The sequence below is a fragment of the Anabrus simplex genome, chromosome 4, assembly GCF_040414725.1.
Source record: "Anabrus simplex isolate iqAnaSimp1 chromosome 4, ASM4041472v1, whole genome shotgun sequence".
In the NCBI taxonomy this organism is placed as follows: domain Eukaryota; kingdom Metazoa; phylum Arthropoda; class Insecta; order Orthoptera; family Tettigoniidae; genus Anabrus; species Anabrus simplex.
The window spans coordinates 225,563,899-225,635,987 of NC_090268.1; positions in this window are offsets into that span (position 1 = coordinate 225,563,899).

Sequence of the window (72,089 nt, forward strand, 5' to 3'; positions counted from 1 at the left end):
ACATAACCCCATTCAAACTTAGTCGATGTGTGTCTGCATCATGGCATGGCAGTGTACGAGCCAAATTCTCGGCATTTGCGAGAGGTGTTACTGTTTTGTTTCAATATGAAGAAAACAGCGGCTGAGTCTCATCGAATGCTCTCACGTACGTATGGTGAGGACGCTATTAGTGGAAGAACGTGTCGTGAGTGGTTTCAACGCTTCAAGAATGGTGATTTTAACGTCGAAGTCCGGCATAGTGGTGGAAGAGGGAAAGTTTTCGAAGATGCAGAATTGGAGACATTGCTGAGTGAAGACTCGCGTCAAACTCAAGAAGAATTGGCACGATCAGTGGGAGTGACACAGCAAGCCACTTCAAAACGTCTCAAGACCATGGGCATGATTCAGAAAGAAGGAACTTGGGTCCCGTATGAGTTGAAACCAAGAGACGTTGAACGGGGACGAAAAATGGGTTCATTACGATAACCCTAAACGCAAACAATCATGGGGATATCTCGGCCATGTTTCAACGTCGACGGCAAAACCGAATATTCACGGCTCCAAGTTCATGCTCTGCATTTGATGGGACCAGCTCGGCGTCGTGTACTATGAGGTGTTAAAACCCGGTGAAACAATCACAGGTGCTCGTTATCGAACGCAATTAATGCGTTTGAGCAGAGCATTGAAAGACAAACGGCCGCAATACAGCGAGAGGCACGATAAAGTGATATTGCAACACGACAACGCTTGACCCCACGTTGCAAAAGAGGTCAAAACGTACCTGGGAATGTTAAAATGGGACGTTCTACTCCACCCGCCGTATTCTCCAGACATTGCTCCCTCTGATTATCACCTGTTTCGATCAATGGCGCATGGCCTGGCTGACCGACACTTCCGATCTCATGAAGAAGTCACAAATTGGATCGATTCGTGGATCGCTTCAAAAGATGAACAATTTTTTCGACACGGGATTCGAACACTGCCCGAAAGATGGGAGAAAGTCGTGGCCAGCGATGGACACTACTTTTATTGATACATGTGTAAACAATCTGTTTCATTAAAGCCTCCAATGTTGGGGACAAAACGGCGGAAGCAAAGTTGTACACCTTGTACATATATCAGTCAAGGTGCCCTTTCAAGTCCATGACATACGAAGCCATTTTCATTCAGTTCTTGATATCCGGAAGTGTTTGTATGTATGTGTGCAACGTCCAGCCAAATCTACGGAGCGCAAAGTTCTGAATTTTTTGTCATAGTTGGGCACTGCATTTCAATGACCACGCAAGGCAGTGTCAAAGAGAAAGTAATTCTTGCTCCAAGAAATGAAGCTGTCAACGTCATCAACAAGCAACACAAGTATAGACACAACATGTAATACGGATGAGGCTATCATCTACAGTACACTAAAGAGCTTTTCAACAACTTGGCGCGGACGATTGTAGCACCGATTATATTTATCAGGGATATGCATCCTCTTTCTCTGCAATTGAACAGGACTCTCATTCAAGAAGCTAATGCCTAATATTATAGAAGCCACCATAATGACTGAGTATGAGGTGGGTGAAGTAACTTAGTTTTCATTTATCGGATTCAAGTCATCCATTCTGATATACCGTTTCAATTTAGACGTTTGCAGTGTCCCGTTTGTTTGACTTTCGCTACGAGCATCAGCAGGGCACAAGGACAATCGCCTTAAGTTGTAATATTCGATAACCCTGCTTCTCCCATGGTCAAGTGTGCGTGGATTGTTCAAGAGATGGAAAGGCAAACATTATATACACCTTAGCACCAAATATAAGGATACTTAATATAGTTTATCCGGAAGCTTTATAAGGATACATTAATTTTTAAATATAATATGTTTTTTATACTGCGTTAATATTATTCGTACCATACACCAACCGGCATTTTAAGCACTGAAAGAAAGAATATTATTAAAAATAAAATATCTTAATACGTGGACTTTCACGTGGACTTTCACGTGGACTTTCACGTGGACTTTCACGACCTTGCTTAAAAATTACTACATTAATTGACAGAAGGTTAAGCAACCGACTATTTCAAGTTCACTCAGAACACAACAGAAACAAATTCCACAAAGTCAACAATGGTCTGCTTCAAGGGTCGGTCCTATCTCCTACTCTCTTCAACTTATACATCCACGACCTGCCTGAAACAGTGTCCCGAAAGTTCATATATGCGAACGATATTTTCCTTACAATTCAACGACCCAACTTCCAAGAAGCTGAAATAGTTCTTAACAGAGACCTTAAACTGTTGGATGATTACTTTCAAAGATGGTATCTTCATCCCAACCCACAGAAAACAGTGACGTCTACATTCCATCTGAACAACGTAGAAGCAAACTATCATCCAAGGGTATTCTTCAGGGATCATGAACTACAATATTGTGCCAATCCTAATTACTTAGGAGTAACATTGGATAGGTCTCTTACGTACAAAAATCACCTGCAGAAAACCGCCAACACACTAAAAAGTCGCAATAACAATCTCTATCGACTGACTGGAACTTCTTGGGGAGCGGATGGAAACACATTACGGACAACATCTCTGGCCTTGGTCCATTCTGCAGCAGAATACTGCTCTGGTGTCTGGCTTAACAGTGCTGACACACAGCTAGTAGATTCACAACTTCGTCAAACCATGCGGATCATAACTGGTACACTTCGTGCTACACCGATCCAATGGTTACGGGTTCTAAGCAATATACTACCTCCACATATCAGGAGACAGCTATGGACCAGAATGCTGAAGAATGAACATCTACCTGTTCATGAGGATATCAGACAGAAATGCACACGCCGTAAGTCTCGCCAGCCTGCTTGGAAGACTGTCGTGAAAATAACATCCAGCGACTCAACCCCACCTCTAAATGGTCAACAGAGTGGTCTTTATCCCCCCCTCGGGCAATAGTGGATATTAATAACCCATCCACAAAGCTGGCAGGCTTTGATCTGCCACGTTGCACCTGGAGTAGACTAAACCGCATGAGATGTGGAGTAGGTAGAACAGCATCTACTTTACACACCTGGGGCTGGGCAGTTTCTCCATACTGTGACCGTGGGAAGGTTCGACAAACAATGAAACATGTAGTGCAAGAATGTCCACTCCGTGCTTTCACTGGCACCATGGAAGACCTTAACTCAGCAACACCCGAAGCAGTGAGGCGGGTGGCGGGTTTGGACATTCACATTTAGTGAGATGTACATCACTCGCACTCAATGTGTATATATGAACTGTCAGAGTTGATGGGTGGATAGTGATGTAAATATATTGTGTTTTCTCCTTATTCTTTCAAACTTTGTAAATTGCTTTCTTTGACTGTATAGATATAATTTTTATTTACTTTGTACTTATCTTTCACTGGTTGTGTAAATAGTTTATAGGTTGTCATTATTCATCATGCGCCAAATAAATAAATAAATAAATAAATAAATAAATAAATAAATAAATAAATAAATAAATAAATAAATAAATAAATAAATAAATAAATAAATAAATAACAATATTGGTGAGATTATCCTGTTTAATGTTTTAGAACAGGAGGTAATCAAGGCAAGAATCAGGAAGATGGAATTAGTGAACCAGCTAAGTCTGAGAACAAAACTGAGGTACCGTACTATGACACTGTGATGAAACCAGGAGGAGCATACGGTGCTGAGACCTTGGATTTAACAAGTAGAGGAATGCTGGAACAACTGAAAAAGGAAGAAAAATCCTAAAGAGGATCCTGGGACCTAGATATGTTGCTGAACAACGAAAGTTATGATCTAACTGAAGAAGAGACGACTACAGATTTATGGCCAGGCTGAGTGGCTCAGACGTTTAAGGCGCTGGCCTTCTGACCCCAACTTGGCAGGTTCGATCCTGGCTCAGTCCGGTGGTATTTGAAGGTGCTCAAATACGTCAGCCTCGTGTCGGTAGATTTACTGGCACGTAAAAGAACTCCTGCGGGACTAAATTCCGGCACCTCGGCGTCTCCGAAAACCGTAAAAGAGTAGTTAGTTGGACGTAAAACAAATAACATTATTATTATTATTATTATTATTATTATTATTATTATTATTATTATTATTATTATTAGTACAGATTTATGAATGAAGAAAGGTTGAGTCGAAAGCTCTTTACACATTTCGAAGGCAAGAAGATTGTTCCCAGGTGGTTTATAGAGATTCATACCGATAATGAGAGGAAGGCATTCAAACCAGGAACCACTCACGACAATTAGTTCCAGACTTCAGAGGAGATCTTCAAACGTAGTCTTTTCAGAGGAAGGAAGAACGAGATAAGCAACGAATGAAGCCGTATTGGCAGAAGATCAAAGCCAGTGGAGGAAAAAGGTGACGCATGATACGGTAGTGGTTATTCCGTGATCCATAGTGGCCAAAATCGAATTGAGGAAGAAGAAGAAGAAGAAGAACGTAATTTAGGGTTTTATTTGTTTAACGTCCTTTCAGTTGAAATAGATATCAAGGGACGGCAAAGTCGAAATTTTGGTGCGCATGAGGTTTTCTATGTTCTGGAAATTACAGATGTCAGCTGTACAGCCAATGAAGGCGGATTGCCTTGACAGACTGCAGAGTTTCAAGTATTAGGCAGGGATGAAATGTTTCACCCTGGTTTTTGTCGTAAAATCAGAGGGGGTGGCATGTAAACAAGCAGCTTTATCTAGTATAGCCCACCGCGTCCGGAAAATCTTACTCTATTGAAGGAAGTGGAAAATAAAGTATGAATTTTTGATGACTATTTTCACAAGGAGGATGCAATCTCTGTGAATTGTGTTTCAAGAAGAGCTCATCTCAAGGAAGGTGTGTTGATTTGTCTTGCGCTGACTGCTCCAGACCACGCAATACGATATCCAGACTGTCCAGTGCCCTTATGTGGGTGTATAAACTAAACGGTGTAATTACCATAGTAAAATAACTCATAAAGGTATCTGCTCTCCTGCAAGTCAAGTGGACGTAAAGAGCTACCTGCTGCGGAGTTCAAGTAATTTATTTAAAACGTCGGTGACGTAGTGGTAAAGAGGAGCTAACAACTTGTAGTAGACCATGGCCGTGATCGTTAAGTCGTGAAGTTTATAAAGGTCTGACACAGTGCTTACCTTTTTCGAGTTCCATTGCTGTTAAGGAACTCACCATCAGAATGTTGGCCGGCAGCGTAGGCAGATGGCAACCAGAGATAAGACATAGCCTGCACGGTTACTAGGTAACATTATCTCGCCATCCATACCTTAGGTCATAGCCTGTACGGTTGCTAGGTAACATTATCTCGCCATCCATACCTTAGGTCATAGCCTGCACGGTTGCTTGGTAACATTATCTCGCCATCCATACCTTAGGTCATAGCCTGCACGGTTGCTAGGTAACATTATATGGCCATCCATACTTTACATCATTGCCTGCACGGTTGTTAGGTAACATTATATGGCCATCCATACCTTAGGTCATAGCCTGCACGGTTGTTAGGTCACATTATATGGCCATCCATACCTTAGGTCATAGCCTGCACGGTTGTTAGGTAACATTATATGGCCATCCATACCTTACATCATTGCCTGCACGCTTGCTAGGTAAAATTATCTCGCCATCCAGACCTTACATCATTGCCTGCACGCTTGCTAGGTAACATTATCTCGCCATCCATACCTTACATCATTGCCTGCACGGTTGCTAGGTTACATTATATGGCCATCCATATCTTACATCATTGCCTGTACGGTTGTTAGGTAACATTATATGGCCATCCATACCTTGGGTCATTGCCTGCACGGTTGCTAGGTAATATTATATGGCCATCCATACCTTGGGTCATAGCCTGCACGGTTGCTAGGTAACATTATATGGCCATCCATACCTTACATCATTGCCTGCACGGTTGCTAGGTAACATTATATGACCATCCATACCTTGGGTCATTGCCTGCACAGTTGCTAGGTAACATTATATGGCCATCCATACCTTACATCATTGCCTGCACGGTTACTAGGTAACATTATCTCGCCATCCATACCTTACATCATTGCCAGCACGGTTACTAGGTAACATTATCTCGCCATCCATACCTTACATCACTGCCTGCACGGTTGCTAGGTAACATTATCTCGCCATCCATACCTTACATCATTGCCAGCACGGTTACTAGGTAACATTATCTCGCCATCCATACCTTACATCATTGCCTATACGGTTGTTAGGTAACATTATATGGCCATCCATACCTTGGGTCATTGCCTGCACGGTTGCTAGGTAATATTATATGGCCATCCATACCTTGGGTCATAGCCTGCACGGTTGCTAGGTAACATTATATGGCCATCCATACCTTACATCATTGCCAGCACGGTTGCTAGGTAACATTATCTGGTGCTGGTATACAATTACTAATCACTAGATTGCGTGCCAGAAGCCTGCATTCAATTACAAACCTCTCCACAGTGTTTAGAGTTTACTAAAAACAGCAATTTGCTCCATTTCTGTTTTATTCCCTCCACAATTACCTGCTGGTTAATCATCAGGCACTGATAGATCTCTAAATTCAGCCAACTTAGAGTACTTATAAAATCAAGTCATTAAATGATCACTCCGATAATTGCAGGAGAAGGCTTACCCTAACCCGCAATACATTCTGTACTTAGCAGGTTGCTAAGCGAGTAACATTTTCGTTAATATTCTGATATATGTGATTTTTACCCTTAGTAATGTCATTGCATGCAGCCATATTTGATTACTACCTGTCAAGCCAGGGAGTATACACTTCCTCTGATGGCGGAAAAATACTATTCTCTGACCTTCCCCAGTTTCTGAATATACTCAACAGATGGCAGAACGTTCCTAATAACTTATATGTTGCTAAGAGAAAACAGTCTACGTACGTACAGATAGGAAGGTATCAAATCGACTAGCTTTCTGTATGACGATTAATAAAGCGCAGGGACAACCTCTTGAAAAATTGGGTGTCTACTTACCCGAACGAGGATTCAGCCACGGCCAACTGCATGCTGCGCTATCTCGGGCAAGATCGTGTGAAAATGTTAAGATCCAGATACGGCCGAATGGTCAAAGTGCAGATAATATTGTATGGAAAGAAGTGTTATAATGTACATCTTGAATGGATCAGTTATTACGTACCGGTATTACAAAGGGCACTAGGAAAGTTTTGCAATACGCAAAAACGGTTGACTGGACACCCCTGTTATGGTGAGGGATGAAAAAAGGGGTGAAAACCAGTCTAGAAGACTGCAAGGCGCGATCTTTACACCAGTTGTTACCAAGCAGTGGGATTGAAAGCAAGTTAAGATGTCAGTGTGGTCTAAAGGTGAATATCGCGCAATTATCCGCTACAATTTTGCTCGTGGATTAACTGTTGACCATGTCTGGAGGAAATGACTGCTGTGCTGGGGAAATACTGTCCACATCGGACAACAATTTTCCGCTGGTACAAAGAGTTCCAGAGGGGAAATTTTCATGTTCATAAAACTTTTGAAAGGGGCAGGCAAAACAATATGACTACGACAGACATATCAAGACGAGTTATCTGACCGAATTATAAGGAATTTTGCGGAGCAGCACGGGCCCTTTAGTATGGAGTGAGGGCATATGACGCCATTGACGCGATTCGTCCAACGAATGGGGATAAAGAGAAACCACATTTCCCTTTGCGAAAATCAAGTGATGATAGATATCTCTCCTGAAAATGGCCATCCATCACCCGCTGCTAATAGCAGATGGCAACCAGAGATAAGACATAGCCTGCACGGTTGCTAGGTAACATTATCTCGCAATCCATACCTTACACCATTGCCTGCACGTTTGCTAGGTAACATTGCCTGGACATCCATACCTTACACCATTGCCTGCACGGTTGCTAGGTAACATTATCTGGCCATCCATACCGTACACCATTGCCTGCACGGTTGCTAGGTAACATTGCCTGGACATCCATACCTTACACCATTGCCTGCACGGTTGCTAGGTAACATTATCTGGCCATCTATACCTTACACCATTGCCTGCACGGTTGCTAGGTAACATTATCTCGCCATCCATACCTTACACCATTGCCTGCACGGTTGCTAGGTAACATTATCTGGCCATCTATACCTTACACCATTGCCTGCACGGTTGCTAGGTAACATTATCTCGCCATCAATACCTTACACCATTGCCTGCACGGTTGCTAGGTAACATTATCTGGAAATCCATACCTTACACCATTGCCTGCACGGTTGCTAGGTAACATTATCTGGCCATCCATACCTTACACCATTGCCTGCACGGTTGCTAGGTAACATTATCTGGCCATCAATACCTTACACCATTGCCTGCACGGTTGCTAGGTAACATTATCTGGCCATCCATACCTTACACCATTGCCTGCACGGTTGCTAGGTAACATTATCTGGACATCCATACCGTACATCACTGCCTGCACGGTTGCAATGATTACACTTCCGTCATACATTTTGTCGTGTCATGTTACACACATTTTCGGATGAACCCGAAACATAAGACATATTTATGCAAATAAGCCCTGAGCAGACCCAACAGGAGTAGGCTATGTGCCAACTAGTGTTGGCTACTGAATGCATGATTCGAAGCAGTGTATCGATTCATTGAAGTATCCGAGTGAATCGATTCAGAGCAACAGCGAGCTCACGGTACACGATTCAGCTTACTCCCAGCGGACAGTGCTGAGTGGCGCACTCACTGGACGTTGACGGGGAGCCGAGCTTCCGCTGCAGCGAGACAGTGAATCATAGCACATCGAAAGAATCGTGAACGAACGCGGCTCAGTGAGACACATGATACACACGGCTCCTTATCGGCTCACTGGACACGCGGAGGCCGAGCTTCCGTTGCAGCGAGACAGTGAATCATGGCATATCGAAAGAATCGTGAACGAGCGCGGCTCAGTGAGACACATGATACACACGGCTCCTTATCGGCTCACTGGACGCGCGGAGAGCCGAGCTTCCGCTGCAGCGAGACATACAGTGAGCCATGGCACACGGAAAGAATCGTGAATGAGCCGGCTCAGTGAGACACAAGATACGCACGGCTCCTTATCGGCTCACTGCAGCGAGACATACAGTGAGCCATGCTACACTGAAAGAATCGTATGTTATAATGGACTCTCGAGCTCAGCTCATTTAAAAATAATACCCATTTGCATTCACTGTCCTCTACTTACAGGGACGTTTAAATAATAGATGGATTTATTTGCAGTGTTAAAAAGGTAGTCACAACATAATTCTGAAGTAGCTAGTAAGTAGGTAGGCTATTAGGTTATACTATTTGTTAGTTTAATGAATCTTAGTATTATAACTTAGTTGACATTTGACAATTAAACTCGACTCTAGCCTGCCCTATGACTATGAGTCATGCTCATGACCACTCAAAAGTACCTGTTTTATATTGGGAAGAACGGCTCAGTATTTTCTCAGTTCCACGAACCTGCTACGCAGGCGTAGCAGGGGGAGAGGTGATACTCCCACGTGGCGCGTCCCAGGTAGCGGATAGGGGGGTCCTAACCGGCTTGCCGGCGGACTTGAGGGAAATAAAATACCTCTCGCGGACCAAACACACACCCCCTGTGGGTGGGGGAGGCTGACGAATAATACACCCACGGTATCCCCTGCCTGTCGTGAGAGGCGACTAAAAGGGGCGACCAAGGGATGTTTAAATTTGAACCATGAAACTGCTTTTGATTCGTGCCATCACGCGGGGAACACCAAGGGTTGCTTTTACTTGTGCGTAGTACCACTACATTAAGTACGAAATTGGTTTGTGATTAGTAGCACACAGGAGCACCGCGCGGTCGGCTTTTGCAGTACCTGTGAATAGTACCACCATATGAGCAGGACCATGGGATGATAGCTACCATGGTTCTGCCTTGCCTATGATTAGTACCCACTATATGAGGAACACCACGGGATAGGGAGAGGTCCCTGTGGTTAGTACTCTTCTGTGATGAACACCATAGGTTTGCGTTGCCTGTAAATGGCGTCGCAAAGTGGGAACACATAGGTCTGTATTAAATGTCGAATTTCATGAGCTCTGAGTAGTACAATAATGTGTGGAATGCCGCAAGTCTCTGCTACTTTTGATTAGTACCGTAACAGGACAGCTACCATGGTTCTATTTTGATGGCGATCAGTACCGTTATGAGGGGCCGATAACTTCGATTTAGGACCCCCTTTTGACTGCACGCATAATCGATTCAGTGTTATGCTATAGCAGTCGTCCCTTGGTCAGTAATACGATATTGTCACGTCCGTTTATGTGCCAGTGCGACATTGTGGGTCGCAACCACTGATTGTTTTAAATTCATGTCCATCCATTCATTCTTCGTTGTCACATTTTTGAATTCTGGTCAGTGGAGAATTTTAGACTTTTAATATGTCATTTCATTTCGTCTCATTTCGTACCATTAGGGGCCGATGACCTAGATGTTAGGCCCCTTTAAACAACAATCATCAATCAATCTTTTCTCAGTTCATATGTCACATCGTTGCACAAGACTTCAATCATATGTGGACAGACGCAATAACAGTATGTTGAATCAGAAAACCAACGGACTACTGTACATCTCGGGTAGCCTATACAAAATATGACGATTTAAAAAAATCCTCAGCTGATAGAAAAATACATATTTTCAAAAATGACTGAGCGAGTTGTCGTGCGGTTAATATCGCGTGGCTATGCGCTTGCATTCGGGGGATGGTGGGTTCGAATCCCACCGTCGGCAGCCGTTAAGATGGTTTTCCGTAGTTTCCTCACTTTCACACCAGGAAATGCTGGGACTGTACCTTAATTCAGGCCATGGCTGCTACCTTCCTAATCCTAACCTTTCCCACCCTGCGTCGCCGGAAACCTTCGATGTATTAGAGTAACTAGCATTTTTTCTAAGAAAGGTTGATGATGATGATGATGATGATGATGCTTCTTGTTTAAAGGGGCCTAACATCGAGGTCATCGGCCCCTAATGGTACGAAATGAAACGACAAAGTAAAAGTTCAAAATTATCCAGTGACCAAAATAAAAAATGTCATGAATGAATGAATGAATGAATTAATTAATTAATTAATTAACATGAATTTAAAACAATCAGTGGATCCGTCTCAAAAACTATCATAGTTAATGGTAGTACAGACCAAGGGACCACTTCCAAAGCACAATCCTGAATCGAGGATGCTTGGTGTCTAAATGGGTCCAAAATACAGATCAAAGGCCCCTCAGAATGATACTTATCGCTTGTAATGTAGAACCATGGTATCCGTCCTGTTGCGGTACTAATCAAAAGTAGCAGAGACTTGCGGTATTCCACACATTATTGTACTACTCAGAGGTTATGAAATTCGACGTATAATACAGACCTATGTTTTTCTCACTTTGCGGCGCCATTTACAGGCAACGCAAACCTATGGTGTTCATCACATGAGAGTACTAACCACAGGGACCTCTCCCTATCCCGTGGTGTTCCTCACATAGTGGGTACTAATCACAGGCAAGGCAGGACCATGGTAGCTATCATCCCATGGTCCCGCTCATATGGTGGTACTAATCACAGGTACTGCAAAAGCCGATCGCGCGGTGCTCCTGTGTGCTACTAATCACAAACCAATTTCGTACCTAATATAGTGGTACTACGCACAATCTAATAAAGGAGTTCATAGTATGAAGACCAGATGGCAGCTGCGAGCACTGAATGCTGTTGCTGCTGTCTTACCAGCACATACTACACAGATGCAGTAGGAGCGGTGACCAATGAGCCGTGAATCGGATCACTGTATCGATTCAGTAACGTGAACGGATTCAAATGAATCGATTCAGTAAAATGAATCGAATGTCCCATCACTAGTGCCAACAACAGTTTTCTCCCTCACCCTATCTCATTTTCATCATGACCACACGCTCAGACGTGCAGAGCGGCCATGGGTGTCAGCTAGAGGGACGTACACCAGGCCTCTCCTCAGGGCGCATGATATCAATCAATCAATCAATCAATCAATCAATCAATCAATCAATCAATCAATCAATCAATCAATCAATCAATCAATCAATCAATCAATCAATCAATCAATCAATTTGTCCATTATTATTATTGTTATTATTATTAATATTATTATTAGTATTATTATTATGATTAGCGAATTCTCCCAATATTGGAAGACGTTAAGCAAATAACTCAATCAGTTCTTCTATGTGTTCTTCTCGTTGTTCCAATAGGCTTTCATTTCTTCCGAGAAGACTTGTTTATGTTTTTCCGACCACTTTGGTCTGCACTGTTTCTGTTGTGGTTGGTCAGATGTAACTTCCCAGTTGTTTACTTTGTGTCTAAGATGTCTCTTTCTGGAATGTCTGTTGAACTTATGTTTGTGTTTGTGAGGTCCTTCCGAAGTTCGTTAAGCCTGGGTGTTGAATTCTTTAGTGAGCTTACATAATCTATTATCCTTTTTTGTCAATCGATTTTCTGGTAATCTAGTGAGATGGATGAAGAACGTGATTCGTCTTTTCCTAATGTCAGCTTCGATGTTTGAGAACTTTCCTTTTGTTTTGATTGGTGATAACCTGTAACCATCTTGGGTGTATCTTGCTGCTAAGATTTTCTATCTTCTCCCTTCTTTTCTGATTTCTTCAAGTTCTTGTTTTCTGTTGAGTTCCAGTGTTTCAAGTGCGTTAGGGACTGTTGGTTTTATGACTGTGTCGTAATGCCTAATGCTTTTTTAATTTTTTGAAGACGAATTTGTTGTGAGATCCCTTCAAGGCCTGTCGGTTCGATAAATTATCCGAGGTATTTAAAGTATGGGACCCTGTTAATTGTACCATATTCTGTTCTCAGACTCTTGATATCTGTCTTTCAACACAAGAATTTTGTTTTCTAGAACGACATCTGTAGTTCCACCTTTTCTGCACTTTCTTTAAGTATCACGAGCTGTTTAACAGCAGTCTCCTCATCATAAGTTAGTATCGCCAGATCATCTGCAAAAGCGAGATATGATATGTATCGGTTATCTTTTGGAAAGGCCAGTCGGATTGGATTCCAAAACTCTTTTGTTGAGTTCTTTCTCCCATTATTCCATAACGTTGCCTAGGACGACGATGAACAGAATAGGAGAGAGTCCATCACCTTGTCTCACGTCTGTTTGAATGTTGAAGGTTTCTCAGATTTCCCCAATAAATTCCACTTTAGATTTCGTGCCAGACAGTGTTTGGTTTATGATTTCACGAGTTTTGGCATATAGTCCCCTCTCTTCCAGAATTTGTAACAGTGAGGGCCTATTATTATTATTATTATTATTATTATTATTATTATTATTATTATTATTATTATTATTATTATTATTATTATGGCGGTCCACTGTGGGTAGGGGAAGAGGCGATATGGCCGTAGGGCTGAACGAATTAAATGACCACATAAAGGAAAAGGTTGTAATAATGTAGGCCTATTTATTATCTCTCTATCTCTTTCGTTTATTTTAATTTTTAACAACATTAAATAACAGTAATTGGTGATCGATTACTCTGAATAACAATTTGAACTTTACAACAGTTCGAGTGCTCCTAGAGCTTGCAAGGGATGACTTGAGGTCCCATCTTCTAAGGTCTACGCGCCTTCAAGTACCAGTACAAACACCGTCGAACACTCGCGACCCTTTTATTTACGAGGGAAGGCAACGGCAATACAACATATGGCAAGAGCTAACCTCATACTACATACAGGAAAAATATAAGTTAAAATCTGAAAGGAGATCAAAAATGAAATTTAGGAAATCGGCCGGCACTAATGAGCAATTCCATTACATAGCATAAAACTAAAACCTAACGGTGTGCGAGGATCAGTGAAACAGAGGAAAATTCGATGCTTCTTTTTGACTAGGAAGGTAGAAAAAGAAAAGGAAAAGTTAAAATTAAAAAATCCTAGCCAACAGAAACAAGATTGAAAAAGTGGAAACGAGGGTCTTCACTCGTGCTTCATATTAAGTTATTATACTCATTAGGGCGGCTTCCTTCGTTGTTGGAAGGAACAAGAAAATCCTACAAAAATAAATAAATAATTAACTTAACAAACTCCCTACATTAAAACGGACCACGTAAGGGCACTACCCTAAACTTTACTTCCTAAAAATGCGCTGTTATCTCCGTCGGCCACTTGATATTTCTAGTCACATGTTTACGAAGTAGTAGCCTACCTTGCTTTTTGCCCCAGAACGCGAACTGCCTTAAGCAAGATGCAAACTTCAGCCGAAGATCCACAAGTCAAGAAAAACTTAACAGGCAAAAGCAAGTCCCTTTTTTTACAGCAGACTGGCCTTTGACTGGTTGTAGAGAAAACAGTAAAGGCAACCTTAAGCAGTGACTTTACATGAGGTACCAGCCACTAATTATTATAGTTCTTCCTTAAATACAAGGTTCCAACATTGGGTCCTAGATGGCATCCTCACACAGTAAAGCGATACCTACAGGTAGGCTACAGACTGCATACTTGGATAGAGTGCAGTGTTTTGCCACTAGCTGACACTAATGTCAGATGATTAAAGTGATGCCTAACTCGAGGGTGAGGCTCTCTTTATGGTACTATTATTATTATTATTATTATTATTATTATTATTATTATTATTATTATTATTATTATTATTATTATTATTAATCTGTTTACCCTCCAGGGTCGGTTTTTGCCTCGGACTCAACGAGGGATCCTACCTCTACCGCCTCAAGGGCAGTGTACTGGAGCGTGAGACTTTGAGTCGAATGATACATCTGGGGAGGACGACCAGTACCTCGCCCAGGCGGCCTCACCTGGTATGCTGAAAAGCGATCTTGTCGGGGGGATGGGAGGATAGGAAGGGATAGACAAGGAAGGGGGAAAGAAGTGGCCGTGGCCTTAAGTTAGGTACCATCCCGGCATTTGCCTGTAGGGAATGTGGGAAACCACGGAAAACCACTTCCAGGATGGCTGAGGAGGGAATTGAACCCCCCTCTACTCAGTTGACCTCCCGAGGCTGAGTGGATCCCGTTCCAGCCCTCATACCACTTTTCAAATTTCGTGGCAGAGCCGGGAATCGAACCCGAGCCTCCGGGGGTTGCAGCTAATCATACTAACCACTATACCACAGAGGCGGAATTATTATTATTATTATTATTATTATTATTATTATTATTATTATTATTATTATTATTATTATTATTATATTTTAATAATTTTCCCTTCCTCTTTTAAGGAGACACTACAGTTTCTACAATTTCTAACTTCTATATTTTTCAATTAATTTTTACCATTTTTTTTGGGTTTATCTCCTCTGATATGGCAATGTTACCAACTTTCAATATTGTACCTATAAAATGTTTTAAGTAGGATTTTTTTACTTTCCTTTTATCAGCATAGTTAAAAACATGGCATCACATTTTTTTTCCATTTGGCACCAAATTTTACAAAAATCTGCTGTAGGCTATACTTACGCTCACGAGTATCAGCGCCAAAGTTTGCTGTTTGACAAATATATTCGCATTTAGATTTTTTAAATGTGAAGTTTAATTTTTTAAAGGTGTGTACACACAACATTTCGTAGGTCAAAAATAATTTTGAATCACCTTCCACCGTAAAATTGGTATCATCATTTATCCAACTACTACTGCGTAAACTGTCACCTACGACAGGCAAAAACTGCGTGACAAAGGAGTCTTTTTATGAAAGAAAACATGAAAACATTGCTAAGTCATACAATGCAAAATAAAAATCTATTCAACTTCACTCACTTGAGAATTTCCCTGCGCAATAAGTGTACCCTTCAGACTTCTTTCTTTTCTCCTCCAGTGATATTTTTAATAGCACCTTTTTCCTCAGCTCTTTTGCTTTCATCTGAGCTCCTTTTCCTGCTTTGCTGGTTCGTGCCCAGTAGAGCATGGGACAAGTTAAATACCAGCGCAGCCCCATTTAAATGAGGCGCCAAGGACTTTAAAAAAAGGCGACATCTAAAAACTAAAAGTATTTTTGATAGAGCACACATCAGGGTATTTGGTAGTGATCTAAACCCAATTTCGATGTTTTTCCTGAAATTCATGAAATTTTACTATAGGGTCCCCTGAAGACATTATTACCATTGAGAGGCTCAGAACTTGTACATTTCCACTAAAAGAGGCTCCAATCACGCTATTAAGAAGTGTCGATCTCCAGTTAACTATGTGTATCACGCGTAAAGAGACCAATTTTATGACACTGTAGAAAGAGAGATACGGCCCAAGCAGACGTGTCATGTAATTCAATTTCATACGTGTATACATTGTACAAGACGTTTTATTCGTGTCTGTAATATGTATGACGTATACCTATACTGGTAGGTTTGATTTTATACAGTCGAGCATAAAGTTTGATCGGTGGTGTGAGTAAAATTTCCAGCTGCAACGTAAATCTTTATTACAGTAACACTGCAATTTGTTTCGACAGTCCGTCGTGGGAGAAGCCGCAGCGGCACTTAAATAATAACAAAGTACAGTAAAACCATCTTCGTACCGACCTGGGAATTTGTGGAGAACTACAAGGTGACCGGAAAGTTCCCATATCCCACAGTTGGTAATCGTATCTCAGGAGTGTATGCAGGGGCGGGATGGAAGGAATTGAGTAGGGTTTCACAAAACTTGACATCTACAAAAACATATACTTTCAGGAGAGATGTTTTAAAATTAACTCACCAATGAAACGCAGTATTTTTGCTGCTAATATCAGGAAAGGATATAAATGAAATAGAAAGCGGACATTTTGCATGTTTTTATAACTAAATACTGTCTCCAAATTAACCTTGTAAATAAGAATTTTTTACAAAAGTCAACATCTACACACTTCTCTTATCAGTTTCTCAACTTCTTAATCAAGATTTTCTAGAAAAACCTACTGTCCTTAGACATTTAATGCATATTGTGCAGTGAAAGGCATTTATTTGCCTTTGTTCAGATGATTATTAATTGTCCAAAAATATTGTCAACAATAAAATCCTAAAAATAGCAGAGCACTTCACTGATGAACACAATATTAATAACTCATACGAAGTTTCTTCATCAAAATACACAGACGCTGCTTCTTCCTCATAACTCTTCTAACAATCCTGGCACAAGTCTTCATAAAATGTTAACGCTTCTTGTGAAGACACATCGAAGTATTTCAGTAACTTCTGTATGTCAGCACACTTTTTCTTTCACTAACGTGATTTATGAATGGAGGATTCAATAATAATGTTATTTGCTTTACGTCCCACTAACTACTTTTTAAGGTCGTCGGAGACGCCGAGGTGCCGGAATTTAGTCCCGCAGGAGTTCTTTTATGTGCCAGTAAATCTACCGACACGGGGCTGTCGTATTTGAGCACCTTCAAATACCACCGGACTGAGCCAGGATCGAACCTGCCAAGTTGGGCTTAGAAGGCCAGCGCCTTAACCGTCTGAGCCACTCAGCCCGGCTATGGAGGATTCACAGTTGTATCAAGCGTCTTTCCATTACTTATTCTCGGCTTAAGAAATTCAACTTCAGTACTGGACGCTGCGTATATTATTTTTACGGACGTCAGTCTTTTTGAATGGAAGGAAACTTCTTATTATACATTTCCTGAGATTTAGATTTAAAATCAAATATTTGCCAGTCTCTACCGAGAATTAGACACTTAACATGTTTTCTTAATATCGCATGATATTCTGATGTTAAAGTGATCGTGTCTACTCTTCGATACTCTTTCTCAATATTTTCAAAGACGCGGTCTGGAGGAATGTAACTGTGACCTCGGGTGGGAAAAAGTGGAGAAACTTCTTGAAAACAGTAGAATTATCTACTATTTTCATGAGAATGGACAAGACTATAGAAGTTTTGTTCTGTGAGACACACAAATTCGAGAAGAGCCGTAAGACAAGGTTCTTTTCCTTCTTCAAATTGTTTTCCAGTTCAGTTATGTAGTGGTTCAGTGCAATTGCGATTTAATTTTAAATAGATATCAAGTTTCAGTAAGTTCAGTGTAGATGTTCATTTTTGTAAAAACCCGCTGACAGCAGATGTTAAGTTTTGCGAAAACTCCGAAATTTCATCCACCTTTTACGTCACCAGATATTGAGTTTAGCTAAATTTAGACTACGCCAATGAATTCAGCTCGTGCTGAAACACAATGATACACAAATATCTCAAAATTGATAATTTTGTAGATATTAACGTTTGTGAACCTTCCCCTCAAGTGTGATTAATCGTGGCAACCATGTAAATGAAGATTTTATGTAGCTCATTTGTTTGTGCTCGAAATATGCCTTGAACGTGCTCAGTACATACCGTATTTTTCGGACCATAAGACGCATTCTTTGTTACAAAAATACTGCCTAAAATATGGCTGCGTCTTATAGTCCGAAGGTCTATCATATTTAGACACAGTACACGTGATGTTGTAGGTCAATGCTAAAATAATTCCTTAGAGTACTCTCATCAGTTGACCGCTTTTATTACTGCAGTTATGAATCAGCGGCGATGGCATACCTGCATTTGTACGATAAGGAGGCGGGCTGGGAATGATTTGCGAGCAGTCTGGTTAGGAATTCCCTGGAAACTCGCATTCCTGTCATACACTTCATTACGGTCCTTGCAGTTTACAGTCCAACATCCCTGTCTCCTGCACAACACCTGACAGGATCGTTTCCTCGGCTGCAAGAAGCCATAGCGCACCTGATTCGTACGTATTCTATATATTATTTTGCTGAGCCATTGCTCTGTTCGAGGCATTCCCTTACTGTATGAATCCTTGTTTTTTTTTTTTTGCTAGTTGCTTTAGGTCTTACGGTGACGATGGGACAGGAAAGGGCTAGGAGTGGGAAGGAAGCGGCCGTGGCCTTAATTAAGCTACAGCCCCAGCATTTGCCTGGTGTGAAAATGGGAAACCACGGAAAACCATTTTCAGGGCTGTCGATAGTGGGGTTCGAACCTACTATCTCCCGAATACTGGATACTGGCCGCACTTAAGCGACTGCAGCTATCGAGCTCGGTAGTTATGAATTTAACCCTTAAATAGGCCTACATAGCATTGCCTATGCGCAAAGGAGAATTTACTGGTACTTGCTTGTTATATCTGCTTTACGAGTTTACACCTATGCATTTACTTCTACTTCTACCTTGTCCGGCTCTATGGCTAAATGGTTAGCGTGCTGGCCTTTGGTCACAGGGGTCCCGGGTTCGATTCTCGGCAGGGTCGGGGATTTTAACCATCATAGGTTAATTCCGCCGTTGCAGTGGCTGGGTGTATATGTCGTCTTCATTATTTCGTCCTCGTCACGATGCGCAGGTCGCCTACGGGTGTCAAATCAAAAGACCTGCACCTGGCGAGCCAAACATGTCCTCGGACACTCCCGGCACTAAAAGCCATGCGCCATTTCATTTCATTTTATTTACTTCTACCTTGCAGACGAACTCGCTAGGTGTCGCTAGTGTAGCAAAAATGAATCATATTGTATTTTATGATGTTTTTTCTTTCTAATCAGCTGGATTGATGTAAACCTTAAACAGCTAAGGTAAAACAATTAAAATGTCGTTTACATCGGAGAATTCATAGGCAATGACATCCCTAAAACTCAATGTGGCAGCAGTTACAGTAATAGTATACATTTGCATATACCGAAGGGTAACACATTGAGAACTCTCAACATTTTGACTGATCCAAATCAATAAAAATATATTTTAAAAAAAGATTTTAAAATAATTTTTTCTGATAATAATGTATTATTTTTGGAATAAAATACCATAATATTTGAAAGAAGTAATAAATTGCGCATTTAAGTGTTAAGACGATATTAATCGTTTTTCTCCAGTATGAAAATGAAAACCTACAACCTGTTCTCCAGTCATTGACCGGGTCAGGGATGTGATGAATGAATCATATATAGGCTCTTATTACGATGGGGTCGCCACTCTTAAAGTGATGTATATTAAGGACTGCTAGATGCTATGAAATGAGAATGGAGAGTGTTGTTGGAATGAAAGATGACAGGGAAAACCGGAGTACCCGGAGAAAAGCCTGTCCCGCCTCCGCTTTGTCCAGCACAAATCTCACATGGAACGACCGGGATTTGAACCACGGTATCCAGCGGTGAGAGTCCGATGCGCTGCCGGCTAAGCCACGGAGGCTTTCACTTTCTCCAGTAATGAACCCGAAAAAAAAAAGTTATTTTGATGTAACACGCGAAAGGGACACCTAAAGCTGCCCTGAGGAAAACATTCTCCACTGAGGTAAACTCCAGCCACCATAAATATCTGACACTGTGCTTCGTTTATTGTCATTCCAAAGCAGACTCCTACCGTGAATGGGGCTCGTTTGAAATCAGAAGGCAAGTCTGAAGGAATCATAGGGACTGCATAACTTTGGCGGGTGTAGATTACGTAACGATATAATAGGCATCCTCTACTTTCAAATTCAGCTTGTGTGGGAGCATGCAGGAAGGGTGTAAGGAATTGAGAAATTCTGTATGGTAACGAACAGCTTTTTCACTATCGACTGCGTGTTACATCAAGTAATATACTTGAACACAGGCAGTGAATTTGTCTTTGTGAAGTCATTCTTTCTCTGTTCTGTGACATTCGAGAATCGCTTTCGTGGTCGGTTTCTCTGTTACGTGATAAACGCACGTTTTCGAATGCGATATACTACGACCTACATTCGCTTTTCGTCTCGTCATGATGGGTTATAATATATTTTGTATAGATAACGGAAAATAACTGGAAAATTATTAATTATTATATCGTAGCATGTTGAACGAATACTGGCCGAAACTATTGACAGCTCGCGCGCTGCCTTGCACTCTACTTAGTCGCTCTGAAGCTGGTCATTTCAGAATGGAGATTGGGCGAAAACAAGTAAACGGCGATATCTCCGAAAATATAGATGAAAATAACATTCTGTAAGTTAAATTTTATTCTACGCTAGTTAAATTAAATAATATAATTATTAATTTTTAAAGTTCTTTAAAAAGTTGGTATTTTTTACTGAAAACTGTAACATAAAAACACTTATAGTGAGCTATGTCTTAAAGATTTGTATATGCTGTGGCGGACTTTCTTTTTTGCAGAACTTTTTATGCTGAACAATTCTTACCCGAATAGTATAGATGTATCTTTAACGGTATAGCCAGTGTAAGCTGAAAAGGCACACGGACGATCGTTTTTCCTTCGACTTGCTTCACTTAAATAGTTACTGCTCGGCTTCATTTGGTCATTGATGAATGTTTCTTCATAAAAATCTTTCTCAAAAAATGGTTAATAGAATGGTGAAAATCGCATCAAAATCCATCCTCTGGGTCTCGAGATTAGCCGACACTGACAGGCAGACTGACACACAGACGTACAGACAGGATCGAGTGTTTTATTTTATACTAAAGAGAGGTGAAGGGAATAGAAACTCCACGAACCTACTACGCTGGCGGGGTCCTAACCGGCTTGCCGGCGGACTTGAGGGAAATAAAATACCCCTCGCTGACCAAACACACTACCCCCTGCGCGTGGGGGACGGACATGTAGAACACACCCGCGGTATCCCCTGCCTGTCGTAAGAGGCGACTAAAAGGGGCGACCAAGGGATGATTGAATTAGAACCATGAAACAACTTTTGATTCGTACCATCATGCGGGGAACACCATAGGTTGCCTGTACTTGCGAGTTGTACCACTATATTAGGTACGAAATAGGTTTGTGATTCGTACCAGTAAAGAGGCTGGCCTGTACCCGTGCGTCGTACCCATGTGAGCAACACCGCGGGTCTGGGCGTAGCCTGTGAGTTGTACCGCTATATGAGCGACACCGTCGGTCTGCGTTGCCTGTGATTGGTGCCCACTACGTTAGGAACACCACGGGATAGTGTGGTTAGTACACCTAGGTGAGGAGCCTCATCGGTTTGCGTTGGCTGTGAGTGGCGCCATTGTGTGAGAAACACCATAGGCCTGCGTTCCCTGTACGAAGTATAATACTTGTGAGTAGTACCATCTTGTGTGGAACACCGTGAGTCTTCGCTACTTTTGATCAGTACCCCAACATGACAAATACCATGGTTCTATTTTACTCGCGACATGTACCATTCTGTGGGGCCTTAGACATGGATTTTGCTCCCCTTTAGACATCAAGCATCATTGTGCTTTATGAGTGGTCCCTTGGTCAGTAATACTATTATTTACGACCTTTTTTTGAGTCTGATCCACTGTTTTTGTTTGTTTGTTTTTTGTTTTTTGTTGGGTTCATGTCCATCCATTCATTCTTCATGACATTTTTATTTTATTTTGGTCAGTGGATGAATTAGTACTTTTTGTTATTTCATTTTGTACCGTTAGGGACCGATGACCTCGATGTTCGGCCCCTTTAAACAACAAGCATCATCATCATCATCGGAATAGAAAATGGCGTGCTGAAGACTGCTTGATCTGCAGGTTAATTGAAAGTAACTTGCAAAGAGGCTAAAAAGAAAACATAAATATTTATATGCTAACATCCTGTAGCGTTTACCTAGATTAACTACATAATAAAAGTATAATGATTTACGCAATAGGCCTGAAAGCCATTGTTGCTGAACTTTTATTAGTTTGTTCTTTTGCTCCCTTTATTGCCTCCTTAACAAATATTGATCCAGTGGCGGCTCATGGGGAGGCCAGGGACAATACAATTAAATGCACATACGTATTGGTTGTACCAAATTAAAGTTTTAATGCATGGTAATAAGACGTGCAAGGTTACTTACATTACATTTAACACTTCATGTTTAATATTTCTGTTCGACATGGTCTTTACTTCAAGAAAGTACAATGTGCTCACATTATATTCTGATGAGGTGGAGTGCGAAGTATCAAGGCGGAGAATAATGACGGTAATTAGGTCTACTTAAACAGTAGTTTTACACGCCGTTCTTTTTGCTTAGTAAAGCGGTCAATTACTTCATCATACCATGTCTCCCTTTTCTGAAGTTTGTGAAGGATCCCCTATTCAATGGATACTGAGGCTAGTGCTGATAGACGATCCTGAGTCATAGAGTTTCTTAAATAACTTTTAACATGTTCCAGAGAAGCACTGTTACAAGTAAACACAATAATCTGAAAGCCTCTGGGAGTATTTCATTTTATTCGTTTTGAACCATTGGCTTTTTTAAGCTCCTCAAATTTAAACCACGAAATGTTTTCCCATGCGGTGACGAAAATACCGTTTTGAGTTCAGTTAGCAATTTATCTTTGTCAAGGAATTTGCCATGGCTCTGTATCAATGAATTTAATGCTTCCAAACGGAAGTTTCGCCCGTGATTAGTACTATTGTGTGAAGAAAACCACGGGTCTGCGTTACCTGAGAGTAGTTCCATTATGTGCGAAACACCATAGGTTTGTGTAACATGTGAATGGTACCATTGTGTTTGACATACCATGGGATTTGTTACCTATGTACGTTACCATAATGTGTCATACACCGTGGGTCTACATTGCCTATAATTAGTCCCACTATGTGAGGAGCACATAGGCCTGCGTTGCTTGTGAGTAGTACCCTGTAGTAGTTGTGTTACCTGTGAGTTGTGCCATTGTATGTGACATACCATGGCTTTGCATTACCTGTGATTAATACCACCATTCGAGACACATCGTCAGTCTACGTTACCTCTGCTACCTGTTCTAAATGACATACCAGCTCTTGGTCTCAAAAGACTGAAATCACGACATCCACTCCTTTGTAATGCTGCTCTGAAGACGTCCACCAACTTCAATGCTTTGGAGCAGTGGAAAGGCCGCTGGAATAACTCTCCCAACGTGCCCCTGCAGAACATCTTCAGAGGAGAAAATATTGCAAATGGATCCCAACTACCACGTGCAACTTGATCCAGACTGAACAGGATCAGGACAGGTCATGGAAGGCGCAGGGATTCTCTCTACAAGTGGAACTTTGTACCATCTCCAGAATGTGACTGTGGAGCCCCTCTCCAGACTATTCCTCACATTGTAAACGAGTGTCAACTGCGGGCTTATCCAGGTAGTTTGGAAGATTTCCTATCTCCAACAGCGGAAGCACTACAGTGGATTGAAAAGTTGGACATTCAGATATAACACTAACGCCTGAAGTGAATCAATGTTTTTGTTATTATGTATATTGTAACTGTTTTTTATGTATCTGACACGAGAATAATAATTATGTATATATTGTATATTACAGTATGTATATAATTTCCTTGCCTTACGCTAATAATAATAACCTGTGATTAGTACCACTATAGGAGGAACACCATGGTTCTGCTTTACTAGTTATTAGTGCCATTAAGAGGGGCCGGTGGCCAGGATTTTGGTCCCCTTTAAATAATAAGCATCACCCCAGTAATTAATACATTGTGAATTGGATCCACTGATCGTTTTTTCGCTACGGTATCTTTTTTTCCTGACCATTCGTTTTAGATTCTAGTCAGTGGATATATTTTGAAGTTTTAAAATTTTCATGATGTTGCATCTTGTACCATTAGTGGTCGATGACCTAGCTGTTAGGCCCTTTTAAACAACAAACATAATCATCATCAAACGGAACTTCTGACCTTGTACTGAAAATTGGGTGGTATCACGTAACTTAAGAAATGCTAGTTTTTCACGTCTTGAACATCTAACTTCCAATTGGGTGCCTCCGCAGAACCATACTGTGAGCCAGATCACCGCCCAGTTGAATGTTGTGAGTCAGGACTGTAAGGAGGCAACTGCACCGCGTAGGCTTCACCAGCCGACCAACTCGTGTTCCTTTGCTGACACCTCGACACAGAGCTCGACGGCGTGCATGGGCCCGCGGGCATCGGCAATGGATCATGGAACAGTGGCGGCGTGTGGAATGGTTCGATGAATCCCGGTTCCAGTTGCGTCGAGCTGGTGAGCGCGTGAGAGTGTGGCGTATGCCCTGTGAAGCTATGGATCCTGCGTGTCAACAAGGTTGTGTCAGGTGGGACATGGCTCAGTTTTGGTTTGGGCCGCGTTCTCATGGTTGCAAGTAGGTCCCATTGTCCGGCTGCAGGGAGCGCTGACGGGTGCACGTTATGTGGACATTCTTTCAGACCATCTGCATGCCTTTCTGGCCCTAGAGTACCCTGATGGAGATGCCATGTTTCAACAGGACAGTGTGTCATGTCACCGCTCTGTGGTGGCACGCAGGTGGTTGGTGGAGCACTCCAGTGAAGTTACGACCATGGATTGGCCCTCCGGATCCCCCGATCTTAATCCATCGAGCATTTATTGGTTGCTGTCGATGCTGATGTACGCTCCATGAACCCCGCACCAACTACACAAGACCAAATGTGGGTAGCAGTGCAAGATGCGTGGGTTCAGACCCCTCCACAACGATTCCAACACCTTTTAGAGTCGATACCTCGTCGTATTGCTGCCGTTTTGAGGGCTCGCGGAGGAGTAACTCGTTGTTAACATCACATTCAGTGTCTCCATATGACTTTTGGTCACTCAGTGTATGTATGTACACTACCGCTTATTAATTTCAATACAGATTTCAGATTTACAACACAAATCAAACGTTATTTCTCACAAAATATAATTATATTAACTTACACATATGTTTATTTATGGGGCTTCGAAAGGGGTTTCTTGCTGTGACACATCATTTCAAGCCGGCTTCAATCAGCCTCCAATTTTACTGTTGCAACAGATATTGTTGTCGTGTTCATTTCTACCAATTCTGCACGAATTTGGGGCGCTGTTTTGAATCTATTTCTCTTACTGGTAATTCTGATATATTTATCATAACTTTTAGTTCTTTTACGAGGTCATCCTGGTCGTGGTATGTCCTTACTGCTACCTGTTGTCTTCTCGCGGTGAAGGGTATATTGCACTCCTCCTATAGAAACACCAAACTGTTTCGCAATTTGGCGATTAGATAAACCTGCTTGGCTAAGTGCTACAATTGCAGCACGTTTTTCTATGGATATCTCCACTCGTGGAGCCATACTAGCGATGTGCACACTTCAACTGTCACGAAAGAACTGACATGCAAGGACCACATGTTATGTATCGTAGCAATGCTTGGCGTTCGCTGCAGATATCACATCACTACAGGGAACAACACAGGTGCACCAAATGCGGCGTCCGTCGGCAAATAGGTAAACAAACATATCCGATACGTGCATAACGTTTATGTACACAACATTGTTAGTTGGATACTATTGTACCTCGATGACCACAAACAAAAATCATGACATGTGTACAACTGTTGTACTATTCCTTTGCTTCCTCAACCGTACCCATGGTATTAGACCTTATTTACAGAGAACTAGATGTCAATTATTGGGTGTATTGGAATTAATGAGCGGTAGTGTATGTATGGCCTGCCCCGTGGTGTAGGGGTAGCGTGCCTGCCTCTCACCCGGAGGCCCCGGGTTCGATTCCCGGCCAGGTCAGGGATTTTTACCTTGACCTGAGGGCTGGTTCGAGGTCCACTCAGCCTACGTGATTAGAATTGAGGAGCTATCTGACGGTGAGATAGCGGCCCCGGTCTAGAAATCCAAGAATAACGACCGGGAGGATTCGTCGTGCTGACCACACGACACCTCGTAATCTGCAGGCCTTCGGGCTGAGCAGCGGTCACTTGCAAGGCCAAGGCCCTTCAAGGGCTGTAGTGCCATGGGGTTTGGTTTGGTTTAGTGTAAGTATGTATGTATGTATGTACGGGCTTCACGAGAAAACTGCTGAAGAGAATTTAATGAAATTAGATATGTAAAGTCGGGGAATATGGCACCAAATCTAGCCTATAAATAATTTTATTCACGCCGGGTAAAATAGTAGTTTAGGGGAAGGCCTAAAATGTAATTCTATAACATTTACGTTACTAGTGGCCCTATCCATAAATACTATATAACAAACGTTACCAAACTAAACCCCATGGCACTACAGCCCGTGACGGGCCTTGGCCTAACAAGCGACCGCTGCTCAGCCCGAAGGCCTGCAGATTACGAGGTGTCGTGTGGTCAGCACGACGAATCCTCTCAGCCGTTATTCTTGGCTTTGTAGATCGGGGCCGCTATCTCACCGTCAGATAGCTCCTCAATTCTAATCACGTAGGCTGAGTGAACCTCGAACCAGCCCTCAGGTCGAGGTAAAAAATCCATGACCTGGCCGGGAATCGAACCCGGAGCCTCGGGGTAAGAGTAAGCACGCTACCCCTACACCACGGGGCCGGCAACAAATGTTACAGACAACATAATTTCCGGCCATATATGTCTTTCACAGTTTTACATTACCGTACTGGATATGACAACAGCCATGCTGGGTGATCAGCATCAAACAAAGCACACCGTGTGATTCAGCCGTTGTCAGCGAACTTGTTATGGCGCGATCCTGTCAGCAGGAGGTCCGTATTCAAATCCCTCCCCTGGGCCCTGTTTCATAAAATATCTTTTACTAATATTATTAGTAAGAAACCAACAATATAAGCTAATAATATTCGTTTTATGTTTCATAGAGTTATAAGTTAATAATATTAGTAATTAGTTTATGAGTCAAAATTATCAGTAGATATGTCCTACTCGTTGTCTGAATGGTCAGCGTACTGGCCTTCGGTTCAGAGGGTCCCGGGTTCGATTCCCGGCCGGGTCGGGGATTTTAACCTTCATTGATTAATTCCAATGGCTCGGGGGCTGGGTATCTGTGCTGTCCTCAACATCCTGAAACTCACACACCACACATAACGCTATCCTCCACCACAATAACACGCAGTCACCTACGCATGGCAGACGCCGCCCACCCTCATCGGAGGGTCTGCCTCACAAGGGCTGCACTCGGCTAGAAATACCCACACGAAATTATTTATCAGTAGATATTCCTAATAATATTAGTAAATTGTTTCATAGACAACTTGACTAATAAAAGTTACTCATATTATTAGGATTATTTCCATGAGGATATTTTGACTTATAATTCATATTATTAATGAAACCAAAGTGAGTGGTATTTTAATATTTTGGCATAAAATTGTGAATATCACTGAAATGATGGACTCTTGATTCAAATAGTGATAGGGAACGAGTGTAGGTATTCACTGTTCAATAAATGTTACGTCAAAAACAGCCTGTACTGGCATGCAACACACATATGAATACAATGGGAGATTTAGGTTAGATTTCAGAACTTTTAAGTATTTGCTTGATAGGGTTGGTAATAGAATGTTGCACTGCAAAGAATGAAGGATAACCTTAAAATAGCAGCTTCGCATTGCACTCCACCGGTTGGTAGTGGTACACAGTATCATTGTCATTCTCTAGTGCAGTTCTGCTCGGACACACCAGGTATCCTTTAAAATCTTGGCTTATATTACCAGTAAACCAAGATGATGGTGGTGATGATTATTGTTTTAAGAGGAAGTAGGTTACAACTAGGCAACCATCATCCATAATAACACTAATCAGATAGAAAAATGGAAAGGATCTGACATTTTGAAAATGAAGGTATGGGCCGAAGAGAGGGAAGGGGCACGAAGGGCGTGAAAATGAAAGACTCTCTCGGCTTCGCAACCTAATACTGTCAGGGTCGGAAAAGAACAAGAGTTGAATAAGGGAGATCGGAAAGGTAGATGAAAATAAGCCTGGCACAAGTAAGTTGAAGCAATGGCAGGACTCATCCCAGTGCCCCATGTTCGCCAACTCACGCTCCCAAGTCGAGAGCCCTGGGACACCTTTTAGTCGCCTCTTACGACAGTCAGGGGATACCGTGGCTTTTATTCTAGCGCCCCCACCAACATGGGGTAGTAAACAAAGATTTTGCTAGTCCATCTCAACAGAGATTTTTAAGAGCACATGAAATAAAAAAGTAAAAAGGAACAAGGGGGATTATAGTGTGCAAAAGGATGCGAATAGTTGACGCTTTAACTCAATCACTTTCCGCAAAGAAACTTTATTCTCTCACATTATTTTCACTTCTTTTATCCATTTACATATGTATCAAAGTCACAACAACTAAAATATCAAGTGAGCCTCTCGAACATGTGGATTAATTAATAGTCGGTTGTAGTCAAGCATTAGCCTACTGCTAAGAACAAATCCAAACCAATATCATATGCAACAGACCGATTCTAACCTCCATTTGTATCAGCTGACTAATGAACTAATATTATTAGTGAAGATATTTTATTAGGCATGTGTAAATCTTTATGAAACAGAATTTGGTTAACTAATAATTATTTTTATGAGTTCTAATATTATTGGTCAGTTTTATGAAACAGGGCCCTGGAGAAGATTTTATCTTGGATTGGTGCTCCCAAGCTGTCACGAGCAGATTCAGCAACACCGTCTCTCGAAGTCCATTTGAATTCACCCGCTAAACGAATTGATTGGCTAAATTGAGCAGCTGATGAAATGATAACGGCGAGAGATATAGATTTTTTCAAATTATACCCACCCTCTAACGCTCATACATCCGGTTCACGTTATTTCCGGACACCCTGTATCTTTTCCAATCCGCACCCCACACTGGGAGTCTAACGTGACCACGGTACTTAATATGATGTCGTGATCATAGCCACGGGACCTCCAGTTTTATGTCACTGTTAGTATCGTGATCATAGCCACGGGACCTCCAGTTTTATGTGGCTATTGGTATCGTGATCATAGCCACGGGACCTCCAGTTTTATGTGATTATTGATATATTCATAGCTAACACCTAAGGTATTACATATAATCCAAACCGCAGAAACGTGGATATTCATTCAAGAATCCCACACGCACTAGCTCGAATTCGAACCGTGGCCGCCCTTCTAGGAATGTTACCTCACAGCAATTTCTTGTTTTCAATCAATCAATCAATCAATCAATCAATCAATCAATCAATCAATCAATCAATCAATCAATCAATCAATCAATCTATCTATCTATCTATCTATCTATCTATCTATCTATCTATCTATCTATCTATCTATCTATCTATGTATCGAACTATCTATCTATCTGTCTATCTATCTATCTATCTATCTATCTATCTATCTATCTATCTATCTATCTATCTATCTATCTATCTATCTATCTATCTATCTATGTATCAATCGATGATCTGCATTAAGGGCTGTCACCAAGGTGGAAGATTCCCTGTCAATTGTTTACCTAGCTTTTTCGTAAATGTTTTTAAAGAATTTGAAATTTATCGAACAGTTCCCTTGATAACTTATTCCAAACCCTTACTTCTCGTCCTATAAATGAATATTTGCACAAATCTGTTCTCTGAAATTTATCTTTCCTACTTTCCTGTAATGTTTACGAGGGGATCATCAAGGCAAAGTTTATGTAACTTTATATATTCTTATATACCTAGTAAAGAATTGGAATTACAGATTGTGGATGATGTTTTACTGTGTAGTGTAATAAATAACTTGCAGGGATGTGAACAACTCCAAATAGACCTCCACAAAGTTTTGAGATACAATACACCGAGATGGATGCTGATGAAAGGGATGAAAAATCAGGCTGTTAGTTTCACCAAGTCCTCTCAGCTTTTTCTTCTACTTAAGTCATTCCACGCCTACTGACAGCTCGATACGTACCACGTATGTAAAAACTCAACTAACAAGCTAAAAAATTCCACTCTTCCACCACCCCAACAATCTCTGATTATTCTTACATTAAAAAAACATCAATCTATTTTTTTAAAGGTATATGTTTCGTTTTCTCTAGAAAACAGCCTCAGCCGCTTTCATAGTTCAAGACTAGAATACACACTACGTACAGGCCTTACAGATACACACAGACAACAACACACTGTCCTAATGGTGGAAAATGCCCAATAAACCATGAGTCTTTGAATCCTTTCCTTGGTAGAAAAAGGGAAGAGCAATAAAGATAACGCACGGGCAATAAAGACCCGCAATAGAAGACAAAGATAAACCGCGCTCTCGTGGGCCGTACGGTAATTATGAAGAATGAGTTTCCTATTTGTAACATGAGGCGTGCTCCGCCCAATGAATCACTCACGTGCCGGCGAGCTATCGACAGCCTGACATATGCTCTGTGACTAAACGAACCTAATGAATGGTGTCACTCCTTAGCACATAATCAATACATTATCTGGGGAACAAAAAATATGTTCCTCCATCTCATCCCCAATTTAGAGTGTACAAAAGTTAACATAGAAACGACTATTTAATTAGATAATTCATGGCCAGAGAGGGGTGGTTCTGGCACCCTTTTGATGGCTCGCGCCAGGTGGTGGAGTAGCGATTGCCTTCCCACGGTCCGCCTCGACACGCGTCTCTTTTTACTGCCACTGCTGATGCTGCAGGACCTGCATCTTATCAGGGAGCCGTCGTCAATGAGGTTTCGCATTGCCACAGATTGTAAAACAATTTATATTAATATTATAAACATGATCATGTTGGTTTGACAAAATAACCCCAATAATAACCTCATTGACTTCACACCTAACAATTTTTACGGTTTTTGGAGATACCGAGGTGCCGAAATTTCGTCCCATACGACTTCCTTTACGCTCCAAGAAATTACCGAAACGTTGATGCAAGTACTTTTAGAAAACAGAACTAAGAGAATTTGAATAAGTGAAGCATTATAGGATCCTGTAATGATTACGAGGGCGTTCCACAAGGCACTGTGTTTGGACCTTTATATTTTCTTATATACATAGTAAAGAATTGGAATGACTGATTGCGGATGGTGTTATACTGCATAGTGTAATAAATAACTTGCAGGATTGTGATCGACTCCAAAAAGACCTCGACAACGTTGTACGATACACGGAGATGGATGCTGATGCAAGGGATGAAAAACTCAGACTGTAAGTTTCACCAAAAGGAGAAGTCCTCTCAGATTTAATACTGTGTTGATAGAGTAAATGTACCTCATGAGGACCGCTGTAAGTACTTAGGTGTTAATGTAAGGGAAGATTATCCAGGTTGTAAATAAAAGTCACAGTTCTCTTCTTATGGTTATGACGGTATTAAAGGTTTGTAGTTAGAATGTAAAGGAGAAGCCTTATATGTCAGAGGTAAGACCCCAATTACAGTACGGTTCCTGTGTATGGGATCATCACCTTGATTACCTGATTCATGAACTGGAAAAGATTCAAAGCAAAGCAGCATTGTTTATTCTCGGTGATTTGAGAGAAACAAGCAGTGTTACAATCTATGGGCTGGGAAGATTTGTGTGTATTGTTTCTACTAAGCAGTATGTTCCGAGCTGTCACTTGAGAGGTGGCGTGGAATGACATTAGTAGACAAATAATTTTGTGTGGACTTTTTCAAAGTAGGAAAGATCATTTATTTATTTCTTCTTCTTCTTTTTCTACTGCTTTTTCTCACACCTGTGAGGTCGCGGTTTCGAACTGTGTCGCACATGTGGATTTGGCCCTATTTTACGGCCAGATACCCTTGCTGGCGCCAACCCTCTATGGAGGGATGTAATCACTTATTGCATGTTTCTGTGGTGGTTGGTAGTGTAGTGAGTTGGTTGAATATGAAGAGGAAAGTGTTGGGACAAACATAAAACACCCAGTCCACGGGCCAGAAGAATTAATTGGAGGCGATTAAAATCCCCGACCTGGCCGGGAATCGAAACCGGGACCCTCTGAACCGAAGGCCACAACGCTGACCATTCAGCCAATGAGTCGGACAAAGTAGGAAGGATCATAATCAATATAAAGTTGTAGCAGGTCCACTGTCTGTAATTTCGTTTATTTTGCCAAGTTTTCAGATATTTATGCGTTTTAGGTCAACTCAAGACCGTATCAGTGGTTTTTTTGCTTTCGTTTCTGTCCATCTGTCCATCTGTTCAACCATCACTACGGAACGGCTCGTTAGATCTTGACCAAACTTGATATTTAGAGTATACTCATCCAGGAGTAGGTGCATATGATTTAAAAGTCACTTCATAGACTGGGGGTTTATAGGAAGACCAGAACAGTTCTTTTTTCAATTTTTCTCTTCTACTATTGATGTTGTGTAAAATTCGTAGACTACAAGTGGAACGCACCTTCATTTTCAACAACTTTTGTTATGTACATAATTTCTCTTGCTCTTCAAATGACGGAAAAAAAATACAGTACTATTTTCTGCGGGTTTCATGCTGTACATTGAGAGAAGAACGACAACAAACCTGCCGGTTACCGTGGCAACTTATCTGACCTCTTGCTAGCAGGGGAAAATATAATGCCGTTTTCGTCGTCTTTCTTGTAAACTCGTGGTTGTTCGTTGGGTAGAAGGCAAGAGAAACGCCAAGCTGCCATTCTGCGGTGTGTTTCTCTCTTTATAATGAAAACTCCCCATCTCAATTGTGAATGGCATTAGGCAAGTGAGCCTGCCATCATAGTAGAAATTATCCGAACTCAATTGTGAACAGCGGTAGGAAACGTGGCCCGCCATTATCATGAAAACTTCCCAACGCGCACTGTACAACGGAAGCAATGTACGCGGTCCTCCCCATGGTGTTTCTCGGTTAACGCTAAGAGACATGCAGTTTAATATAATATTTCTCATTGCATGTACACTAATTTACGTAGAAAGCCTTATACAATGTAAAATACCGTAGCGAAGCACGGATTCATTTGTTAGTATGAAGATAAAGTTGGAATCGAAGAGGATAAATTGGGGGCAAATATTCATTCATAGGAAGAGGAATTAGGGATTGGAAGAATTTAACATGCCAGTAAAATATCTAATTTCATTGTCCGACTCGTTGGCTGAACGGTCAGCGTACTGGCCTTCGGTTCAGAGGGTCCCGGGTTCGATTCCCGGCCGGGTCGGGGATTTTAACCTTAATTGGTTAATTCCAATGGCACGGGGCTGGGGGTGTGTGTTGTCTTCATCATCATTTCATCCTCATTACGATGCGCAGGTCGCCTACGGGAGTAAAATAGAAAGACCTGCACCTGGCGAGCCGAACCCGTCCTGGGATATCCCGGCACTAAAAGCCATACGACATTTCATTTCATTTCATCTAATTTCATTGAAATTATTTCAGACAAGAGAGAATCTGCCACCTGGGGGACACTACTAAATTCAGATGAATGGTGAATGATCCCAAAATACCATATCACCAAGGTATGTTCGAACCTGCATTCTTGGACTCAGAAAGCTACTTAGCTCGACGACTTTTTCTCCTTGATGTTAATGAATGCAAAAGAAGATACAATTCGGAATAGACTAATGGGATTAAATGTGAAATATGATCTTATGAATTTAGATTTCCTGAGTGAAATATGTAGTGCAATGCAGTGCTGGGTGACAAAGAAGCTGTCGGATTTGGCCATGAGCGAGCTGATCACCAACAGCGTCTGCTATCATATTCACGTAATTCTGCTATTACAAAGGCTATTCTGCTGTGAGTTGATTGAAAATGTGGCATTAACTTATATGGAAAGTATAAGGATGCTGGTGATGTTAGGTTGTGTAGCGATTCCGAATAGACTTGAAAAATTGGTCAACCAGTGAAAAACACGACTGCAGAAATTTGGACTACGGCTGCACCTAACAAAGTCTGAATACATGGAGTTAGCACCCAGACAAACCGCACGATCGTAATTGATGGTATCCGGATGGGGAGATATTCAAATGCCTTGGCTCTCGCATTACAACCGACGTTGGCACGGTATTGGACTCCGAGCAAGAGTCTCTCTTGGATCAAAGGCGTACTTTGGGACCAGAATATTGCTATCTAAAATCTAAGGTGTATCGCACGGTCGTTCGCCCAGTACCACTCTATGGATTGGAATGTTCGCCTGTGTAGAAGAAACATAAGCACATCCTTCATGAGATTGAAGTGGACGCTAGGTGCTCCAGGACACCCCATACTGATCAAGAAGAGAGAGGCGAGACTGCTCTGGTATGGACACGTAGCCGCAGATGATGGAGAATCAATTGCAAAATTTCACTTCAACATAGCTCTGATGGACGATGACCACGAGGACGCGGAAGAAAATATCCCTTTGCTAAAATCGAATCATCATCACTATGTCTCTCCTTCATGGTCAAACATCAACGCCTGTTAATTTCAGATGACCACCAACCATAAGACATAGCCTGCACAGTTGCTAGGTAACAATGTCTGGCCATCCACTCATACCTTATCTCACAGCCTGCACGGTTGTTAGGTAACATTGTCTGACCATCCGCCCATACCTTATCTCACAGCCTGCACGGTTGCTAGGTAACATTGTCAGGCCATCCATCCATACCTTACCTCATAGCCTGCACGGTTGCTAGGTAACATTGTCTGACCATCCACCCATACCTTATCTCACAGTCTGCACGGTTGCTAGGTAACATTGTCTGAACCCACCCATCCATACTGCACCCGCCCACCTCCTGAGTCCCAGACTAGCATTTATCTCAGGGGTGATCAGTTCGAAAACGATAAAAAAAATTATCTAAAGAAAATCAAAAAAATATATATCGGCGCATCAAATGAACACAGGGATGAACGGGGCATGAAAATTTAAGGTTACGGGGGACGACTCATTCATGGATACAAAATTCTGACTCCACAATAGGACTGGGAAGTGACAACTTAAATTCCATGGGCATACTGGACTAACTACAATGAAAAGATATGGAAGCTGTTTCCTATTGAAATTGCAATGAGGAGCAATTTATTCACTTATTTTGCATACTACACATGATGACAAATTTACATTGGGACACTTTTAATCCTGAAAAATAAATGACATAATATTTGGATTTTACCTCACTACTCTGGTAGTGTAAAACATCTGGTGAATTCGTCCCAATTGGTTACTGGGGATCGAATTCACATCCGTATGATTGGACGTTTCACCGCTGGAGATATTCTTTCGGCGACGAAGGCACGACAGTAACTTTTTACTGTCGTCTCCTCGTTCCGTTTGGACATGAGACACTTCCGGTATGTACATTCTGGTGAGCCGGACACCCACCGTAGAAAATGTTATCGCCTCGAAAAAACGGGAATTTATAGTACGGACAAACTCTAGCCTATTATTCCAGATTCACAAACACACCAGGTAGAGTTCATTAACTCAAAAGCTACTTTAATATTTACACTTGTCAATACGACAAGACGTACGGAAAGGTTCATTACTCTGCTCTGACCCTGCAAACATGTGCCGTCCGTGGGTTATTTACGTATCTACCGCTATCTCCCCGTGAAAACCCAACATGTGGTTCGGAGCAGTTCGACACAGGATGACTGTCCCTAGCATACCCTCCTATGATTATCAAATAATATCATTACCATTCTCTGTCTGATCATTAGCATATACTTTGACTACCATCAATTAATTTATTATTATCATTAATTTCAATTATAATCCGGTATTTGATTATTATCATTTGTCATCCGGGATGATTATATGCCAGCCCTTGCCGACGTTTCAAACGAAGGGTCGTTCTTACTCCTAATTTATCCGCACAATATAATGATCAGCTTCCTCATAAATATTTTTATTATTATTATTATTATTATTATTATTATTATTATTATTATTATTATTAATAGTGGAAATCGTGATTATCGTAACCCGTAATCATCCTTTCTATAATACTTCAACTTCTCGCTCTTATTAAATTCATAAAAAAAAATAAGTTTAAAAAAAGTACCTTCATTGGTTATTCTTCTTCTCCTTTTTCAAATATTTTATTTATTATTATTATTAGTTAAAAATCTCAAATCTTTCATTTCATCTCCCAACATCATTATTATTTCCAAAATATAAAAAAAAAATATTCTTAAAAAAAAAGTACTTTTCTTAATATTTATTATTATTATTATTATTATTATTATTAAAAATGGAAAGATGATATTTTAATTTCCACTCTTTAGAATTTAGTCACATGTGTTAAATCCCGTTATGAACCACTAAGATCTGCTTTATATCGGTCGGGACAACATGGTATTCGGGACCGTACCTTCAACTTCGTACTGCCGTTAATTTTATATGGGGACACCTGTCCTCCCAAGACACCTCTCACAACCTATGGCACATCGCGGCTGGGCAAATACCTCCAATGCCGGCGATTGCTAAACTATTCCTTCAAATTTGAAGTCCATTTCCTTTCATCGGAACTCTTCAAACATTTAATTCATAAAATAATCCTCGGTGCGTGGATTCTACCACTAAACACCGGCATATGCATTTATATCATCTTAGGCCTTGAGATTCATCTATTTCATCATTACAAACAATACGGCTCAATTTATTTCACGCCGGATATTCGTCCCTCATGACTTCCAACTCTAAATATGGGCTCAAATCATTCTGGGCTTTTAACATATCGTGACCATTCTAATTCACGTGCCTATATCGCTTTTAAACAAAATTTTTATGGTTAAATTAAAGTCCAAAAACGTAAAATCAAAAATTTACGTAAAATCAAACTGACTACGCGAATGAAAGTCTTTAACGCTACATGTCATCTCCACTTTGATTATTATATTTGCACTGGCTAACTCGCGAAGCACTGTCATTATTATTATTATACTTTAACTTGCACACGCCCAAATATTATTATTATTATTATTATTATTTTACTTTCCTTTGTCGACTCACAAACATGATTATTATTAGTATTTTAATGACCTTCCGTACGCAACACAAATCTTCCATACTCTGGCTCTTTCATAATCTGGCTGTCTAATAGAAATTATTCCTAATTAAAATACAAATGATCACCGCAGTGAATGAAATTCAAATAAATGGGTTAGCACAAAAAAAGAATTTAACACTTGAAATGAACTTAATTCAAAGTATCACAAACAGCATGCATTAATTGAAAGAAATATATCCCATATTTACATTATATACAACAAACAAATGCTCAAATTAATTAATCTAACCCATTATTACGTTAATATAAATTAGTTCGTCCGTCTAACAAAAAAATAAAATCATGGACTCGGGAAGCGGACCATGTTAAGTAACCATAATTAATTTACACTGAACCCCGTTTAGTCGCGATAACATCCCCTAAATATCAAAATTGTGTACTCATTCCAGTGTAGAATTCCATTGTCTCGTAGCGGAGGAGATATAGGCTTTACGGCCCCATGGTGATTTAACCGTCCATCATGTCGCACAATACAAATTTAACATAATAAAACACTTCTGGGTGACTACCCATGATTAATACCTTATTACACTATTTTACACAAAAATATTAATAACAAAAAAAACACTTATAGGTGCTCCTAGACCCATGACACTCGCACAATATACTCTTCATATACGCCCGAAACACACGTCGTGCCACATTACGGCGAAATGTCGTTCATTTGAACCGGCGCGTATCGCGTCTTCAACCGGCACTTCCTGGTTTATTTCAAGCCGTCTTGATCATCGCCTAGCTCCTATAATTCCCTGCTCGGATAGTTATTCACCGTCTATCTTGAGGTGTTTACTTCAGGCTCCGCACACTGCCTTCCAAAGGTACTATCGGCGTTCCGTTAGTTATTTATTATTTAAACACATGACATTCATTAAATTCAACATACAATTGTACTGATTATACACACTCGGTACTATGGATAATTTCACTGTTCGTATTCATTCTCCTAATAATTCACGTACTTTCAACTCTAATTGACTTCGAATACGTCCCGAGGTACTGACTTACAGAGTCAACGTGTCAGAGTCTCAACTACTTCATTACGACGGTCACAACTGGTGACTGATAACGACTGGTGACTGGTAAGAACTGAGTGCTGTGAGGTCCGCTCGGCCACAACTGGTGACTTCAAACGACTGAGTACTGGTAGGAACTGCTGTGTTGTGAGGTCCGCTACTGGACTTTTATGGACGATATGATTTCCCGCCGGGGTCATCCGCGGTCAACTTTTGGAGAGGGGGGTTGGTTATCCTAAATCGGCAGATGCAGGTGGAGTTGGATCTCTTGCTTTATCCTACTTAATACACTGGTGATACACATGCATGTGTCGTATTCTGAACTCCTATCGTTCGGTGATCATGGAAATATCACTTAATTTCTGTCCTCCACCTTTCGCGCGCTAACTCGGCGTCCCTGATGGCGTGCTCATCTCGACCAATGGCGAGATAGCGTGGGTCATTTCCATGAATTCATTACTTTAATTTATTTCGATTACCATTATTCAACATGGGAACGATATCACAAAAATCCCCTCTATTCACTCATGTGGTTGGAATAATTTAATTATTGTTATCGGAGAAGCTAACTGGAGTTCACTCTGAGTTTTTCTTATGTTGGTTCATCTGCGGCCTACGATAAATTTTCTCATTGGTCAACACCGCTTTGGTTAGTTTTAAATCTCTCCCTGTTAAACGTGGCCACACCAAATGCCTCGGGCGTGAAAATACCCGGTACGTCATATTCTCGGTATTGGCGATACCCCTGCTCGGCCTTGGTCCGAAATATATACTCTTTCACTTCCTTGTAGTAATTATTCTGTTGTTGTGAGCTCTAGATTTTAATCCTCTTATCTTTTGACCAGGAAACCTTCTTCCCCTTAATGACAAGCTTACCGTGGCGCCGGACTGTCGCGATCATGTTGAAATTCTCCCGTCCACACAAAACTGACACTGTATTTATTTAATATTCCAATATATCTGTATTTCTCCTATCAAAATCAAATCATGACACTAGGGGATATCTCATCAGGGTACATTTTCCTGTTGCTCGGTAAAAAAAATCTTGTGATAATCATGAGATTTTTTTATATATCCGCATCATACTTTCATCATGATTTGATTACTGCTTTCGTTCCTTTTTGATGGTGACTGATCTCGTCCCGCAGATTCTGGTTATTGAGTCTCAATTCTTCATTCTCTCGTTGAATCAGGTGGATCCTGTTAACGAAATCTTGGACATCACTGTCGATCTCTCCGCATTCTGGGCATGGTCTTGCTTCTATTTGCCTATGGATCAGTTGGACTTCTTCATCTCTTCCATCTTCTTCTTCATCCTCTCCTTCGTCCTCGTCTTCTTCTTGGTCATCCTCTGTTTTATTGAAACTCTGTCGTTTTTCTCCTAGCTCCGAGTTGTCGTTCGTCCTCGAATCTAGGGGCGTTTGGATTTAGCTGGCTACTATATTGCGAATGTGACAACGGCGCGTTCCTTTCCCCGTTGCGACCACCATTTGCCTCCTTCTTCCATTTGTCTTCTAAATATTGCTTGGTCTCCTGATGTAGCTCCTCCATAGTTTGTATCGTCGCCTCTATGTATGGTTTCCCATCGTCTCGGTCCCAAACACTACATGGCTTGTCATCCTTTCGGTCATGATTTTGGATTGCCTCCTTCCATTTCCTCTTCTTCAGCTCATCGAGGTACTGCTGGGTTTCTGGGTGTCGATCGTCCCCATTTCTATGGTATTCCTCCGTGTAAGGCCTTCGGTTATTCTGATTTCTTCGATGGTACGGCTGAGTTTCGCTCCTTCCATTCCGATGTCCACGGTATCCCCTTTCGTCATGGAATTTAACATGCTTCGTTTGCCAGTTGCCTTCCGCAAATCCTCCTCCGTGATTCCATTGTCGGGGTCTCCATCCTGGATCATACATCCTCTTGGGTTCTGGATCGGTACTCGTTCCTTGGCTTCTAGTATTAATGGTTCTAGTTTCCGTCTGCCTCTCGACGTTATTTATCTGTTGCTCTCTAGGCCTGGGTTGCCTCTGGTTAGAGTGATACGTGGTCTGATCTAATTGACGTAACAAAGCTTCCGCTTGCACTGCAGTCTGAATATTCGACGCAATCATCATCCGCTGGACCTCAAATGGTAACTGCTTCCCGATAGCGCTAATGAGTTCTGTCTCACTGACCGGATTATCTAATTCCCGCATCTTATGAAATTGGGATACGAAATACTCTGAATATTTAGTTGGGGACGATGTTGAATAACGTCTAGAATACAACTCCAACCTAAGATCTTGCTGTTCTTGGATACTCCAGAATTTTTGCAAAAACGCCTGTCGGAATCCTATGAAATCCTCGAATGTGTATAAGAAGGCCCTGAACCACATTGCAGGTGCTCCGTCCAAAAACTTTTCTACAGTTCGTAATTGCCGCTCCGCCGGAATTTTATTTTCACTAATATAGTTAGTGATCTCGCGGATGAAGCCTTTAGGGGTTATATGTCCTCGAGCGTCGTATCTAGGTGGTTTGTCGTCTGACATTTTGATGACGTGGACCACAGATTTCGGAAGGGCATTTGATGATGATGACGATCCGTCTCCTACTTCAAACTTAAGTCCGGTCGTATCGGCTTGTGACATGCCTTCCTTTTTATGAAAGCCCTGATTGTCTGGGGTCTCGAACTCTCGGTACTGGAGATGGAAGTCCTGAAGTGACCCTGGCTGTTCTAACCTGGCCTTGACCTGTTCCAGATCCTTTCTAATTTCTTCCAGCCTTTCGGTATTACTGTCGGGCATTTGCTTGGACACTGAATTCTGCCCCGTGTGGACCTTAAATTGTTCCACTATTCTGACCTCTGTGTCAGCGATCGTCTGGCTTTGTTCCGCTAACCCATCAGTCTTTCTGAACAATGCTATATTTGCCTCCTCACACTGTGTGAGTCTACGGCTACGATCTTCCGAATTCGTCTTTATATCCTGAATTTCATTTCTGAGACCGGCTACTAGTACTAGGGTACGAACAGTTTCACCTCGTAACTCATCGATTCCCTTTTCGTGCCTGTCCAAAGTATTTGCAGTATGTGCACCTTTACTTTCCACGTGGCTTCGGATGATATCGTTTTCCTTGCGACATTCACCCCTCACCTCTTCGATGTGCGCCTTTAAATCTTCGCGGTCGACCAACCTCTGAGCTGAAATCTCCTGAATACTGGCCTTTAATTTCTCCTTAATTTCGTTACGTTCTAGTAACGCCTCATCCCTGAATCGGTCAACCTTTTCATTGACACTAATAATACAAGAGTCGATATGCCCTTTCAATTCGTCCTTAGCGACATGACACGCCTCTTGGACTTGGGTCATTCGGTCCCGTAATTCCTGTCCTAGTGATATACTGGCGGCATGAACCTCAGCTATTTGTTCTGTGAGTTTTATTTTATTAAATTCACATGCGGCCTGTACCATATCCACTTTATTTTCCAAAGAAACGCTAGCGGCCTGCACCTTGTCCACTTTCATTTCTAACGAACTATTAGCGGCATGTATTTGTTCCGTCAGTTCCTGTCTATTAGTCTCAATTTTACGCTCTAGTGAAACACTCGCGGCCTGAACTATAGATGTCAGTTCCTGTTTAGTAGAAACACTAGCGGCCTGAACTATAGATGTCAGTTCCTGTTTAGTAGAAACATTAGCGGCCTGAATTTGTTCCGTAGTTATAGCCAAAACTCGCATTAAATCTTCCAAAGTGAGAGCTTTCACCTCTCCCTGTCCTTCTAACTGTTCACCTTGGGGATGCTCCCCACCTTCGTCTGACATTTTATCAAATGAGAAAAGAGGGCCGATCAGCCTCTCATCCTATCGCACACGATTACGACAATTTTGGGTCTAGGCCCTATCATACGGTTATATCCTCGTTAATATTTTCTAGAATTTTTAAATTTCCAAATTCAAAACCAAACAATATTTTTCGCTTTCACATAGCGAATAATTTATATAACGTAATTCAAATTTTCATATTAATTGCCATCACGTGCTCATTATGAGTGAAATTCATATCATTAGTCACTCCAGACTATGACAACAACAACAACAATCGATAATACCATGACGAAAACCTTGAAGTCACCTGTCTTGAAATAATTTAAATTTAACTTACACAGTTCCATTATCTTTTTATTAATACTTGAATCTGGTTCTCAGTCACATTTTTACCAAATACAGTATTCCTAATAAATTTTGCCTATATAAAATTCCTGCCCATGGATATTTACATTTATGTGGAGTCTCACTAAATCACAATAACTTTTAATTTTATAGAATAGGGAATTTTTAATTTAATGAGTCTTTATAGCAATAAAATACTATTGTATAATTATCAAGTCTAGCCCCGTTCGAAACTAACCTTACTTTAACATGAAATACTACTTGACATATCAAAAACCACTAACTTAACCGTGATGTGGTCAAAATTTAATTAAATATCCCGATTGGGTTTACATTTAAGTTAAACAACTGGGCCTATTTATAATGAAATCGGGCACTGAGCTGCTCGCTAATGATATCGTCGCTAATACAACAAAAAGTTCAGATTTTTTTTTTTTTGCGAAAAAAAAATATAAAGTCACCCGTTGCTCAAACATGATGCAATAGGCCCCACGCTGGGCGCCATTATGCACCCGCCCACCTCCTGAGTCCCAGACTAGCATTTATCTCAGGGGTGATCAGTTCGAAAACGATAAAAAAAATTATCTAAAGAAAATCAAAAAAATATATATCGGCGCATCAAATGAACACAGGGATGAACGGGGCATGAAAATTTAAGGTTACGGGGGACGACTCATTCATGGATACAAAATTCTGACTCCACAATAGGACTGGGAAGTGACAACTTAAATTCCATGGGCATACTGGACTAACTACAATGAAAAGATATGGAAGCTGTTTCCTATTGAAATTGCAATGAGGAGCAATTTATTCACTTATTTTGCATACTACACATGATGACAAATTTACATTGGGACACTTTTAATCCTGAAAAATAAATGACATAATATTTGGATTTTACCTCACTACTCTGGTAGTGTAAAACATCTGGTGAATTCGTCCCAATTGGTTACTGGGGATCGAATTCACATCCGTATGATTGGACGTTTCACCGCTGGAGATATTCTTTCGGCGACGAAGGCACGACAGTAACTTTTTACTGTCGTCTCCTCGTTCCGTTTGGACATGAGACACTTCCGGTATGTACATTCTGGTGAGCCGGACACCCACCGTAGAAAATGTTATCGCCTCGAAAAAACGGGAATTTATAGTACGGACAAACTCTAGCCTATTATTCCAGATTCACAAACACACCAGGTAGAGTTCATTAACTCAAAAGCTACTTTAATATTTACACTTGTCAATACGACAAGACGTACGGAAAGGTTCATTACTCTGCTCTGACCCTGCAAACATGTGCCGTCCGTGGGTTATTTACGTATCTACCGCTATCTCCCCGTGAAAACCCAACATGTGGTTCGGAGCAGTTCGACACAGGATGACTGTCCCTAGCATACCCTCCTATGATTATCAAATAATATCATTACCATTCTCTGTCTGATCATTAGCATATACTTTGACTACCATCAATTAATTTATTATTATCATTAATTTCAATTATAATCCGGTATTTGATTATTATCATTTGTCATCCGGGATGATTATATGCCAGCCCTTGCCGACGTTTCAAACGAAGGGTCGTTCTTACTCCTAATTTATCCGCACAATATAATGATCAGCTTCCTCATAAATATTTTTATTATTATTATTATTATTATTATTATTATTATTATTATTATTAATAGTGGAAATCGTGATTATCGTAACCCGTAATCATCCTTTCTATAATACTTCAACTTCTCGCTCTTATTAAATTCATCAAAAAAAATAAGTTTAAAAAAAGTACCTTCATTGGTTATTCTTCTTCTCCTTTTTCAAATATTTTATTTATTATTATTATTAGTTAAAAATCTCAAATCTTTCATTTCATCTCCCAACATCATTATTATTTCCAAAATATAAAAAAAAATATTCTTCAAAAAAAAGTACTTTTCTTAATATTTATTATTATTATTATTATTATTATTATTAAAAATGGAAAGATGATATTTTAATTTCCACTCTTTAGAATTTAGTCACATGTGTTAAATCCCGTTATGAACCACTAAGATCTGCTTTATATCGGTCGGGACAACATGGTATTCGGGACCGTACCTTCAACTTCGTACTGCCGTTAATTTTATATGGGGACACCTGTCCTCCCAAGACACCTCTCACAACCTATGGCACATCGCGGCTGGGCAAATACCTCCAATGCCGGCGATTGCTAAACTATTCCTTCAAATTTGAAGTCCATTTCCTTTCATCGGAACTCTTCAAACATTTAATTCATAAAATAATCCTCGGTGCGTGGATTCTACCACTAAACACCGGCATATGCATTTATATCATCTTAGGCCTTGAGATTCATCTATTTCATCATTACAAACAATACGGCTCAATTTATTTCACGCCGGATATTCGTCCCTCATGACTTCCAACTCTAAATATGGGCTCAAATCATTCTGGGCTTTTAACATATCGTGACCATTCTAATTCACGTGCCTATATCGCTTTTAAACAAAATTTTTATGGTTAAATTAAAGTCCAAAAACGTAAAATCAAAAATTTACGTAAAATCAAACTGACTACGCGAATGAAAGTCTTTAACGCTACATGTCATCTCCACTTTGATTATTATATTTGCACTGGCTAACTCGCGAAGCACTGTCATTATTATTATTATACTTTAACTTGCACACGCCCAAATATTATTATTATTATTATTATTATTATTTTACTTTCCTTTGTCGACTCACAAACATGATTATTATTAGTATTTTAATGACCTTCCGTACGCAACACAAATCTTCCATACTCTGGCTCTTTCATAATCTGGCTGTCTAATAGAAATTATTCCTAATTAAAATACAAATGATCACCGCAGTGAATGAAATTCAAATAAATGGGTTAGCACAAAAAAAGAATTTAACACTTGAAATGAACTTAATTCAAAGTATTACAAACAGCATGCATTAATTGAAAGAAATATATCCCATATTTACATTATATACAACAAACAAATGCTCAAATTAATTAATCTAACCCATTATTACGTTAATATAAATTAGTTCGTCCGTCTAACAAAAAAATAAAATCATGGACTCGGGAAGCGGACCATGTTAAGTAACCATAATTAATTTACACTGAACCCCGTTTAGTCGCGATAACATCCCCTAAATATCAAAATTGTGTACTCATTCCTGTGTAGAATTCCATTGTCTCGTAGCGGAGGAGATATAGGCTTTACGGCCCCATGGTGATTTAACCGTCCATCATGTCGCACAATACAAATTTAACATAATAAAACACTTCTGGGTGACTACCCATGATTAATACCTTATTACACTATTTTACACAAAAATATTAATAACAAAAAAAACACTTATAGGTGCTCCTAGACCCATGACACTCGCACAATATACTCTTCATATACGCCCGAAACACACGTCGTGCCACATTACGGCGAAATGTCGTTCATTTGAACCGGCGCGTATCGCGTCTTCAACCGGCACTTCCTGGTTTATTTCAAGCCGTCTTGATCATCGCCTAGCTCCTATAATTCCCTGCTCGGATAGTTATTCACCGTCTATCTTGAGGTGTTTACTTCAGGCTCCGCACACTGCCTTCCAAAGGTACTATCGGCGTTCCGTTAGTTATTTATTATTTAAACACATGACATTCATTAAATTCAACATACAATTGTACTGATTATACACACTCGGTACTATGGATAATTTCACTGTTCGTATTCATTCTCCTAATAATTCACGTACTTTCAACTCTAATTGACTTCGAATACGTCCCGAGGTACTGACTTACAGAGTCAACGTGTCAGAGTCTCAACTACTTCATTACGACGGTCACAACTGGTGACTGATAACGACTGGTGACTGGTAAGAACTGAGTGCTGTGAGGTCCGCTCGGCCACAACTGGTGACTTCAAACGACTGAGTACTGGTAGGAACTGCTGTGTTGTGAGGTCCGCTACTGGACTTTTATGGACGATATGATTTCCCGCCGGGGTCATCCGCGGTCAACTTTTGGAGAGGGGGGTTGGTTATCCTAAATCGGCAGATGCAGGTGGAGTTGGATCTCTTGCTTTATCCTACTTAATACACTGGTGATACACATGCATGTGTCGTATTCTGAACTCCTATCGTTCGGTGATCATGGAAATATCACTTAATTTCTGTCCTCCACCTTTCGCGCGCTAACTCGGCGTCCCTGATGGCGTGCTCATCTCGACCAATGGCGAGATAGCGTGGGTCATTTCCACGAATTCATTACTTTAATTTATTTCGATTACCATTATTCAACATGGGAACGATATCACAAAAATCCCCTCTATTCACTCATGTGGTTGGAATAATTTAATTATTGTTATCGGAGAAGCTAACTGGAGTTCACTCTGAGTTTTTCTTATGTTGGTTCATCTGCGGCCTACGATAAATTTTCTCATTGGTCAACACCGCTTTGGTTAGTTTTAAATCTCTCCCTGTTAAACGTGGCCACACCAAATGCCTCGGGCGTGAAAATACCCGGTACGTCATATTCTCGGTATTGGCGATACCCCTGCTCGGCCTTGGTCCGAAATATATACTCTTTCACTTCCTTGTAGTAATTATTCTGTTGTTGTGAGCTCTAGATTTTAATCCTCTTATCTTTTGACCAGGAAACCTTCTTCCCCTTAATGACAAGCTTACCGTGGCGCCGGACTGTCGCGATCATGTTGAAATTCTCCCGTCCACACAAAACTGACACTGTATTTATTTAATATTCCAATATATCTGTATTTCTCCTATCAAAATCAAATCATGACACTAGGGGATATCTCATCAGGGTACAATACCTTACCTCACAGCCTGCACGGTTGCTAGGTAACATTGTCTGCCATCCATCCATACCTTACCTCATAGCCTGCACGGTTGCTCTGTAACATTGTCTGACCATCCACCCATACCTTATCTCACAGTCTGCACGGTTGCTAGGTAACATTGTCTGCCCATCCATCCATACCTTACCTCATAACCTGCACGGTTGCTAGGTAACATTGTCTGACCATCCATCCATACCTTACCTCACAGCCTGCACGGTTGTTAGGTAACATTGTCTGACCATCCACCCATACCTTATCTCACAGTCTGCACGGTTGCTAGGTAACATTGTCTGCCCATCCATCCATACCTTACCTCATAGCCTGCACGGTTGCTAGGTAACATTGTCTGACCATCCATCCATACCTTACCTCATAGCCTGCACGGTTGCTAGGTAACATTGTCTGAACCCACCCATCCATACCTTACCTCACAGCCTGCACGGTTGCTAGGTAACATTGTCTGACCATCCATCCATACCTTACCTCATAGCCTGCACGGTTGCTAGGTAACATTGTCTGAACCCACCCATCCATACCTTATCTCACAGTCTGCACGGTTGCTAGGTAACATTGTCTGACCATCCATCCATACCTTACCTCATAGCCTGCACGGTTGCTAGGTAACATTGTCTGACCATCCACCCATACCTTATCTCACAGCCTGCACGGTTGCTAGGTAACATTGTCTGAACCCACCCATCCATACCTTACCTCACAGCCTGCACGGTTGCTGGTTAACACTTGTGTCACTCTAACTTCCGTAACACATATTTTCATGATGATGATGATGATGATGATTGTTGTTTTAATGGGCCTAACATCGAAGGTCATCGGCCCCACATATATTTTCAAACGACCTCCAGCCATAAGACACATTTACGTCAAAATCTCCGCTACTCGCAAAATATGAAAGTGATGGATATGTTTTACTGCTTAGAATATGGGAGAGGGTGTTCATATGGACAATTCTATGTTTTTTCGTGTAGTGCAAGTATTTGTACTGGATCGCAGGATTGCAGAGATTCAGTTATTTTTCGCGAATAAATGAGCTTGTTTTCTTATAGAAATATATATATAATATTTTGCTCCTTACACAATATACACAGATCACGAAGACTGATTATCTTCGGTGACGTTATCGTGTGTGAGACCTAGAAGAAACGCCAGTCTAAGACAGTGGAGACTCGTTTTAAACACGGCACTATTTGCACCTACTGTATATAGAAGGCAGTGTTCTGGCACTAGGTAGCAACGCGAGGAAGAAGATGACGAAAACTTAGTATAGACAGATGACGAACACAGGCTGGAATGGTTACCACGGTGTGGGTTTTCTGTCCACGGTAATTCCCCCCAACCCGTGTTAAAAGGTGAAACTGCGAAAGAATTGAATAGCCTACGTCACGCAGCCGCGTGTTCACGTACATGCCTCAGAATATCAGGAAGGGCGAGTACAACAGCCAGTACACACGATATCGTCTACAGTCTGCCGACAGGGGACTGGAGATACGACCAGGCTGGCCCGCAATTTCGGTCTGATCCACTAGACCCGTTTCAGCAGTCGCAACGTCGCGAGCCCAGCTCGTTAAGCTGGTCATGGTCCAGTAACTACCGCGAATGAACTTCTTATTAAACTTTGCTCAGTCATTCGAACTACAGTCATAGTAAATTGTCTGGGTACTCGAAGACGTCTGTACTGACCTTCTTCAAGTGCTGATCAGACACCGCTAAAGAAGGGTGTAGCTAGACAAGGACTGGCTTCTAAAGGTTAATTCAGGGCTGCTCAAACTCTTTGTTCATACGAGTTAGAAGTGGCATACACTATCATGCCAAAAGTCATGGGACAGCGGTATTTGAGGGTAACAGTGGGTGGCCCACCGTACCTTGACGTCTTGGAGGTGCCCAGAGCTGTATCTGGTGTGATCTGACATCCCAAGAGTGAGTGCGAGAACCCCCTTTTAATCGTTACAGGATTCATTGGTAATTTTAAGAAATAATTGTTACAATAATTATTAGGTTACAATCGATATTTTTCAAGTATATCTGTTTCTCTTCTAAGAATGAATGTAAAAATATACTTTGTTGTAAGGCAGCCTGTACATGAGAGTAACTATTTCATAGCATAAAATACGGCAGCCTTTAACCAGGTCCCCCATCTCGTAATGACCGGTTCAGAAGCAAGTGGAACTTCTGGAGCCTACTGATTAAACAAATTGATTCTACTCGCAATTTAAGGAAAACCTTTTACGAGTATTTACGCTTTATATTAAGCAATTAACAGTAGGAAAACTCAAGCCCATAGTTTCACTCAGGCGGTGAATTGCGTGTGCCAAGCATGTCGTATGAATCATTCCTTATAAAAAGTTTAACCACCCTTCCTGCCTGATACGTATAAGAGGCAGCATCAGATAAGATTAAAGCTAAATTTTCATACCTAATTTTCTCTCGCCACCACGATAACAAGATTGCGTTATGGAACACTTTCGCGATTGTTGCACTATTTGTCGCTGCTATTCCTTCAACTGTTAGAAGATTGAAATGTCATTCTCACCGAGCATACCAACAATTATATTACATACAGATTGTTTACACGCACCTCAAGTTTCATACAAACTAACCCAGATCATATCATATTTAATAGAATCACGAATTTCTTGTACTGTTTCCTCATAAATTAATGGAACATTATGCTTTATATGTGCTCCTGAGAACGCACGTAGGCCTAATTATATCGGAATGACAGCACTAGTCAAAGCTTCGCATAGTTCCTTATTAAAAGGTGACAACTTGAGTCCAGAAGTTAGATAAGTTGGGGTATTTACTTTTAGCAAACATTTTTAGTGAAACATTGGAAAATGTTTTGCTGTTTTAAATGTCACGTCGCTTGAAAACGAGTATTGGCACATGCGTCATTCACACGCAACACAAAATAACAGAGCCCATCTTTATTCAGGGCCAGTATCATCACCCACTGTTAAATATCCGGTAACGGAGCGTTAGTTAAAACCTTGTTAAGATTTTAACGTAACATTATGGAAATCGCGTTTCACAGAACAAGTTCGTTAACTAACGTGGCGTTAATGTTAACGATCAAGTCAGCAGTGTGTAGCGGTAATATTACTGTATTTCGCTCTTCTGAACGGTGCCGGGCATGATGTTATTTCACCTATTCTCATTTTGCGCGGAATAAGAGGTCCCGTCTCAAATTGAACTTACTTGGTAAAAGGAAGAGATAGTAAATTGGACTACGCACGGAAGAAAAATAATCAAATTGAAAGGTGATGGGCAAAAATCTCGGAGGGGGGGGGGGGTAATTCTACTTCACTGGTGAAAAAGGATTGTCAATTTACTTTTTAAAATATGTGGGAGCGTTAAATAATGTAAAATAAATGCAATGAGTTAGTAAATGAATTCAATAATCACTTGAATGTGACCACGCCCTTAGCAAAACAAACAAAATACCTGTAAGACAACCTAAAAAAAAGAAGCACAAAAAACTTTATTGGAAGGACAAGTTGATATATTTATTCCAGAATTTAAATAGATGACTTCGAAGATGATTACATTAATCGGCGACCAAAATGAGACACTTCGTAATATAGCCGACCGTGATGCAGAATATCATGCCAAGCCAAGACATTAAAATATCGTTATAGATGCTTTGGTTTTAAAGCATTGTTGTTAATTTGAGAGAGATATCTTTCGTTTTCCTTTTCGGAGGTTGTCAGCTGAATTTTATAAACTGGACACATTATTAATAACTATAGTAGCACAATCACATTATAAATTAGGTCTACCATTTTATCCATGGTGTCGGCTACAGGTGATTATGATCTCCCTTCCTGTCAATTTATATTTCAATGCAAAATTTAATGTTCGTTACATGTTAATAAATTAATGGAATTTCAGTATATGTACCTATCTCTCTTTTACAATATACAACCTTGAATTTTATTTTAAATTGTTATCAAAATGTGATTAAGTGTTAGAGAGGGCCTAGAGCCGTAACTTCGCCACTGAACAAGGCACTAATAAATAAACAACTAAATAATATCTTATTATCCCCGTTTTATAGCATCTAAGAGCAATCAGCAATTGCTGCTTCCTTTATCCCTTCAAGTACTTTTCTCGCGAGGGACTTCGATAGCCTATATCACTCCGAAAAACCTCTCCTGTGAGGTAAAGCATATAATTACGCTTCGTGTCTTTAAGCACGGTGAAAATTGTCAAATAAGTAAAACAACCGAGCAGGAAACGCAAAATTTCTTCCACCTATTTTAATGTTAACACGCCGTTAAGCAGCTTAACGGAACGAGAGTGCTACGTTAAATTAACGGAGGGTGTTACGGAGCGTTAGCGTTAACAAAGGTTGATGAGACGGTCATTCTGTTAACAATCCCGTTAAAAAAGTTTAACGTGACGTTAAATCCTTAACGGAGTTTTATGAAACTGGCCCTCAACCGCATAAAAATACGCTGTCGCAGAAGATGACTTTCTTTCAAAACCCTCTTGTTTGAAAAAGAATGAACATATTGTGCAGGTGGTAGGTATTCCAAGTATCATCTCTTCGGCCACCGGCTATTAACAGTTTACGAATATCCCCGCCTTTCAAGAATTTGTAAATCTGAATATTTCTTTGGTAGCCAGTTTTGTGCGGTTGAGCAGATTAGATAATCGTAATTTCACTGGCGGCATGTTTCTAGAAGCGAAAGCTCGAGTTCAGCAGTAACAAGAACGGGGACCGAAAAGTAACGTCCGGTCACTCACATTTACAATCAAGGCTCAAGTGCACTGCTCTGGCGTTACTGGTCTCGTCCATCTTCGTCGGGAATTCCCCGATCCCGACCAACTGTACTTTCAGGATGTCTATCTGTTAGGTCATTAGCCCAGAGGCTGGTTGGATCCTCAAATAGCACCACCAAAGGCTATGCAGTTATAGGGAAACTGCAAAAACCAATGGCAGAGCCCAAATGAGGCGTACTAGGCAAGATGAGGAGTGAGGTACTTTGCCATTGCTTTCCTCACTGGACCAGAAGGTGCCACTGCAGCACAACTGATCCTATGCGATCCTGATCCGCTGCGAATGAGCTTTATTTCATTTGCTAGCAATTTTTTAAAATGTTATTAATTATATTTTTAGAAACACTTCCTGTGAACATCATTGTAATTATGTTGCTGTTTGGGTCATCAGTCCGTAAACTGGTTTGATGCAGCCCTCTATGTCACCCTATCCTGTGCTAACCTTTTCATTTCTACGGAACTACTGTATCCTACATCTGATGATGATGATGATGATGTTTGTTGTTTAAACATCGAGGTCATCGCCCCTAATGGTACGAAATGAAAGAACAAAAATGTCAAATTCATCCACTGACCAAAAAAATAATAATGACATGAAGAATGAATGGATGGACATGAACCCCACAAAAAAAGAGGAAACAAACAAAATACAGTGGATCAGACTCAAAGATCATACATAATTGATTACTGACCAAGGCACCACTCATAAAGCACAATGATACTTGATGTCGAAAGGGGTGCAAAATCCATGTCTAAGGCCCGACAGAATGGTACATGTCGCGATTAAAGTAGAACCATGGTACTTGTCATGTTGCGGTACTAATCAAAAGTAGCGAAACTCACGGTGTTCCACACAAGACGGTACTACTCACAGGTATTGTACTTCGTACAGGTAACGCAGACCTATGGTGTTTCTCACACAATGGCTCCACTCATAGCCAACGCAAACCAATGAGTTTCCTCACCTACTGTAGGTGTACTAGGCACGGATGCCGGTTCCACGGGCCCCGTGGTGTTCCTCACAGAGTGGATACTAAGCAAAGGCAACGCAGTCCCACGGTGTCGCTCATATAGTGGTACAGCTCGCAAGTACAGGCAACCCATAGTGTTCCCCGCGTGATGGCACGAATCAAAAGCAGTTTCATGGTTCCAATTTAATCATCCCTTGGTCGCCCCTTTTAGTCGCCTCTCACGACAGGCAAGGGATACCGTGGGTGTATTCTTCATCTGCGTCCCCCACCCACAGGGGGTAGTGTGTTTGGTCCGCGAGAGGTATTTTATTTCCCTCAAGTCCGCCGGCAAGCCGGTTAGGACCCCCCTATCCGCCACCTGGGACGCGCCACGTGGGAGTATCACCTCTCCCCCTGCTACGCCTGCGTAGCAGGTTCGTGGTATCCTACATCTGCTCTAATCTGCTTGTCATATTCATATCTTGGTCTTCCCGTACATTGTACCTGTTCTTCTGGTCAAATTCGCCAAATCGATCTCCTCCCAACAATCTATTCAGTATCCCTTCATTCGTGATTCGATGTATCCATATCACCTTCAGCATTCTTCTGTAACACCACATTTCCAAAACTTCTATTCTCTTTCTTTCTCAGCTAGATATCGTCCATATTTCACTTCCATACAATGTCACGCTCCAGATGAAAGTCTTAAAACCATATTTCTAACTCTTACATCGTGTTCGAAGTGAGCACATTTCTTTCTTTTAGAAAGGCCTTCCTTGCTTGTGCTAGTCTGCATTTTATGTCCTCCTTACTTCTGTCATCATTGATTATTATATTACCCAAGTAACAATATTCATCTACTTCCTTTGAAAAATCATTCCCTAATCATTTGACATCATTCGACTGCACTCCGTTACCTGTCATTTGTTTTGGACTTACTTATCTTGTAGTCTTTCTCCAGGACTGTGTCCGTAGTAGTCAGTCATTTTCCAAGATATGCCGACTCAGATAAAATAACAATATCAACGTCATATCGAAGGGTTTTGATTTCCTCTCCTTATATTGTGATCCCCTTTCAAATTCCTTTACTGCCTTTACTATATAAACATAGAAAAGTAGTGAGAAAACACTGCAGCCATCCTCACTTCTTTCTGGTTTACTACTTTATCGAAACCCACGGTCCTTGTGACTGCAGACTGACATTTGTACAGACTGTAGATAATTCTTCATTATCGGTATCTGATCCTGATCGCCTTCAGAATCTCAAATAACTGGGCTCAATCAACATTATCGACTGCCTTTTCTAGATCTACTCGGCTTGTCCTTAATTCGATCCTCCAAGGTACGTTGTATAGTCGGGATTGCTTCATGTGTTTTTAATTTCTTCTCAAGCCAAACAGATCCTCTAAATATTATGTAATTATGAACAAGTCCGTAACATGCAAAAACGTGTTCTATAAAATTGACATTTTCAGACAATTCCGTGTGTTTCAATTAAATAGAAAAACTTGTTCTTCCACAACTATTCCAGCCCTAATTATAATTATCATCAATGATCTGCTTTTAGGGCAGTTGCCCAGAGCAGATTCCCTATCAATTTATTACTTCATATTTACATTTATTTATAATAGCTTATCTAGCTTTTTCTTAAATATTTTCAGCGAACTTGGAAATTTATCGAACGTTTTGCGTGATAATTTATTCCATCCCTTACTCCTCCTCCTATAAATGAATACTTGCCCCAATCTGTCCTCCTGAATTCCAACTTTATCTTCATATTATGATCTTTCCTACTTTTAAAAGTTCCACTCAAGGTTATTCTTCTACTTATGTCATTCCACGTCAACTCACCACTGACAGCTCGAAACATACCACATAGTCGGGCATCTCGTCTCCTTCCCAAGTCTTCCGAGCCCAAAGTTTGCAACATGTTAGTAACACTACTCCTTTGTCGGAAATCACCCAGAACAAATGGTGCTGCTTTCCTTTGCATTTTTTCCAGTTCTCGTATCAAGTAGTCTGGTGAGGCATACTGGAGGCATACTCTAACTGCGGTCTTACCAGAGACTTACGTGCCCTCTCCTTTACATCATGTCCCTCTGCAGTCCCTCACAGTCCTGCCACTCAGTTACTACTCTGTTACAGTATAACGGTAATATGGTGGAGCACATTTAGTTTCAAACCGAGCTAGTTGGCTACACAGTTCGAGCGAGGCGTGTAGCTGTGAGACAGCGGGGTCGAATCTCACTGTCAGCGCCCTAAAATTGTTTTTCCGTGCTTTCCCATATACATCAGGCCCCGGTTGTTTCCTTCCCATGTCTATACCATCGTTGCCATAAAACCTGTCGGATTGGATGCAATGTAAAACAAATGCAACAGGGGCGTAACGAATGTGACACGGGGCCGCCCGCCAAAATAAAATTTCGGGCCCCCTGAATTTTTTAAAATTTTTTTTTCTAGTTGCTTTACGTCGCACCGACACAGATAGATCTTATGGCGACGATGGGACAGGAAAGGTATGGGAATGGGAAGGAAGCGGCCGTGGCCTTAATTAAGGTACAGCCTCAGCATTTGCCTGGTGTGAAATTGGAAAACCGCAGGAAAACATCTTCAGAGCTGCCGACAGTGGGGTTCGAACCCACTATCTTCCGGATGCGAGTTCACAGCTGCGCGCTCCTAACCGCACGGCCAACTCGCCCGGTAAATAAAATGTAAAACCTATGAATAAATATAATTATAGCACGCAGAAATAATGCAATGTATTGTCAAGTTATAGTAACAAAGGGAATATTCTTTATTGTAAGAATATTAGTTTAATAGGTTCTTTTTACTGCCTGCGTGGTTTAATGGCTAAGCTGCTGAACTGCCAACCATGTGCCATTTACATGTCCGTACTTCAATTTAATTGGTTTAATTTTTCAGTACCTACAGAACGACACACTGTAGCTGATACTGAAGTCTCAGTTATAAAAATCTAGTCGATTAAAGCACGGAAATCATCACTAGCAAAATTAAACTCAAAAAAAGAGTTCAAATAAGGTTTGAAAAATATCAAACAGCACAGCAGATAGCCCTATTATTAACTTCACGCAAAGCGAGCTCGCTCGAAACTGAGTTGACGTTTTGTTACTATACCTATTTTTTATTATTATTGTCGAATAAATGTGTCGTAACAGTTAAATGTTGTGCAAAGTGCATGCATAATACTATCTCAGATACACTATGCAACAAGAAACTATCATTTGCTAACTCTAATATGATATGAATGAAAATCCACAGACTGTTTCCAGTCATTGAGCGGGTCAGGAATGGAATGAATGAAGCCCCCATCTAGCGGCGAGGATAGGAAATGTGCTGGCTGTCGAAGCCTGTCGCACTCCTCTGGGGCTATGATAAATGATTCATAGATGAAATAAAATGTTAATGGAGAGTGTTGCTGGAGTGAAATATGACAGAGAAAACCGGAGTACCCGGAGAAAAACCTGCCCTGCCTTCGCTTTGTCCAGCACAAATCTCACATGGAGCGACCGGGGTTTGAACCACGGTATCAGCGGTGAGAGGCCGGCGCGCTGCCGCCTAAGCCACGGAGGCTTCTCTAATATATCATCTTGGTATCAATTTTCATACTGTAATTATTTTTTAAATAATTTCGTGCAGGTCTTTTCTGAATAACGTGTTGCGGTGTTGCGAGAGACGGCAATGGCAAGCATTGTTTACAACTGTGCTGTGTTACACAGTACACTGCTGGTAGATGCAACCAAGAAGCAATTCCTCCACGAAGAAATCGTAAAAAAAAAACCTATTTTGATTTTTTCTACAAAACCTTAAAGGCCCGGGGCATCCTGCATTGCAGGCCCTAACGTTACGCCCCTGAAATACAATAAAAGTTACATTTGACAACAGACACAAAATTAGGGGACATTAACATAAAACAAAAACACATTGTATAGAGGAACAAAGATGGCGGAGTGTCTAAACCTTTATTGCAGTGAAGCTATGATATGTTTTCTATAGATGCATTGTTGTTACAATCAGGCAAATAACAGTCTGTAAGAGAGAGAGAGAGAGAGTGTGTGTGTGTGTGTGTGTGTGTGTGTGTGTGTGTGTGTGTGTGTGTGTGTGTGTGTGTGTGTGTGTGTGTGTGTGTGTGTGTGTGTGTGTGTGTGTGTGTGTGTGTGTGTGTGAACCATGATGCATAAGCCAGATAATTGTATTACAGGAAAGAAATTATAAAGATTTACTACCATTGGATTTGTATATTGAAAAATCAATACGTGCATCACTATCCAAGGCGAGAAGATAAAATTCCAAGTGTTTCCTATGGTGTGGCATGGCATAGTCTCAGATACACTGCCGTAGAATGGAAATAACACATCTGAAAACCAGCAAGATGTTAATGCTGTATTTCTGAACAGATCCGGGATGGAGGACAAGATTATTGTGCTGTAAATCTCATCTCAAATACCAGAGACGTGAGATGAAAGTACTTAAAAATAAGTTGTTATATCTTTTTACTGCCGTAAGAGATATAGTGTATGACTGCCCTTTTCATATTTAATGATTACGTAATTTAATATTAGGACAGGCGAAGATATGCATATGTATAGTACGCGCACTTTTTCTTGAGCCCTAGTTCCCATTCGTTACTATGGAGATCCGGGCTCAAGATAAAGTGCGCGTATAGTACTTAGCTTGAAGCAGTCCACGTAGAATCAGTCATCTTGAGATGCCAGTGGGAATGTTTACTTACAAATCACATCGGAGTTTAAGTTTCTGTTGTTGAATGAGATATTTATAGGACTGCATGATAAATTTAAATCTTTTCAAATTTTATAAGTATAATGTTAAATAAGGAACATGTTAAGAATTAATAATCATGTGCTTATAAATAAACTAAGTAATGAATACGGGACATAAATTAGTATCTTATAAGGGATCTTGAGAAATATAATAAGAGAATCTTTGAGGAGGTCGTACTCATGATATTCTAATGTCTTGCGGTGAAACTGTGGTAGGCTTGAATTATGTATAGTAGGAGGATTTTAGGACAGTGTTTTGATGCTGCTTTGATCTATGATGAAATGAATATATATAATTCTACGTGAGATGATGGTAGAGTCTTCGATGATAATCAAGAATATGGATGATAGTGGCACAAGGATGTTAGTGTGTGCTGAGTGCAAGTGAGCTATGTCGTGTGTGAGTTCCGGGCGATGTTCCCCGTTGAGACGATATTTATGTGTCCTGAATCTATTATTGTTGTATATATCCACGTTATTTCGGTTTACCTCTGTCGAATTGTGTTAAGTATTGTACTCTGAATGCGATGTCTTCACAAATGTATTGATTGAATTGGTTTAGAAAATGCAAGTCTTCCTTGTTGTGCTTCGAATGAGAATAAAGAGCACCGAGCAAGTGACCACGCGGTTTGAGCCACGTAGATATCAACTTGTATTCGGGAGATAGTGGGTTCGAACCGCAATTTCCCGCGGTTTCCCATTCTCACTCCCATTCTGTACCATGAATAAAGCCACGGTCGCCTCCTTCCCACTCCTAGCCTTTCTGTATACCGTCGTCGCCATAAGACTTATCTGTGTCGGTGCGACGTAAAACACATTACAAAAATAATAAGTAAAATGAGGTATGTGCAAGTTTTGAGTCATCTAAGTGAGACCTAGTCGCATCATCCGTAGCCATTTGGGGCACTTTCATCTGTATTGTATTCAGTTTGCCTGCATGACATGTAGAGGAAATAATAATAATAATAATAATAATAATAATAATAATAATAATAATAATAATAATAATAATACAACCCAGCTTTTTTTTTTTTTTTTTTTTTTTTTTTTTTTTTGCGGCAAGAGGTGTGATAGGTGATCTTACCTAATTTTGGGTCGCTGAACACGAACTTAGGCGTGGAATTCGAGGACAGATGGAGACAATTTTTGATGACAGGATAATGAACTCGTCTATTGTTGAGCACGAGCTATCAATGAAAATCAAACCCTTGGTTGTTATATGTTATTTCTACCCATGACAGACATTTATTTATCTTGCTAATTCTACAGTGAGTTTCTCTCATTAGTTGGCCGGCAGGCGCGCCCAGCGTATCTACCTCCCGTTGACTCATCAGTTCCCGCAGCGGCAGCACGGGGATGTCCGCACTTCGCAGTTCAGGTCCGTGCTTAGAACGTGTATTAAGTGTTGATCTGTCGCTCCAACTGTTGGCGAGTTGTGAAGTGTTAACTTCGGGGTATTATTCTCATAATACCTCCACATGTTTACACGGTATAGTAAAGGGTATTTATGTGCTATAATTATGTGAAAACAGAGGTTTGCAAGGAAGTCGTTAGGTGATTTCTAACACAATTTCCAGGGGTACGCCCACCTCTACTATTCTTTTGTGGATACACTTTTCCTTTCGAGTTTTCGGAACTGTGCATCTCTCCAGTGGTTGGAGTCAAAGGATGCTGTACCCTATGCATGTCATAAGAGACTACTAAGAGGGGAACCACCAACAAATCTGCACTCGCTATCTCGTGTTCTAAGACCAAAAACATATTCATGATTCAATGCTTTTTCATGTAGCGGAAATGAAATGACGAATGGCTTTTAGTGGCGGGAGTGTCCGAGGACATGATCGGCTCGCCAGGTGCAGATCTTTTGATTTGACGCCCGTCGGCGACCTGCCCGTCGTGATGAGAATGAAATGATGATGAAGACGACACATAACTGTGCCGGCGGAATTAACCAATGATGGTTGACATTCCCGACCCTGCCGGAAATCGAACCCGGGACCGCTGTGACCAAAGACCAGCACGCTAACCATTTAGCCATGGAGCCGGACTCCGTGCAACAGAGAAAATGTGCGAGTGCGAAGGTTGTGAATACGTAGGTCGAGTCATAAGTCATGACAACCATTTTTTTTTTTTTTTTTGTCGCGAACAGAAGACAACACGGACAATCTAAGATATGCATTTGCAAACGTATGGTCTGTACTCGCTTTTGGTGCCACCAGGTGGTGTATGTAAACAACAGTGTGGGACTAAGTATGCCCCCAAGTTCAGTGTGTGAGTGAGAGCGTCACAAAATGGAAGTCAACAAGCAGGAGCAACGATCGTATATTAAAATAGGAGTTTTCCGCGGCAGAAATGCACGCCAATGCCATGCAGAGCTGCGGGAAGCATTAGGTGTGCATGCCATGCCCTATAGAACAGTGGCGAGGAAGTTGGAGACGTTCAAACGGGGTAGAGTATCAACTGCCGATTTGCCTCGCCCAGGCCGTCCAGTGTCCATGGACAAAGATGTACCGCTGGCAACGCACAATGGAAACGTGGGGTGATTATTTCGAAGGTGTGTAACCAGTGGAGACCTGTCCTTTGTACGTAGTCTTATGTATTTGCTGTCTACACCATAATAAAACAATAGTTACCAATGGCCTGTGTTCTGTCACTTTCCTACGTGAATATCCTGAAGTCAGAATTTTATCTTCAAGCACTATGCAAAAGTACATGCCCTATATATTCAAAGGCATATCTTAGATTTTCTGTGTTGTCTCCCGTTCGCGAGAAAAAAGTTGCCATGACTTTTGACTCGACCCTCGTAGTTTTGTTTTTCCCATCTAATATGAAGGAGGTGGCAACCTTGTAGCTCGTCCTAGGAATGAACAACAACATGAAGCAGTGTGAGCTAGTGCGGTGCTCCCCCAGCCCATTAAGCAGACGGAATCAGGCTCCCTCTTAACGCTTTTATTAGCAGGAGCTCAGCAGCTCGTCCAATTGTCTCCCTATTAATGGGTTACCTCGTGTCATTAAGTCACTCAATTCACCAATTGCTGACGCTTAGATTAGAATATAAGATAGAAGGATGACTCGCAACTTGGGGTGCTGGCGTGCTCACCCTTAATTGAAGCGTAATTAATTGTGAAACATGGCGAGTAGAGTAACACACGGTAAGACTCAACACGATGTTCAGTGGCCTGGAGCAATGCAGTCGAGGTCACGGAGGTCCGACTCGGATTGCCTCAGGCCGGGGGAGCGAAAGAAAATTACAGGAGTCCGGAATTCTGGAATTTGAAAGTTTTATTATCGTTTAGAGATTTAATTAAACATTTCTTTTCTTAAACTATTATCTATAAGTAGTGATAATGGAACCGTCGGGCTGAGTGGCTCAGAGGGTTGAGGCACTGGCCGTCTGACCCCAACTGGGCCGGTTCGATCCTGGTTCAGTCCGGTGGTATTTGAAAGTACTAAATACGTCATTCTCGTGCCGGTATAACTACTGGCACGTAAAGGAGCTCCCGAGGGACTAAATTCCGGCACCTCGGCGTCTCGCAAAACCGTAAAAGTAGTTAGTGGGACGTAAAAAGAAATAGTATTATAATTTTATTTTACTTTATTTTACAATTTATGGCCAACATAGGACCTTTTATCTTTTCTACGTATTATTATTATTATTATTATTATTATTATTATTATTATTATTATTATTATTATTATTATTATTATTATTATACCGGGAGGTAGACCTCAACGCCGCGCATTCAAAACTAGCGCCTAAATGAACTCCTCTATAGGTGAAACTGAAACTACACCAACTTGGAACTTTAATCAGAAGATGTCACCACCTAAATATTGAGTAATTTTGTTATTGCGCAGTTTTCTAACCTGAGTGAATTTCTACTTGTTTTATTTGACATTCATCAAGAAGTTTGGACATTTTTACACAGATTACACCACTAAAAACTATGATGATGCACCCTCGTGCAAAGTGAAAGAACTTAAAGAAGTTTTGTATTTCTAGGTCTTTGTAACTGATTGATGTTCATTTACTTTTGGGTTGGCAATTTTTCCTTTTTCCCCGCCAGTTTTGAATCTAGCCAACCCCTAATTTCTATAATTAATTTTCTACCTATCACAGGCTTCTTGTTCCATCCTGAAGTGTAACTTTGAATTTGACCAATTAAATTGAGAGGGTGTGGCTGGTTTATTCCTGAATGATCTCGAACCTTTCCTGAGGGTTTATAAACTGCGGCTTTTTACGTTTCTTGGCCAATTAATCGTCATCTTATCGAGGGTGCGTGTCAAAGCAGGAGCCGGCGGCCTCTTTCATCGGTCAACAGAACATCTACAAGGTAATGGCCATATAACTTTATTCTTTCTTGCTACCTCCGCAGTTTAATCCGAGGGAAAGGTCCGAATCGTTAACTATGTAACCTTCCTTTTTTTTTAAATGTAACTTTCTTCCGGATGATGTAAAAATTTCATAAATCTTTAAAATGGTAAATCGGGGATAGAGAGTGATGTACCCTCTCGAGCTCCCCTTTATCTTGGTTTGAGATGACTACGTTTCATAACTGTTTTTCATCCTGAAATGTGGTAATTGTATTTTCTATTCGAGTCACCTCAGTAGTTTGGGAATAGCCCCTGTTTCATCGGCCTTGAGACCTTTAGATTTTTAGTGTTTATTATCTTAGAGTGCAGGGTACGCATCCATTCATTTTGTGTTTGGGCCAGTTATTTAACCTGTTCCTTTTCTATGAAGGCCCCCGTAGGTTGGGTATCAATTACCCCTGTCAAATCAGTTTTCATATCGCAAGTTGTGCCTTGAGAGGCCAGTGTTTGTAAGTTGAGGTAGCCTTGAGTAGGCAGTAAGAAAATGAGAGCCGGTTAGCTCTTTTCCAAGTTTTGTAACTGTAAAGTGTGCCTCTGGGAGGCTAGATATTGTGATTTAGGGAGCAAGTGTTCTTGAATTAGGGGATTTCTGTCCCTCATTAAATAATACCTCTTCCTTTCGTAAAATTGTAAAAATTTGGGGCTTAAAGCCCAAAGAGTTAAGGTTATGAATCTTTGATTTTCCCCAATTTTGTTTAATTGTACCTATATTATTGTCATAAAATATTGTTCAGTTTGAAGTTCTGAAAATATAACCTTCAGTTTAAGTTTTAAATTTAATTATTGACATTGTAGTTAGACCCATTCACCCCGGCACCTTCTTTAACTCCTGCGTTCCAGGGATACCCCGGGACAATTATTATTATTATTATTATTATTGTACCGGGCGGTACACCTCTACTCTGTTTATTTAAAAGTTGCGCCAGTTGAAACACCTCTTCTGGAGGAAGGTTGAACTTTATCTATTCTATTAATTCTCTACTTTCTCAGAAGATGTCACCACGTGGAAAATTTTGAGTTTTTGAACTGTGTCACTTTTGATGTGTTTTTGTTTCGCTTGAAGTAAGAAGTGGGAACTTTCTCTTCTAGAGGACACTACTGAAGAATTACAATAGTGCAACCTAGTGCGAAATCAAAGAACTATTTTGTTGGAGAAATTTTTATTTCAAAAGTTTGTTTCTTGTTAAATTTCTTTCTGTTATTGTTTAAGTTGGCTGTATACCCCTCTTTTTCCCCTTAGTTTGGATCTAGCCAATCCCGAATTTCTTTAATTAATTTTCCACCAATAATGTGTTTCTTTTTCCTCTATGTAGGGGTTTCTTTTCCCGAACCAATAAAGATTTTGTGGGAGGGTGTTTTATTTCCCCTAACGCCTAGAATCTTCCGCGAGAGGATATAAACTGCTGATTTTGGGGTCTCCGGGCCACTTCTGTTCCATCTTTCAGTGTATTAAGTACATAGCAGGAGGCGGGAAGCGCCTCTTTCCTCGGCAGCGATCTACTACCAGGTAATGGCCTATTAATATCTTCTTTTCTTGCTAGGTCGGCAGTTTAACTCTCGCGGCGGGTTCGAAGCGTTTTCCATCATGTAACCTTTTCCTAAAATGTAACTACTCTTTTCTTCTTTTTCTTGTAAAGTTACATATTGGGATAGAGAGTGCTAACCCTCTCGAGCTCCCACTCACATTTGTTTTGAGGTGAACTTATTTTCTCAAACTTTTCTTCGTTTATGTAATGTAAAGTGTTCTTCTCTAAGTCACCTCTGTAGTATGGGATTAGCCCTTGCGTTAGTGGCCCAGAGCCAGATTAGGTTTTAAAAGCAAAGTGTATTAGGAGTGCAAGTTCGCCTCCTCTCAAGTTGTATTTTAGAGGTCATGTATTAATCTTTTCTCACCTAATAGACCTCAGTAGGTTGGGTATTTTACCCCTGTGTATATGTCCTTTGAGGACAACTTGAAAGTTGAGTTTGGTGTGGCCTGGGAGAGGCTTAACTTTAAGAGCGAGTGGCTCTTTTCATAAAACTGAGAGTTGTATGCCTCGAGGAGGCTTTGCTGTGTAATTTGGAGCAAGGGCTCCAGGGTTTGAGTGGGGTCTTCTGCCCCTTTTGTTAAAATTGGTATATCGTAAAGGTGAGCTAGTTGCTCAAGAATTGTGTTTTCAGGGCTCGAAGCCCAAATTATTTAATCCCTGTAATTGTACATTTCAAGTTGTATTTCGGCTACTAAGTACCTGTTCTATTTGTTGTTACCTAATTTTGAAAAGAAAATATAACCTTGTTAGATTTTAAAATTTAATTTCTCTTTAGTAGCTTGAGACCTATTCACCACCCAGCACCTTCTTTCATGCTTAACTACCACAAAAACTCGGTAACAAGTGGTAGCAGAGCGTGGTTGAATGGGTCTCAATTTAGCCCCTTTTGACGGCTAAACATTGCTTTGATTCGAACTCTAACAATTTTCTCAGTTGCTGGAATTTTTTGAGTTTTTCAAAATTGTTCTGTCATCATGCCCGGCCCTCGCGATGTTCTCCTCCTTAACTACTTGCGCAAAGAGGAGTTGATATATGAGTTAACTATCAGAAACGTTCAATCTGGAGGCACGGTTGCAATAGACACTAACAAGCTTAGAGAGTCCCTTGATTTGCCCATTTCCATCCCCAATTTGGGAGAGAAAGAAATTGACGACTCTCTTTCCACGATTGTCGAGAATATTACTGGGCTAGCATCGGTAGTCAGCTTTTTTGATGAAAACGATCCATCTCCTAATCAAATTAAGCGTGTGCAAGGCAGGCTGTATCACTTTGCAAATAGAGTTAATGATCTATTGTCTCTAAAGGTGAATGACGTTCAGAGGAAGCAAGCTAATACGCTCCTTGAAACTATTTCTGAATTGTCTAATAAGGTCACTCAATTGCTAACCGGCGAAGCTCCTCCCAAAACTGATCAACCCGCCACGGTGAATGTAGGTAACGAGGAAGAGCCTCCTCAGGGAGAAGTCAATAGGATAACCGTTGCTGCTCAAACTATCTCTGCCCCATCGAACAACGAATCTGAACGCCGTGCGTCATTGAGTAACATCCGCTCTGAATTAACTTCCTTGCCCTTGAAACCTTTAACGACTATGACACCTGGGTTCAGCAGCTTGCCTCATCCATTGGCAATGTTGCTTAGAGGTATCTCTAAGTTTTCCGTCAACACCACCAGTGACGTAATTTCATTTTTAAGATTTCTAGTGGAATTTCAGGATCATGCCCTTGTGTTTTCTCTTTCCCCATGTCAAATTTTGCAAATTATCTATCCTTATGCTATTGGTGTTCTATCTGACAAAATAGTTAGAGCCATTGCCGAGCAATCTTCTATTGAGGATTTCCACGCCCATTTGCTAGCTAACTTCATCCCTGCTAGGGCCAGGTCCTCCCTTATTCAGAAATACTATTATCGGGTACAGCGCTTGGATGAAAACCTGGCAGACTTCATCCAAGATATTAAGTTTTATACTAGGGTGTTTGCTCTCCACTTCCCTGAGGATCAGATCGTGCAAGCTATTGTTGAAGGAATTTCACCACCCTACAGGTCATATTTGTGTTTCGCGGCGTGCCCGCAAACCTTCTCTGAACTGGAAGCATTAGCCGTCTCTGCGGAAGGAGTTAGGTATGCCGATTCCTTGCGTGTGGCGAAAGAACCCCCGCCTTCCTTTAGTAACACTCGGCCTCCACCTCGCCGACCAGTCAATCCCCGTAAATGTTATGCTTGTGGGTCGCCTGACCATCTGCGGAATAAGTGTCCTCTGATCAAGTCAAGTGGGACAAGGAATGGAGTAGGGTCATCACAAGGCTGTTTTAAGTGTGGGGCCTTCTCACATATCGCCAAGAATTGCCCAAACTCAAATAGCACCCCCTCCTGCTCAACTTCTGGTGCAAATTCCAGCTATTCCAATAATAAAAAGTGACTAGTGGCGTCGGCTGAGCCGACTAATCCATCTTCCCGAGACTTAGCCCCTAGTAAACAGGTTGTAAATGCAGAGAACGACCAGCCTTCAAATTCATCTTTTGAATGCCCTAAAGAGTGTCTTAGGATTGCGGCGGATACCCCCGCACCTGTTCCTTTTCTTAAGATTGAGTTAAATAACGAGCCTATAACAGCTCTCTTAGATTCAGGCAGTGTTTGTTCCATTATTTCGGCTGATTGGTATTCTAAATTGAAATCTGTTTGTAAACTCCCTGACTATGTCTCTTCTCCTGTTCAATATGTTTCGGCTAATTCATCTCCATTAGAAATTCTAGGTTCCATACATGTCAAAATTCGGGTTTTTAAGTTTACATGGAAGATCAAATTGTTTGTGGCCAAGCGTTTGTCTTGCCCCATCATATTGGGAGCGGACTTCATTTCTCACACTGGTCTTGTGCTCGATCTCCAGAGTAGGTCGTGCATATTCAAATTTGCGTCCAATTGTAGAATTCCCTTGTTAAAGTGTAATTCTGTATCATGTTCATCTATTTCGCCTACCCAGGATGAGATGTTGTTAGACCTTAGACATCTACCTGAGGAGCAGGCTGATAGTATTCGGAAACTGTGTCAGTCGTTTCCCGAGGTGTTCTCTGATACTCTTGGTGTTACTGACCTTATTGAATACAAAATTGAGGTCACGGATTCAATTCCTGTCCGTTTTCCACCGTATAGGCTATCTCCACCTAAAATGAAGGCTCTGAAAGAAATCATCGATCAGATGTTGAAGGATGGTATTATTAGGCCCTCTAAGTCAGCGTATTCTTCGCCTATTTTTCTAGTCCCGAAACCCCAAGGAGGCTTCAGGCCTGTCATTGATTACAGGGCTCTCAATCGGAAGGTGGTGTTGCAATCTGTGCCCCTTCCCGACCTTCATTCTTGCTTTTCATGGTTTCGTAAGGCCAAGTTCTTCACCATCTTGGACTTGAATCAGGCCTATAATCAAATTCCCCTTGCCGAAGAGTCTAAACATCTTACAGCGTTTGCCACGGACTGGAATTTATATGAATACAACCGCGTGCCTTTCGGGCTCCCCACGGGGGCAGCTGTGCTCACTAGGCTACTAGATAGGGTCTTTTCCGACATCAAATTTGAGTACTTATATCACTATTTGGATGATGTCGTCGTATTTTCCGAAACCTTTGAAGAACATCTAGATCATTTGCGAGAAGTTCTCAATCGCCTTCGTAAGGCTGGGTTAACTGTTAAGTTGTCCAAGGTTGCCTTTGCTAAGCCCTCTATGTCATTCCTAGGGCATATTGTGTCACCTGATGGTGTAGCAGTCGATCATTCTAGAACACAGGCCATCCGTGATTTTAAACCTCCTAAGGACATCAAAGGTATCGCTAGATTCATTGGTATGGTGAATTTCTTCAGGAAGTTTATTCCTAACTTCGCTAATAGAGCGGCGCCCTTAAACCTTCTTCGTAGGAAAGGCATCAAATTCGAGTGGGGACCTTCTCAACAAGCCGCTTTCGAAGATCTTAAATTAGCTCTCTGTAATGCCCCTGTACTTGCTATGCCTGATTTCTCGAAGAAATTCATCGTCCAAACGGACGCGTCGTCGTCAGCTGTAGCTGCAGTCCTTCTTCAAGAGACTGAACTAGGGAGGCGTCCCATCGCCTATGCATCTAGGACTCTATCGGTTCAAGAAGCCAAGTATTCCATCTATGAGCTCGAAGGGTTGGCAGTCTTATTCGCCTTAGAAAAGTTCCGTCTCTATCTGGAACATGTCAAATTCGACCTGGAGACAGATAATCAAGCCTTAAGCTGGGTCTTAGGTAGGCCGCGTCGTACTGGTCGTATAGCCCGTTGGGCCATCCGTATTTCTGCCTTCCAATTTGATGTACGACATATCAGAGGTACCGAAAATGTTGTTGCTGATGGACTCAGCCGTATGTTTCATAACGACGTCGAGACCCACGAACCGGTCGATAGTTCATCACCTTCCGAGTCCATACTATCTGGTGTTAATGCCATCTTAACAGGTGCTCCCATGCTTTTTAGGGATATTGAGAAATACCAACGTGAAGATCCGACGCTGGCTCCTATAATGGAAACCCTTTCTTCTGGGGAACATGTTGTCCCTTATGTTCTGAGGAATGGTGTTCTATGTTGCCCTTCGAGGCATGATAAGTTGATGAAAGTTGTTGTTCCAGCGGTTCTTGTACCTATGATCTTCAAATACTATCATGAGACCCCATTGGGGGGGCATCTTGGAATCTTTAAAACTCGTGAAAAGATTCGTGAAATGTTCATATGGAAAGGTATGGACGGTGAAATTCGAGAACTTGTGAAAGCTTGTAAATCTTGTTTGATCAGTAAACCCACCATGTCCACTAAAGTAGGCCTTTTGTCTTCTCATCAAGCGTCGCGCCCCATGGAACGCCTGTATATCGATTATGTGGGACCCTTCCCCCAGTCAAAGGGTAATGCCAACAAGTTCATCTTTGTGTGTGTAGATGGTTTTACAAGATTTTCCTGGTTATTTCCGACTAAGCTGGCTACCGCTCAGTCCACCATTACTTGCCTAAATTCTATTTTTGCTTCTTTTGGTCCGTGCCAATACATTGTATCTGATAATGCTAAAGCTTTTACATCAAATCTGTTTCGTAAATTCTGTTTTGACTTGTCCATCTCTCATGTAACTACATCTGCTTATTACCCTCAACCATCTCTGGCTGAACGGGTTAACCGCAATCTCAGGTCCGCACTTATTGCCTATCATCATGAAGATCATTCTAGGTGGGACACGTCCCTGCATTGGTTAGCTTTTGCTTTGAATTCGGCGGTTCATGAATCTCACAAATTTACTCCAGCTTCTTTGATGTTTAAGTTCGTTCCCAACACGCCGCTCTCTAACCTCTGGTCTCTGAATGACATTCTGCCCGAGACAATAGATCCGGACAACATTAAAGATCTTTGGAAGAAGGCTAAAGCTAATCTTAAAGTGTCTCATGAAAAGGTTAGGGAAAGGTATGATCGTGGAAGGAGACCCACCACTTTGAAGGTAGGTGACCAGGTTATGGTCAAAAATTTTGTTCCCGCGGGCAAGCTTGCCCCCAGATTTCATGGGCCTTGTATCATTCTCGATTTTCTTACGCCGGTTACCTTATTGCTAAGTAATCCAGCCACCGAGAGGATATTTAGAGTTCACCTGTCCCAGGTGAAACCGGTGTAATTTCTGTGTTAACTTGCTCCATATTATTTTGAAAGGATATGAAGGTTATATTTTTTTGAGTTTCACTTTTAAGGCTTTCTGCCCCTTCTGTAATATTTTGGTTTTAGATGTAAGCCTTATGTAAAACCTACCCCGACCCGTTAAACTGCCATCCTGTTCTTGCCACGGCCATTACCACGCTCCCGTCTCCTGCTCCACCTTACACTGTGGCTTCATAATAGTAAATACCATGAATATCTGCACGCCGCTGGCCCCTCACTCTCTCTACAAGCCTGTACCCTCAAAGAAAATAATTGTCCAACACAATTCTGCCGCCTAGCTTTAATGTTTCAGCGCCCCCGCAGCCGCGCAGCGCCGTGCAGCGACTGGGGAGGGGGATGGGCCCCCTCCTCTCCAGCGAGGACGACATGTGCACGGCGAGCCGGAGCTCACCTCCCGGCCAAGGCTGATGTGCGGCGCACGACCTGCTACATGCCCGCAGCCTGTATCTGTTCACCGCGGGCGCGGCGTACTTCAACACCTCTGCTCCCCTCATAGTGCGGGCGAGCGGTATCTCAGGGTACTTGAGGGGTCCGAGCGGCCTTCGTTGGACGCAAGCTGCAACGGCCGGTCTGGCCATCCGACTCAATCTACATCAACTACATGGACAGTCACCATAAGCAATAATTACATTTGGGAATTTAACAACAATATTTGGTGGACATTGCAAAATTTTTCTTCACCTTTAAGTATTAAAAGTTTATCTTCAGAAATACAAATTCTACAAACATAAAAACTTTACTGCACCGGCAACAACAAAATTTTGAAATTGCAACCAACCAAATTACTAAAATCTTATAAATGCTTCCGCAATTAATCTTAATATCAACATCAAAACTTGGACCTTATTTTGGAAACAAAGCTTATGTTCTTCTGTGTTACCCCTTGGAGGAACTTTTGGGGGGGGAGGTCTGTACCGGGCGGTACACCTCTACTCTGTTTATTTAAAAGTTGCGCCAGTTGAAACACCTCTTCTGGAGGAAGGTTGAACTTTATCTATTCTATTAATTCTCTACTTTCTCAGAAGATGTCACCACGTGGAAAATTTTGAGTTTTTGAACTGTGTCACTTTTGATGTGTTTTTGTTTCGCTTGAAGTAAGAAGTGGGAACTTTCTCTTCTAGAGGACACTACTGAAGAATTACAATAGTGCAACCTAGTGCGAAATCAAAGAACTATTTTGTTGGAGAAATTTTTATTTCAAAAGTTTGTTTCTTGTTAAATTTCTTTCTGTTATTGTTTAAGTTGGCTGTATACCCCTCTTTTTCCCCTTAGTTTGGATCTAGCCAATCCCGAATTTCTTTAATTAATTTTCCACCAATAATGTGTTTCTTTTTCCTCTATGTAGGGGTTTCTTTTCCCGAACCAATAAAGATTTTGTGGGAGGGTGTTTTATTTCCCCTAACGCCTAGAATCTTCCGCGAGAGGATATAAACTGCTGATTTTGGGGTCTCCGGGCCACTTCTGTTCCATCTTTCAGTGTATTAAGTACATAGCAGGAGGCGGGAAGCGCCTCTTTCCTCGGCAGCGATCTACTACCAGGTAATGGCCTATTAATATCTTCTTTTCTTGCTAGGTCGGCAGTTTAACTCTCGCGGCGGGTTCGAAGCGTTTTCCATCATGTAACCTTTTCCTAAAATGTAACTACTCTTTTCTTCTTTTTCTTGTAAAGTTACATATTGGGATAGAGAGTGCTAACCCTCTCGAGCTCCCACTCACATTTGTTTTGAGGTGAACTTATTTTCTCAAACTTTTCTTCGTTTATGTAATGTAAAGTGTTCTTCTCTAAGTCACCTCTGTAGTATGGGATTAGCCCTTGCGTTAGTGGCCCAGAGCCAGATTAGGTTTTAAAAGCAAAGTGTATTAGGAGTGCAAGTTCGCCTCCTCTCAAGTTGTATTTTAGAGGTCATGTATATTAATCTTTTCTCACCTAATAGACCTCAGTAGGTTGGGTATTTTACCCCTGTGTATATGTCCTTTGAGGACAACTTGAAAGTTGAGTTTGGTGTGGCCTGGGAGAGGCTTAACTTTAAGAGCGAGTGGCTCTTTTCATAAAACTGAGAGTTGTATGCCTCGAGGAGGCTTTGCTGTGTAATTTGGAGCAAGGGCTCCAGGGTTTGAGTGGGGTCTTCTGCCCCTTTTGTTAAAATTGGTATATCGTAAAGGTGAGCTAGTTGCTCAAGAATTGTGTTTTCAGGGCTCGAAGCCCAAATTATTTAATCCCTGTAATTGTACATTTCAAGTTGTATTTCGGCTACTAAGTACCTGTTCTATTTGTTGTTACCTAATTTTGAAAAGAAAATATAACCTTGTTAGATTTTAAAATTTAATTTCTCTTTAGTAGCTTGAGACCTATTCA